The 66,039-nt window shown below is 47.5% G+C and overlaps 5 protein-coding genes and 3 pseudogenes across 5 annotated transcripts; 3 read left to right on the top strand and 5 right to left on the bottom strand.

Annotated features, from left to right (window-relative positions):
- Window positions 1-16,492: 16,492 nt before the first annotated feature.
- LOC136483505 (uncharacterized) lies at window positions 16,493-17,437 on the bottom strand. The gene is made up of 2 exons (XM_066480584.1): window positions 17,297-17,437; window positions 16,493-17,205 (listed from the first exon to the last, which is right to left on the bottom strand). Exon 2 carries the CDS (start codon window positions 17,169-17,171, stop codon window positions 16,596-16,598), a length of 576 nt encoding a protein of 191 aa, XP_066336681.1. The 5' UTR covers window positions 17,172-17,205; window positions 17,297-17,437; the 3' UTR covers window positions 16,493-16,595.
- A 182-nt stretch (window positions 17,438-17,619) lies between these two features.
- Window positions 17,620-20,604, top strand: LOC136483504 (uncharacterized; annotated as a pseudogene).
- A 560-nt stretch (window positions 20,605-21,164) lies between these two features.
- LOC136483503 (uncharacterized) lies at window positions 21,165-22,410 on the bottom strand. Its single transcript, XM_066480581.1, has 2 exons — window positions 21,941-22,410; window positions 21,165-21,849 (listed from the first exon to the last, which is right to left on the bottom strand). Exon 2 carries the CDS (start codon window positions 21,813-21,815, stop codon window positions 21,255-21,257), a length of 561 nt encoding a protein of 186 aa, XP_066336678.1. The 5' UTR covers window positions 21,816-21,849; window positions 21,941-22,410; the 3' UTR covers window positions 21,165-21,254.
- Window positions 22,411-35,158: 12,748 nt separating this feature from the next.
- LOC136479367 (uncharacterized) lies at window positions 35,159-35,953 on the top strand (annotated as a pseudogene).
- A 2,161-nt stretch (window positions 35,954-38,114) lies between these two features.
- On the top strand, window positions 38,115-43,832 carry LOC136483499 (suppressor of mec-8 and unc-52 protein homolog 2-like; annotated as a pseudogene).
- A 194-nt stretch (window positions 43,833-44,026) lies between these two features.
- Window positions 44,027-46,297, bottom strand: LOC136483498 (uncharacterized). The gene is made up of 3 exons (XM_066480578.1): window positions 44,911-46,297; window positions 44,403-44,528; window positions 44,027-44,323 (listed from the first exon to the last, which is right to left on the bottom strand). Exons 1-3 carry the CDS (start codon window positions 46,219-46,221, stop codon window positions 44,027-44,029), a joined length of 1,734 nt encoding a protein of 577 aa, XP_066336675.1. The 5' UTR covers window positions 46,222-46,297.
- A 3,146-nt stretch (window positions 46,298-49,443) lies between these two features.
- Window positions 49,444-51,201, bottom strand: LOC136479366 (protein STRICTOSIDINE SYNTHASE-LIKE 10-like). Its single transcript, XM_066477254.1, has 2 exons — window positions 50,924-51,201; window positions 49,444-50,311 (listed from the first exon to the last, which is right to left on the bottom strand). The coding sequence occupies exons 1-2, from the start codon at window positions 51,199-51,201 to the stop codon at window positions 49,444-49,446; spliced, it is 1,146 nt and encodes a 381-aa protein (XP_066333351.1).
- A 4,164-nt stretch (window positions 51,202-55,365) lies between these two features.
- LOC136479365 (uncharacterized) lies at window positions 55,366-55,671 on the bottom strand. Its single transcript, XM_066477253.1, has one exon. It carries the CDS (start codon window positions 55,669-55,671, stop codon window positions 55,366-55,368), a length of 306 nt encoding a protein of 101 aa, XP_066333350.1.
- Window positions 55,672-66,039: the final 10,368 nt, after the last annotated feature.

Here is a 66,039-nt window from a genome sequence, read left to right as displayed (position 1 = left end):
TCCGAGAAAGTGTTGCTTATTGGATTGCTACTCCAAAAAGGTATGAAAAGTTTGAGAAAACTGCTCTAGATGAAAATGTTGAATTGGTCAAGAAGTTGCATTTAGACTGTAAAACTAGATGGAACTCAACCTACATCATGCTTAGCATTGCTATACCTTATAGGAAGGTTTTTGAACGTTTGGGTGAGCTCGATAGGAACTATGATATTCCAGCAGCAGATGATTGGTCATTTGCTACTAATGTTTGTGAGAAATTAGGGTTATTCTATGAGCTTACTGAGCTGTTTTCTGGGACAAAATATGTTACAGCTAACCTATTCTTCCCTAAAGTATGTGAGATTAAACTTAAACTCAACTCTTGGGGTCATGATGAAAATGAAACTATTAGGAACATGCCTGCTGCCATGATAGAAAAGTATGATAAGTATTGGGCTGACATCCATGGTCTTATGGCTGTTGCTGTTATTCTTGATCCACGTCTTAAGATGACAATGTTACATGCTTGCTATATTGCCCTTTTTGGAGAAGAGGCTGCTGGAAAATATGTTACAGAGGCCCAGGAATTGCTTACTGGTTTAATGAAACATTATCATGTGAAAGATCAAGAGTCTGTGGCTACATCCTCTGGTGGTGCCCCTTCTACAGTTAGTGCAGCTGCTGTGTTGTCCATATTTAAAATCCTTGCTGCAAATAAGAAGACTACAAGCTTTGTTAGAAGTAAGAATGAGCTTGATCGCTGTTGACACAAAATGTGACGTACTGTGCCTCACACACAGCAAGCCGGAAAGCGTGGCTTCAATCGGGTTCCCGGGTGCTTCGTGATTCGGAAGCGTGCCAGTCAGTTTGACCTGAAAACTAACAAGGGATAAAATAATTAAATGCCAAAATGGAACATGTCGGGTAAGACCGGACAGTTCCACATATACGGCCCTGAAGCCACTTACAACGACATACAGCTATAGAGAGCTGTCTGCCAACAAGTTTATAAACCATTCAGCTAATCGTAAAATGAATGCACGTAAAGACCTGATTGCCGAATGCATGTGCATGGGAAGACATGTTTGAACAAGTGAAATTAATTATGAGTTAACGCATAACCAAGCTCAGCAGTCCAGCCGAATTGGGGTCCACGAAGAAGGAACGTGCAAATAAATACGATTAAACTAATCTAAAACCTGCATCTGCCGCACGACACCTGGTTTCATTAAAGCTTAAACGTGATTAACATGCATGAACCCACGACATGTGACAATCTAGATTAAAATAATTCAGCCATTATGAGCGCGTTATCTATTTGCAAAGGTAATATGAAAAGCGATGATCGTTGAAGCACGAATAAAACCATAAGAGAGGGCCGAACAATATCAATCTAGATTGGGCAAAAGTGTGTTACAAATACATAAAATATTTAAAACATGCAACACTGGATAACTTAATGAATCTACTTAGATTTGCCGTATCTAATAGAGCCGATAACTATCTTGCTTTTACTAAGCATATTGAGCAAACGCCTGCCGCACGGTGTTTACTCATAAACAAAGTGTAAGCAAAGACTTCTTGATTGTCAAGCAAAGATCCGCCGCACGATCATTGAAAACAAACAAGACTACTTGCATCACGTCTAAATCCACCGCATGATACTAAACATGATAACAAGGTTGTCGGAACTTACGGAGGTCGACGGATCGATGACTCCTCTCGAAGAACTCGACGACACGACAAAAGGACTCGAAAGTTGGCACGGGGCCGGTTGTATTGATTTGGTTGTGAACCCCTATTACAATGGTCGAGGGTCAATATTTATACCCTAGACAAAACACGAGTCCTAGAAGGCTACGATTTACAAACGAACTTTTAAACAAACTTGGAAACTTACGACTCCTTGCCCTAAACTCTCAGAGTCCTTTATTATTACAACTTTCATCTTTTCGATCGGCTTCGCCTACCATCTTCTGTTTTCCCAAATGGAGTCACTGCCTTCTGGAGTAACCGACCGCACAAGCATTTAGCCGACCGCTTGTTTTGTTTGCCGAATACCCTTTTTCCCGCATGCGGGTCCACCTGTCATCCTCCAAAATCGACCAAAATCCAGTGTTAACAATCGCTACTTAGAAGAGGAAACTCTTCCTCATGATGAGAATGATTATTTTGATATCCTTGGCTGGTGGAGGTTGGAGGGAGCTCGTTATCCTACTTTGAGGCTAATTGCTCGTGACATTTTGGCTATTCCAATCACACAGTTGCTTCTGAATCGGCTTTCAGTACTAGTGGGAGGGTTTTAAGTGAGCATCGCAGTCGTCTTACTCCTAAAATGTTGGAAGCTTTGATGTGCAGCCAAAGTTGGCTTCGTCACAATCTCAAAGGTATAAAATGTGCATTTACAATGAATTCTTTTCATTAATACATGGACTGTATACTGCAGCTACTAATGTTTGAACTTGAATGTAGATGAGGGTGATGGAAGGTTCAATAGCATTTGGTCATGCCTTGAAGACAATGAAGAAGATCTAAAAGATGAATCTTGCATCACTAGAGCAGATTCCGACTAATTACTTGTTCATGTCTTGTTTATTTGCATCACTTGGAAGACTTTGCAGTTGAACAATGCCTACTTGTATGGTAGGCCAGTACTGTATTGTTGAATGTGTGGACCGTTGTGAACTATTGAACTGTGTTGCATGATTTATGATTGTGATGAATTGAGATTATGAACGCGTGATGAATAATTGAACGTTGTGATATATTTAAATTTTTGTCATTCTATGTTAGCTGTCATGTTAAATGTCATCTATTTATACTTCTAGCGGGTATGCGGGCATGCCCGCGGGCAAAACATGCCCGCGGATAGCGGGCGCGGGCGCATAGTGTTGCCCATGGCGGGTGGCGGGCGCGGGCACGGGCACAGATATATTGTCGCGGGTGCGGGTTTGTGATTTCTATACCCGCGCGGATTTTACCCGTTGCCATTTTTAAAGGTGCAGCCAGAGAAACCCACTCCGGGTCTGGCCACTCCATATCTCGTGATGTCGCGAGCTAAGGTTGAGCGGTGCGACAGAGCCGGCGTCGACAACGGCCACGACCTCCTGGTGGGGAACGGCATCGTCGGCAGCACCTCGACGCGGCGAGGGATAGGGCACGGCGCGACAAGGCGGAGTGGGCGTGGCGGGGATGGAGCACGACACGGCAGTAGATTGGCGCGGTATGGAGTTACCGCCGCGAGGCGGCTTGGGGCGAGCGAACGGAGCGGTGAGCCGTGACGAGCGAAGCAAGGAGTTGGGGATTTTTGTCGGCTGTCGCAGTGTAGATGGAGTGGATAGAGTAGAGAGCGTACATGGGCCTGTTGGACCGGTCGCTGCGCTGGAGCGAGAGTGGAGTAGAGCATCTTTTTTTTTTAATTTTGAACGTATGTTCTGTAGCATTACCGTATATTTATACTAAAAAAAACTTATGTATCTAACATAATTTGTCATTTTGGAGCAGGTGAAAACGGCTACAACTTGTATATGTAATGTGTAATAGAATTTTGGCGCAAAGGACAAGACCAATGTGAATGTCGACAAAACGTTGCTGCCATTTCTCGTAGCTGTTTCGCCTAGCCTCTTAAACTTGTCTTGTCTATTAACCTCCTAAATTTCGTTTATATATATTCTAAAGGCTAGGTAAAACGTTACCGAAAATTTGATATTTTCTAATAGTTTTATTTTAATTAATGGCCCTCAAGCGGCAGGTAGTTCTCTACAATCGTTTAAATATTTCCTACAAATTTATCAAATTCCAACAAATTAAAAATCATTCCAACCATTGTAAGTAGGCATTAAAATATTTGTTTAGCTGTTTGTTAACAATAAGGTCTTTTTAAGCTGCGCGTGTTTTAAGGGGATGAGCAAGCATGCTTGGTGTGCAAGATTCTGACACTATCAACCGGGATGACGTGATCCCACATTTGGACACTAACAACGTTGGACTGGATGCCCTAGTGCACATTGGTGTCTAAATGTCGAATTATTGCGTTTAAAAAAAAAAGAAATGTCCTATCTTACGCTTGCCGTGTAAAACCATCTACTGGTTCACCTGATATGTAAATATTTTTGTGTGATTCCTTCCAATTAATTAGTTATTAGCATGTTGAATGTAAGAGACATGTACTATTGTAGTGTGATTCACCTGGTAGCTAAACTATCCCGTGTGATTCCTTTTTTTTTTTGCTAAAAACCTCATATTTGGTGATTTGTCAAAGCTGTTAACACGAGCTTTTTTCCCCATGTTGTCGTTATTAACTTTCTTGTTTAAACGAGTTATTAATTACTCCTTTAAATTCCATTTAGTAGAAAACAGATGCTTGAGTGACTTCCATAATACGTAAGAGCAAGTATAATAGCAGGCCGTAAGCAGGCTGAATGCTGATATGGAGGAGAGAGGAGAGGAGAGAGAGATAAAGCGGGTTGTAAGCTTATAGTCGGCTTAGACACAAGAGCTAAGAAACTTTGTGAGGGAGAAAGGTGGACCATATATTGATGTTGAAGAGCTAACTACTACTCTTAATCCACGTGGACTGAGAGGTAAGCTGTAAGGATCCTTGCAGCCAGCAGTCGACTGTATTATTAGCCTTGCTCCAATAAAACTCACATGTCACTCGGTCACACCTTTTAGGGGCCCTTTGGATTACATGGAAAACAAAGGAATTTTGGAGGATTAGAGTTTCCTGAGGATTCTTTCCTATGCGGCTCTTTGGTTCACAGGGAAAAGTGAAGGAATAATTCCAGAGGATTCGGTTCCTACGGCCTATTTTACAGGAAACATGTGTGTGTAACCTAGGTCAGTAGGTGGTAAACTCGGTTCTAGCTAGTTACACTCTTTTGGTAGATGCAAGTACAATATTTAAGTTGCTAATTAGGAGTACAAGGGCTGCAATGACCCTGACTTTTATATCAGTAAATACAATGTTACTAAGTCCTTCGTGCTATGTAATGATCCCACATCCTTCGTGCTATGTCATCTCGCTTTTGATTCCCAGCTTGTCTAGAGTTTTGTGACTGAGCAGATGTGGAGATGAGCTACTTGGTCTCTTCAGGATGCAAATGAGAAGGCTGCATTTGTATGCAGATCTCTTGATGTGCTTGGAGCTGACCTGATGGTGTTGGGGCTACTAACGAATGCAAACCAGCAAAAAGAACTGAATGCTTGGAGAGGCCCTGATAGTGCTGTGGGCTTGGGGCTTCTACGGATTGCAGATCAGCAAAGAACATGTGTATGTATATATATAGGCAGTTTGGCACTTGTAGTAACGGGTAGCACATGTGTATAACGGCTAGCTTTGCTTTCAATGTTGTGCAATTCAGATTTTAAAAACTGGGTGCAGCTGCCATTTCCTATGTTTCACCTAAGCTCTTGTCAAAGAGCATCTCACGTAACTTTCCTTTATTTTCAATTTCATAGGATTGAGAAGTAGGCCCCGTTAGTTGGTCTGAAACTTGGCTGAAAATACTGTTCCGGTTGAATTGTTGGTAGAGAAAAACACTATTTTGACTAAAAAAAATTGAACAAACCAAATATGGAGTAAGCCGAACAAGGCGGTAATGTCATCTCAATTCCTGAGTTTTTCCTTTTCCCATCCTTTACCTATCATGCTGTCAAAGCGGCCCTTAAGAAGTACTCCCTCCGTTCCCGTATACGCGGCGTACAGCCGTTTTGGAACGCGGCGTACAGCCGTTTTCCTATTCGGCCACAATACCGGGCGGCCTACTAGTACAGAGGCGTCAATCATTACTCCCGTGAACGTCCTTTCAATCATTACAGTACGGGGCTGCATGCAAGCTAGCCATATTTAGTTACTCCAAAACTCCCAACTTTGATAGTATACAAAAAGAAGATTCCTCGTCATATCAAACTTGCGGTATATACATAGAGTACTAAATGTAGATGCAATCAAAAACTAATTGTACAGTTTGGTTGAACTTTACGAGACGAATCTTTTGAGCCTAATTAGTCAATGTTTAGAGAATAATTCACAAATGCAAACGAAAGTGCTACAGTATTCGCCGTCACATCAAACACTGTACAAACGCCAACTTTGCCGCCAACTAAACGAGGCCCTAGTACTCCGTTCATTGGTCCACCACGTAGGTCGTTAATGCGATTCCCATGCCCCCGTGAACGTCTTGGTATCTGTAATTCGGGCATACACGCCGTGTATACAGGAATGGAGGGTGTACGTACATTGTAGTGCAGCAGAAGGACATTCAGCCTGTTCGTTGGGTCGTGTCTGGCTTATAAGCCATGACTGAAAGTACTATTAGTTGATTTGGTGTGAGAAAAAAATATTATTCGTTGGCTGAAAACAAGCCAAAATAAGCTAAACAAGTCCAAAGAAACAGAGCGATTATTAGCATTAGCTATGAACTTGAGACATTCTATTTGAGCTAAAAACGATATTGCAATGAAATGTACAATCAATGACACTATAGTTGAGCAGAAGCACACTGCATGTGTTTATGCATTTTTTTTAAAAAACAAGTGTTTATGCAATTAGTTGCAAGCAATGCAATACGCTGAGCCAAATGATTAGTTTGGTTGCTCGACTATCCTCACCTTATCTCGCCAGGGCGTGCTAGCTTACCTTTGCTAGGGTAGAAGAGCTAAATTGGCTAGATTGGGATAGCAAGAAAAAACGACCTTGCCAGCACATAAAACAGAAAAAACATGTCAGAAATCCAAACACATAATCACTTTTTTTTTGCCTGACAAGCAGCCTGTTCGATAGCCTATATTTGACTTATAAGGCTTGGCTTATCAGCCAGCCAACATTGTTTTCCTCTCACACCAAATCAACCATAGCTTATAAGCCAATCTAGCCGAAACGAACATGCTGAAGGTGAGGTAAGGATATGTGTAAATTTGCCCCTTAGTTTTATAAAACTAAGCTAACTATCCATGCATGTATATAGGTACGATGGTGTACCTACATAAGCCCCATCTATGCATCGCACCTAAAATTTTCAAACTATTTGTTAAAGTTGATAATGTTTAATTTCTAGCAAGTGAGAATGGCACTTTTTACGTGAGAAAGGGAGTAGTTGACAAGTTGACGTGATCCGTTGGAAGTTGGGCGCCACATAAGATCCCAGGCCAAAAGGGCAAACGTTTTTTTTTTTTTTTTTTACAACAAAAGGCCAAATGTTTTGGCATCCGGATATCCTTCTCCCGTTTCCGTGACTGCTTGACCTCGTCTAAAAGACGGGACCACAGGAAAGAAACCCTTATGCCTTACATGCGGGCCCCATGACAGGGCGGTTCCACTGTCATTGGTAATGCGTACACGCGCCTAAAGTTTCTAGCCCAACCCAAGTCTGTTCCTGCCTTGATGCCCTCGTGACGGAATCACGGAAGGCGGATCAATAGCGCACAATCTGTCTCCTTCCAAAGTTCCCCAATCCCTAATGGAAAAAGTCTACTTAACCCCCACCTTTTATATTTGGTCTACTTCACCCCTAACTATGAAATCGTCTGTTTTATTTCTGAACTTTCCAAAACCGTCTATTTTACCCCTTGGGCGGTCTTTGACAGCGGTTTTGATACAGTAATCACAGTAATCTAAGGCTACAGCAAAACCGCTGTCAAAAACCACTCAGGGGGTAAAATAGATGGTTTTGGAAAGTTCAGGAGTAAAACAGACGGTTTCATAGTTTGGGGTGAAGTAGATCATGTATGAAAGGTGAGGTTTAAGTAGACTTTTTCCAATCCCCAATCCAGTCCGCCCCGATTCCACAAGGCGCACCCGCCACTGCAGCCGAAGCATCGCCATCAGCTGATCTCGCATCCTCCGACGCCCGGCCTAACCTTCCACTCCAACCGCCGCTGCGCTGCCCGACCACCGGGGACCGCATCGACACGCGCAGCAGTCACAGGACCCCGAGACTGTGACGTGTGGGAGAGAAGGTTCCCCCAGCCATGGCAAGCGCGGATCTGCTGCGGAGGGAGGAGTTCCTTGTTTGATTCCGCCAAAGGTAACGCCTTTACCAGTCTCTTGGATGGCGATGTGGATTTCGCCCCCAAATTGGATGGAGGTACCGATATTTGCTGAAAGAGAAAATTGGTTGTGTAGCTTCGAAAGTTGTCGATCTTCCTAAAATACCATTGAAAAATTCTAGCCCCGTAAAATACCACTAAAAGACACAACCGTGAACTGAAACTACCGTTCCATTAGTTTTTAGCAGCTGAACCGTTAACTAGTCCAAAATACCCCTCAAACTAGAAGAACGTGAATGCACTGGAGGAGCAGGAAGAGTTGCGACCGGCGCTGCACGCAGTCGAGGAGTGTGAAGCAGCACGCGGTAGACGGCGGAGGGGGCGCTGCCTGCGCGTGGGGAGCCGCCCACGGCGGCCGGTGGAGGCTGCGCGGCTTGCACGCAGGGAGCAGCCCGCGGCGGCCGGCGGATGCGGTGCGGCCTGTGCGCCGGGAGGGGCCCGGCCCGCGGCGGGTGACGGAGGTGGCGCAACCTCCGCGAGCGGAGCAGCCCGCGGTGGGCGGCGGAGGCGGCGCAGTTTGCGCGCGGCGGCCGGCAGAGGTGGCGCGGCCTGCGCGTGGGGAGCAGTCAGAGCTTGCAAAGCTCTCCGATCGAGCTGAGCTCGTAGGGCACAGTCTTCAGATCCACTTGCTCTCATGTATAGAGAGATCCTCCACGCCGGCTCTCCAGCTCGCTGCCCTCTTGTTTCTTGGCAGCAGGAGCATTATTTTAGTACGCACTGTACACTAGCACAGGCTAGCTAGTAATGGATTTGGGACGAAGATCTGATTGGATACGGCGATTTTTGCATGGCTGGTGTTCATTTGGTGGTCGACGAGGACGAGCTAAGCCGTCGTCGTCGTGCACTGGCACTCCTGCGCGTGGGGAGCAACCTACGGCGGCCGGTGGAGGCGGCACTCGGAGCCTGCAGGCGAAACGCGGAAGCGAGCGCGGGGCCTTCTCCCGGTGCGTGCGTCCCTATCTTAGATAGAATAAACAAGGGCAAATTGGTCATTTCACGTACAGGGTTTAGGTCAAATTAACGTTTCTATATATAAGAATTGACAGAATGATAGTTTCAGTTCACAATGACACCTTTCAATGGTATTTTACGGTGCCAGAATCTTTCAATGGTATTTTACAGAGGTCGTACACTATCGATGCTACATAACCAATTTTCCCTTGCTGAAATTGTGGCGTATGGGCGCAGGCGATGGCGCCAAGTTGCGCTCACAACTGATCGAGAGGAATATTGAACTCCTCGAGGACATGGCCACCAAGGTGAGAGGATGCTCATCCTGATTGGTGTTGGCCTTCTGTACCTCTTGCCACCCCCTTTTTCTTCTGTGATGTGATGCTTAATAAGTCAAAAATTTCCTGTGCATCTCCTGTGATGACAAATAAAAAAAAAGTGTGCAAAATCACATATTCTATGTTTGCAGGCTTTAATGTAATGGAATACAAGTCTGATGTAAATGAAACATTTTTTGTTGTGTATACTAGGGGTTCACCGGTTGATGGTTTACACATGACAATGTCATATATACAGGTCAGTAACCGGAGATCACGAAAGTGGATGAATGACCGTTTGCTGATTGAACTTGTCCCGTGTCTTCATGTTGAAGAAATCAAAGGCCTATTTGCTCCTCCACCATGGGGTAAACTCCAGATGCTGCTTTAGTGTTTTAATAATGCAATTTTACTAACCTGACAATAATCTTTGCTGTTGTACTTGCACGGCTTGTTGTAAATATTTTAGATATGCTTCATGTATATGTGTGCTACAAAAGCTCTTCAGTGTGTTTACAGGAAAATAGAGGCCATCTTCTCTTAAGCATGCCCATTTTAAAACAAGGGCTACATTATTAAAAGCTTTGGAGTCGAGATATTCTCGTTGTACTTTCTCTATTTGTTGCAAAAGTGTTACATTTCTTCATGTAGTGGTGTACCAGAAAAGCTCTAAATTATGTTGGCATGTGGCAGAAACATAGAGACGGTCTTCTGTTAAGCATGCCCATTTTAACTTCCACATGGACTACAATACTAAAAAATTATTTAGTCGAAGCATATGCTTGTTGCTCTTGTATTATGAATCGCATATTTTCATCAAATTCTTACGTGGAATCACTCTTCCATTAATCATGGGCATCACATGCATGATATTTTCATGTGTATACTTTGGAAAAGCTCATCTTTATATTATAATGATTATGTAGGTGAGGAAGCACCCTTCTTGCTGCGACGCTCGGATGCGCTGGGCAAATGCGCGGAGGCGGATGATGGTGGGGGTCGACTTGCCAGCGGCGGCGGCGGAGAGGCCATGGTCGGAGCGCGGGCAGAGGCTGCGGCGCAGGCGGAGGGGGAGGGGGAGGGGGAGGGGGAGAGGTGAGCGACGGGGGTGGGGGGTTTGGTGGTGGTGGAACAACAGGGTTTAGCGGAGAAGGGTCGTCGGGGACTCGGCTCGCTCAGGGTCGTCGCGGGGTTTAGGAGGGGGGTGGGCGCCGCCGCCGCGGCCTGGTGTTAAATCGACGACGGATGTGGGAATTGTGAGTGATCTGGAAAAGGAGAGGAGTCCGACAAGGCAGCCATCAGCCCAGCCTAGCTGCCTCCTAAAATTGATCACATTTTGACCAAACATGAAGGATTTGTGTAACGGAATGGGCCAGTACGTCACTTAAATTACGTTACAAAACTGCCATAAGTAGAGTAGTACACCAAGGAAGAAGAGAGATAATAATACGAGGGCAGAGCAGGGACAGACGGATAAGCAGGCCGCGCGGCAGCGTACGGCGGAGAAAGCAGGGGCAGGAAGGGCGCCGGGTAAGGAAGAAGCAAGGAAGGCACAACCACGGGGAGGGCCGAGGCGTACGGCGGGGTGGCGATGACCCAGGAGGCAGAGCAGGCGGCGGCAACCGATAGCTGAGCGAAGCCAAAGGGACAGACAAGAAAGAGGAAGAGAGGACCGACAGCGCATTTTTTTTTCTGCGGACGAAATTACCCGGACAACGTGGCTCCTTGCTAGCCAAGCAAATCCATTCCGGGAGACGTGGCTCGCTGAGTGAATTTGGGGTGACGTGGCCACTTCGAGGTGCCACGGTGAAACATAGGTTTGGAGAGGTTAATGACCTAGTGCTTCAGTGCTTCTTGTTTGAGTAAAATCCCCTAGCGGTCCTCGAACTTGTTCGGCCGTGTCATTCTGGTCCCTAAACTCGTAAATCGATCGTTTAGTTTCTCAAACTTGTTCATATGTGTCATCCCGGTTTCTAAACTCGCAAATCGCTCGTTTAGGTTCTTAAACTTGTTCAACTATATCATCTAGGTCTCTAAAGTTGTAAATCACCCGTTTAGGTCCTCAAACTTTTCAGTTGTGTCAGCCCGGTGTCTAAATGTTGTAAATACTCAAGGTGTTCGGCTGGTCTACTACTGGCTTGTTTCAGCTTATTTTAGTTTATTTTCTCACACAGAATACTATTGAATCATCCGAAATCATCCAAAATCCACTGTGGAGTGCATCAGCCGAGCACGCCGACTATAACTATAAACACGTAAATTCAATATATATCTATAGAACTGCCCAAATATTATAAATCTAATTTTGTTAGACTCTTGCTAACATGTACTTTAAATTGGAATAAAAGAAATCACCACTTACTTTCTCTTTTTAACTCTGTAGTTAAATGACTAAATAGGCACATATATTTTTATAAATTCTAAAAATGTACGCCTATTTAGTTATTGACTATTGACTATAGAGTTAAAAATATAGAGTACATGGTGATTTATTTTATTTTAATTTAAAGTACATGTTATCAGAAGTCTAACAAAAATTAGATTTACAATTTTTAGACAGTTCTATAAATATATATTGAATTTACAAGTTTACAGTATTTAGGGACTGGAATAACACAACTGAACAAGTTTGAGGATTTAAACGGGTGCTTGCAACTTTAAGGACCTAGATGATACAGCCGAACAAGCTTGAGGACCTAAACGAGCGATTTGAGAGTTTAGGGACCAGCAAGTTTGATGACTTAAACGGTTGATTTGTGAGTTTAGAGACCGGAACACAGCCGAATAAGTTCGAGGACCGCTAGTGCACACTCTTCTTGTTTGAGACTTTTCCCTGTGTGCCATTATAAAAGATCGTAATCCCCTGTGTGCCCCTGAAAAAATTCAGCGGTCTTCAGCGCCACTACTTCAACTTTTTCGTGTCATCCATGCCACTTCCGTCAGTTTGGGCTCTAACGCCGTCAAACTGCAGGTGTGAAAAGACGAAAATGCCCTTAAGTTCAAATATGTTATTAATTTTTTTTGAGCATCTTAACGACTTCAAATGAAAAAACTCAAAACTAGAAAGTTGTAGATCTCGTCGAGATCTATAATTTTCATATAAATTTTTTTTTTCATTTAATTTCGCAAAAAAAAATAATATAATTTTTCTAAGATATATTAATCATATCAAATCATATTTTTTGCGAAATTAAATGAAAAAAAAAATTATATAAAAATTATAGATCTCGACGAGATCTACAACTTTCTAGTTTTGAGTTTTTTCATTTGAAGTCATTAAGATGCTCAAAAAAAATTAATAACATATTTGAACTTAAGGGCATTTTCGTCTTTTCACACCTGCAGTTTGACGGCGTTAGCGTCCAAACTGACGGAAGTGGCATGGATGACACGAAAAAGTTGGAGTAGTGGCGCTGAAGACCGCTGAATTTTTTCAAGGGCACATAGGGGATTACGATCTTTTATAATGGCACACAGGGAAAAGTCTCTTCTTGTTTTGTTTTATTGACATTGAAGGAAGATAAACACATCAATCTTTCTTTTCTTTTTAGGAATCTCTTCCTTTCGAATCCAGGCTCGTGCTCAAGTGCCATGGTGAGATGTCGCAGGGCCGCGCGCATGGCTGCACTGCGCCTGTGTTCCTGGCTACTTGTTTTTAAGCAATGGCCATGCAGCTATGCGTGCCCACCATATCACAGTGTATCCATGCTTTATGCCGCGGCGTGGGGTGGCCACAGTCCACAACAGTAACTTAGCAGTGGCAAAGGCCATGCGGCGCGAGCCACCGCCGCAGCCTAGCTGCCTCCTAAAATTGAATGATAATGTTGATAACTCTGTTGGATGCATTATTTTTCATCTGCTGACAGGCCCAAATTACCTGAAAATATTGATGATTTCACACTTGTATTTGGCCATTTTTCTTAGGCCACGACGATAAGGAGCACATCAACAGCACTAGCAGAAGCTCCTGGATTGGTATGCCTTCCTTTCTCAAAGACATTCATCCATTGCTCAGTGATAGTTAATCCTATGGCGACATGTTCAGCATTTCCATGCTTTCCTTGAGCATTTGGAAATGCATAAACTAATTTGGAATCACAAGCTGTCAGATCGTGCTTCATAAATTATTTAGTGCCTGCCTGCATCCTTAACTCACATGCATCTATGTCCTTGACATCCCAAAATTCTAAGAATTGGAATGTTTCTGCTACAAAATTAGGCTGCTAAGTGCTGCTAGTAAATATCCAAGAATGTCCAACAAGCTAAACTACCTGACCTCAATATCTAGAGTTGGTGATTACTGAGTACACCATTACTTACAGACTCACGCCGTGGATGTGACACAAGTCAACCTTAAAATATTTTGTTTACATGATCGTTTGCAATTGTACTGACTGTAAGTTTCAAACTGTATGTCTGTATCCTCTGTCATTTGAAGCTTTTTAGCTCTTTCCATGCACTAGATCCTTAGGACACCAGTTTTGCTATAACAAAGTTAGCAAATGACTTCCTGTACCTACAGTAAAATTGAGTCATTAGAATGTTGGTGCCAATTTAGTACCTATTTGCAATCACTGAATTTTCTGTGAGTTAGTGTGTCTTGTTGACAACTCTATGGTTAGCACATCTAAATGAAGTACACACTAAAACAGTGAGTTAATTTCCATTTGGCCATTCCAAACGTGCACTCGATTCAAGTCCAAAAATTTGAGCTTAACAGTAAAAGAGGGCAGAGGCTGAGGAATCCAAGCCTATTGCGCACTTTCTAAATTCATTAGTTGCAGCGAAACACAGAGGATTGATCAATCGGCAAGAATAGCTCGTTTGCTTTTCTATGGTGGATTAAATTACGCCCCTAGTGCTTCTCATCCTGTCCAATTGTGCTTGTGCATTCAAGATCTTTCAAAATCTATAGAAAAAATCCAAATGACTTGAAACTTGTTTCTTTATATATCCTTGTATTGGCATCCTCCAGAATCATTTAATTGTGTATATCATGTTTATATTATATAAATAATTCATCTGAGGCTCTAAAAATGTGAATCCAATTTTGTTCATCTACATTAGCGATGCTCTATCTGCGGAAACTTCATTGGCACTCAACTCACAATGCTTATATGATACTAAATTATAATAGCTGAAGATGTATTTTCTTTTCTTTGAAGAGTATATAATTTATACCTTATGTAGGTGATTAGTTTTATGTGAATGGTGAACCTAAAGGTGTCACTACTGGAGAGTAGTTTTTTTCTTCCGAATGCTGAAGATGTATTTTCCCTATTCTCTGTATGTAACTATATACAAAGTCTGACAAAAGTTTGTTCTTTTGCGAACTCTGGGATGTAACAGACTGATAAAACTTGAAATCTGGAAAAAAAATCATGATAATTCATTGTTTCGTCTGTATCCACTGTGTTGTAATAGATTGACAGCCTGATAAACAGACTGTTTCAGAACTCTGAAATAGCTTATATGTTCCTAACAACCATCAAACATTGGTCAACTTTTCAAAGCAACAAGCATCCTTCTCCACCTGAAAATTATTAACCTGAAGTATCAACAGCCAGTATAATGTTTATTTAACAAATAACTGCAACCTCCAACAGCTGCATCTATATTTTTCGAAGAAAAATGACAGGAGTTCTCCCTTGAACAAATGCATCTATGGTCCTACCTGATTCCACTTATTATCTATTTCTGACTTGGATTAACATTTAAAGCTCATCTTTTGAACCTCAATTAAATACATGGTTCACGTTACTATTATGATCAACTGGAGGATCACAGTTGTGTGTGTTTGTATGTGCAGAGATACAAAGTTGAGCTGGAAAATTCTTTGAATCGTGCCTTTGATATGCAGCACTTTATACAGAATTCGTAAGTACTCCACAAAACCACACATTTGTAAGTACCAAAAGTATTTCTTCTAAAAAGATCAAGAGCTAGTAAAAGTGATGTGTAAGCCAATGATAGAACAACCAGACTGAGAGTTGTGCAGCATTATTATGCAAAAACGGTACTTCACTTTATTTTTCTCATGCTATGTGTTGTTATTGAACAGGGTGATTTCTGAAGAAACTTGGTGGACTCCACAAGATGGTTGAAAAGTAAATATAAGCTCATTTTCTAAGCCTTCTCTGCAGCTAACAGAGTTATCTTAGACGAGTAAGATTTAATTTTGCTTACAAATTCAGTTTTAGATATTTGCATATGTGAAGGAGTTCAGTCTGGTATTATGCCAATAGCAACTTTGTTCGGTCTTCCAAACTTCAAATCATAAACAGCTATCTACATTTCCAATTAACTGGTTTTGCCTGTAACCTAATTACCGGATGTGTTGTTGTTCTGCAGGACGTATGGTTTTATACTTACAGTGAAGGACCTATCGCCAAATAGCATTATTTCAGTAAGCGTTGAGACATTTCTTCAAGGAATATGTGTCACTGCCACTCAGCATATCCCCAATGTGTCTTATCCATATGAGAATGAATGCAGGTGTTCGATGAATTGTTTGTCAGTCTTTAGAAGTTTCTTTCTTGTAGCATTCAATATAAACACTTCTTTTATGCCCTTGCGATTTTTGAATAATTTGAAGCATTGTCCGTGCTAATAAATTAGTCCTTCAGATGCAAAGATTTTTGATACCATCTATGTTACTTAGTTGTGTGCTCGTTTTTATTTTTAATCAGTCCCATATGTATCTTATTGTGGTCTTTTTAAAAAAGCTACAGACTCACCTCTGTATCTAAGCCTTCTGGGCTTATTTACTAGTAATGAATTAGCAGGTAGTTAATGCTTCATTACCATTTGTCATAGTAGGGCCTTGTTTAGATCACCTTCAAATTCCAAGTTTTTTCACTCTTTCTCCGTCACATCAATTTTTGGACGCATGCATCGAGCATTAAATGTAGGTAAAAAAATAACTAATTGCACAGTTTGGTTGTAAATCACGAGACGAATTTTTTGAGCCTAGTTAGTCCATGATCGGACAAAGTTTGTCAAATACAAACGAAACGTGCTACAGTGTCCAGATTACAAAAATTTGCAATCTAAACAAGGCCCAGTATACAATAGCACAACGAAGCAAAGTTCATCCACTGGACTAGAACATATGTACTGTACCATGAGCAGGCACAGTTTTTCTATCATTATTATTATTACAACTCTGCTACAAGTAGTAGAGTAATAATAATAGTAGATCAAGGAACTGCTGATAGATAATAAGATTGCTTGGGTACATGTACATTTGGCAACAATTGCACACACGGCTCCACCAATGTTTGTTGTAGGCAGGTCTTAGGGTTAGGGCTCCTCTGGATCTGTCACCGCCGGTGTGCTCTCCTCCTGATGATTTGCGGCAGCGTCTTCGTCTTCGTCGGAGTCAGTGTCGTCTTCGTCGGAGTCGGAGTCGTCTTCGTCGGAGTCGTCTTCGTCCTCAAAGTCTGGGTCTTTATGCTGCTGCGTGGGCAGGGCGTGACGACACAGCGGGCAGACAGCTTTAACCCGGAGCCAGCTGAAGATACAGTCCGGATGGAAGGCGTGGGAGCACGGCATCACCCTGAGTGTCTCCTTGGCGTCCGCGTCGAAATCCTGCAGGCACACGGCGCACTCCTCCGGCATCCCCGCGTCGCCGGCCCTCGCCTCCCGCAGCAGACCCTGGATGGCATCATCGCTGGAGGCGGGGACTCGAGCACGCTTGCGGTTGAGGCCGTATAAAACCATATCATGTCGCCGGACTTCGTCCCGGATTTCGTCCATTCTGCGGCGGTCGTCGTCGGGGATTATTGGCAACTCGGCGTCGACCAAGTAGATCTCGCCATCGACGAGCACCGGCATAGTCACTGGAAGCCAGTCGGAAGTAGGGATTGTATCATCCATCTGCAGCCAGTCCCGGCTCCTCCTGCGGCGGCCACTGACGGCCGGAAAGGACATGGCGGCGGGCGAAGAGTAGTAAGATGGATGAACACGGGATGGATCGAACGAGATGATCGAGCAAACCTTACCAGGGACAACAGGGAGCGAGGGGATCTGCTCTGCCTCGGCTTATATCGTCGGGAGTCAGACCTCCAAATTGGAGTCGGCTTCCGATTTCGATTTCGATTTGGATCCGGGAGTCCCGACGCGCGAGGGGCCTCACCAGGCGCCGCCGCTACGTGTGGAACGGGAGAAGTGGAGGAGTCGGAGGAGGGACGAAGAAAGAAGCCAGGACGACGCAGGTTTTGACCGGCTAAGGGTGTGATGTGAGCCGTCCGATACGGTCAAGAGAGCCGGCACAATCTGTCAATCTCTCCTTCCAAAGTTCCCCAATCCCCAATCCCCAATCCAGTCCGCCCCGATTCCACAAGGCGCACCCGCCACTGCCGCCGGAGCATCGCCGTCAGCTGATCTCGCGTCCTCCGACGCCCGGCCCAACCTTCCACTCCAACCGCCGCTGCGCTGCCCGACCACCGGGGACCGCATCGACACGCGCAGCAGTCACAGGACCCCGAGACTGTGACGTGTGGGAGAGAAGGTTCCCCCAGCCATGGCGAGCGCGGATCTGCTGCGGAGGGAGGAGGAGTTCCTTGTTTGATTCCGCCAAAGGTAACGCCTTTACCAGTCTCTTGGATGGCGATGTGGATTTCGCCCCCAAATTGGGCGGAGGTAGCGATATTTGCTGAAATTGTGGCGTATGGGCGCAGGCGATGGCGCCAAGTCGCGCTCACAACTGATCGAGAGGAAGATTGAACTCCTCGAGGACATGGCCACCAAGGTGAGAGGATGCTCATCCTGATTGGTGTTGGCCTTCTGTACCTCTTGCCACCCCTTTTTCTTCTGTGATGTGATGCTTAATAAGTCAAAAATTTCCTGTGCATCTCCTGTGATGACAAATAAAAAAAAAGTGTGCAAAATCACATATTCTATGTTTGCAGGCTTTAATGTAATGGAATACAAGTCTGATGTAAATGAAACATTTTTTGTTGTGTATACTAGGGGTTCACCGGTTGATGGTTTACACATGACAATGTTATATATACAGGTCAGTAACCGGAGATCACGAAAGTGGATGAATGACCGTTTGCTGATTGAACTTGTCCCGTGTCTTCATGTTGAAGAAATCAAAGGCCTATTTGCTCCTCCACCATGGGGTAAACTCCAGATGCTGCTTTAGTGTTTTAATAATGCAATTTTACTAACCTGACAATAATCTTTGCTGTTGTACTTGCACGGCTTGTTGTAAATATTTTAGATATGCTTCATGTATACGTGTGCTACAAAAACTCTTCAGTGTGTTTACAGGAAAATAGAGGCCATCTTCTCTTAAGCACGCCCATTTTAAAACAAGGGCTACATTATTAAAAGCTTTGGAGTCGAGATATTCTCGTTGTACTTTCTCTATTTGTTGCAAAAGTGTTACATTTCTTCATGTAGTGGTGTACCAGAAAAGCTCTAAATTATGTTGGCATGTGGCAGAAACATAGAGACTGTCTTCTGTTAAGCATGCCCATTTTAACTTCCACATGGACTACAATACTAAAAAATTATTTAGTCGAAGCATATGCTTGTTGCTCTTGTATTACGAATCCCATGTTTTCATTCAAATTCTTACGTGGAATCACTCTTCCATTAATCATGGGCATCACATGCATGATATTTTCATGTGTATACTTTGGAAAAGCTCATCTTTATATTATAATGATTATGCAGGTGAGGAAGCACCCTTCTCAGCATTCTGCAGGACAAGTGCTGGTGAATGGGATGCCTTCAGGAGCATTGACATGGATGCTGAGGTACGTGCATGTTAATGCCTTTCTTGCTAGCCACATTCTGTTCATCATTGCCCACAATATAATTTAGTGAAATGAACAACTGAGACAGAAGATCTGTATATCCCTCCATGCATTAGTTTGTGGATCAATTGTATTTAGCAAGTTTTTTCTTATTTGTAGGCAAGATTGATGCAACATATGAAAAGATCATCCCAAAAACCCAGGAATCATGTGGACGAAGGGGAATTGATTGCGCTGAATGCCTGGCACCGGATAGATCGCCAAACTAGAGAAGCAATAAAGAGAAATTTCCTTCCTGATCTGCTTGAAATATATGAAGTACTGCCTTCTTTCCTCAAGTTTGGACTTATATTTATTGAAATGATTATAATGGATCATAGCTAATTAGTTTTTCTTGTCAATACCACATCTAGTTTGTTACTTGTAGTTTCTGGACTAAAAAAATTCAGTGAAGTTTATTTCATAGCTGTTTAATAACTGTTATGTTTCCAGTATAAAAAAAAATATCAGTTTAACACTATGCTTGTAAAAGCAGAGATGTCTTTCTTACAATCATATCTATGGTGCATAGGCTGTGTTAAAGAAATTTTTGGTGTTTATTCTCCAAAGCCCTGTAACTACTTTGTTTCCACCTTTTGCTAAAATTCGTTTACGAGTTTCAAAAGTTGGTATCAATACTAGATAACTGAAATTCTTTTGCTCACTAGAAACTGGAGCAGAGTTTTCTTTTCCACTTATTAGAATTATGGTTTTCTTGACTTCATTTACACCACTTGTACCAACTTTTCATCCAGCCAATTTGATTCAGCTTGTCAGTTGCTCACGTCACCTTCGCCTTTTCATGTTTGCAGGAACGAGTTAGGGCCTTCATTGAAGATACTAGTGACTAGGATGTGCTTATGCTGAATGTCCAGGACCCATTTCAGAGGCTGCTTCTGCATGGTGTTTGTGAGGTGAGTATCTTCCCAAGTCGAAGAAAATCCAACAGCTTCCTCTGGAAGAACAGCTGTAGTGTTGACCATGGCTTTGTCTATATGCAGTTCTACAACATGACCTCGACGACCACGAGCAGTGTAAGAGATGGGAGGCCTTGGAAGACAACTACCATCAAGAAGAGGCAGGGCACGGGTGTTCCCTCCAGAATCACATTAGTTAACTTTCTGAGGATGAAGAAGAATGGGCCCCATTGACGTTAGTTGTGTGAGGACCTGAAGTTTGGGGCGCTCAGACCGTTGCCAGAGTGTGTACTGAAGTATCTTGATGTGGCTCAAGAAGACAACAAATTTGTTGCTTTAGATTCCGTTTAGGCTGTTGGCAAATGTAAATTATCCGTGTTTCTTTTTGAAACACATTGCAAGGCAAGTGATGGGTCACTGAATCGCATCAACCTGTTGGCAATCTGTATGGTTTGAAACCATGACACAGAGTAGGGACTTCCGGTTGTACCTAGCCACCTGTCGTGCCATTATGTGGGCGTCTTGTTGGCATCGACGGTGTCTTGGTATTTGATCGAGTCCCTCTTGAGTTTCTTGGATTTGAAAGTTTGAACTCAAGTTGGGGAATGGGGTGTTTTGAGCTAGTGATGGGATGTTTAATATGGCTAAAATTTTGTGGAGGGATTTAGTGTGGAACTATTTTTGAAAATAAGTCTGGACATACTTTTTTTATGTTCTGATGAAAGCTAGTATTTTTTTTAGTTTAATAAGTTTTAAAAGTTTGATCAGATTTTTGACCAAACAAACATGAAGGATTTGTGTAACGGAAAGGGCCAGTACGTCACTTAAACGAACTGCCAGAAGTAGAGTAGTACACCAAGGATGAAGAGAAATAAAACGTTACTGAACTAAAGTAGATGAGAAATAAAACGTTACATGGTTCGACTCTCATTATAAACTGGCTTATCAGCCATGATATAATGTTTTTTTTTTCTCTCAACAAATTAGTGAAGGAAGAAGAGAGATACTAACCCAGTGCTTCTTGTTTAGTTTTATTTTTATTACACTGAATGAAGATAAACACATCAATCTTTCTTTTTAGGAATTATTATTATTACAACTCTGCTACAAGTAGTAGAGTAATAATAGTAGATCAAGGAACTGCTGATAGATAATAAGATTGCTTGGGTACATGTACATTTGGCAACAATTGCACACACGGCTCCACCAATGTTTGTTGTAGGCAGGTCTTAGGGTTAGGGCTCCTCTGGATCTGTCACCGCCGGTGTGCTCTCCTCCTGATGATTTACGGCGTCGTCTTTGTCGGAGTCAGTGTCATCTTCATCGGAGTCGGAGTCGGAGTCGTCTTCGTCCTCAAAGTCTGGGTCTTCATGCTGCTGCGTGGGCAGGGCGTGACGACACAGCGGGCAGACAGCTTTAACCCGGAGCCAGCTGAAGATACAGTCCGGATGGAAGGCGTGGGAGCACGGCATCACCCTGAGTGTCTCCTTGGCGTCCGCGTCGAAATCCTGCAGGCACACGGCGCACTCCTCCGGCATCCCCGCGTCGTCGGCCCTCGCCTCCTGCAGTAGACCCTGGATGGCATCATCGCTGGAGGCGGGGGCTCGAGCACGCTTGCGGTTGAGGCCGTATAAAACCATATCCAGATCCTCCCGCTGTCGCCGGACTTCGTCCAGCCTGCGGCGGTCGTCGTCGGGGATTATTGGCAACTCGGCATCGACCAAGTAGATCTCGCCATCGACGAGCACCGGCATAGTCACTGGAAGCCAGTCGGAAGTAGGGATTGTATCATCCATCTGCAGCCAGTCCCGGCTCCTCCTGCGGCGGCCACTGACGGCCGGAAAGGACATGGCGGCGGGCGGAGAGTAGTAAGATGGATGAACACAGGATGGATCGAACGAGATGATCGAGCAAACCTTACCAGGGACAACAGGGAGTGAGGGGATCTGCTCTGCCTCGGCTTATATCGTCGGGATTCAGACCTCCAAATTGGAGTCGGCTTCCGATTTCGATTTGGATCTGGGAGTCCCGACGCGCGAGGGGGCTCACCAGGTGCCGCCGCTACGTGTGGAACGGGAGAACTGGAGGAGTCAGAGGAGGGACCCAGATTTTGACCGGCTAAGGGTGTGATGTGAGCCGTCCGATCTAATCAGACGGTCAAGAGAGCTACACGGACGAGTAGGCCAAACAGGCCCAGGCAGGGGAAATGGAGGGCTGAGCTAAATAAGGCCCGGTTAATAATTTTTTTATAAATATTATTTCAAAATACGAGAACTATGACAGAATTGTTGGATAGCTGTGACTTCAAACAAAAATGTCATAAACCACAAAATTATAAAACTCATCAAGATATACAACTTTTATTTTGACCATTACTCCATCAGACTTTGTTTGAACAATTCAAATTTTAAATTTCAAAAAATGACAATTTCAAACAATATTTAGAAATAGCAAATGATTCCGGCTGAAAAAGTCATCAACAACAGAGTTGTACAACTCATCAAAATGTTGTTTGAAGTTGTCATTTTTGAAAATTCAAATTTTAAATTGATAAAACAAAGTCACATGAAAAGATGACCAAAATAATAGTTGTAAGAGCACAATAAATTGATAGAGCATGATTTTAGCCGGCTTATCAGCTAGAATCTACAGTATTTTTCTCTCACAACAAAACAACTTCAGTCAGCTTATCAGCTGGCTTTAATACCAGCCGAACAGCCCCGAATCGACGCCCGTCAATCTAGTGCGTAAAATTGTATGGGCCCACTTTCCATAGAGAAACCGACACGACCTCCTGCGGTCCTGCCCCCAAATCTTGAATCCTCCCGTGGAGCCGTGGAGGAACGAGGTAGGCGGAGCAAAGGTGCGTTCCTTGCCGGATACTACGTAGATGTTAGACTGACGCTCACTTCTAAATTATAAGTCACTTTTTTATACATCTATTTTATTATGTATCTAGATACAATATATTATATATAGATACATAGCAAAATAGATGTACACAAAAAAAGTCAACGTGACTTATAATTTGGAAAGAAGGGAGTATTTGTGTCTACACCCCCTTCGTCCTGTAATATAGTGCATTTTAGCATTTATAATTTGTCCACAAATATAATGCATTCTAGATGACAAAAACCAATTTTACATTAAATATTTTTCATTTATCAACCAATCAACATTAATCACGTTGATGATAGAGTTTGATTAGGAAATAAAATGAGGGTACATGCGTCTTTTATGTTATCTCTTAATTTGTTTTAAAATTCTTAGAATGCATTATATTACAGGACTGATGGAGTATATATGAATGAATTGAGCGAATCGTATTTCAGAATTTAACTTGAGAGGTCGATACGTACAGAATAACATCAACGGATCAGGCTCCACAGCGAAGGCCGATTTGGCCACACCACACCAATGCAAAAATGATTTATGGGCTCCATTCAAATACACACACATACATATATATTGTGGTTATATCCAAATTACAATGTTACACAACTTAGCAACCAGCGACACGTAGATTGTTGAATGAGCACTTGTTGTGGTATTACTAGTCGTAGTGACACTCAGGTTCATGGATGTTTCATATGTTATTATCCAAAAGAAGTTTTACAAGTGGAAACTAAGTGTTACAAGTGGAAACTAAGTGCTACTACTATAATTTAAGCATGTGGGTTCCTCAGACCTCAATACTCCCTCGTTCCCCTAAATAAATCAATTCCTAGAATCCATACCAGTCAAACTTTTTTATGTTTCACTAATTTTATAGAAAAGAATAATAACATCTATGACATGAAATGAGCATATTATGAAAATATATTCTATGACACATCTAATCTTACTAGTTTGATATCATAAATCTTGATGTTTTTCTCTATAAATTCGGTCAAAGTTTAAAAAGTTTGACTTATGACAACTCCATGAATTGATTCTTTCAGGGACGGAGCGAGTAGTAAATTTCTGAAGATAGTCGACAGAAGGTTCACATTTGGAAAAAGGAGACAAAGAAGTTCTAGACAAAAGCGCTGGCAGGCAGCCTTCAATCAAGAGAGCAACAACATTAACACAAGGTATAACAAATACAGTGCTAATGTTAGGAAGTGCAGACCAAACGGGAGACAATAGATGACACGAAGATTTTTCCCCCTAAGGTTTGGTGGCTTGCCAACCATCTACTCCCCCAATGAGGCAAGTCCAAGGATGTTACTCCTCCCGCTAGACACCAAGCCGCAAGCCCGCAAGTTTGAATCACCTCTCAAGGTGAGCTCTGACGTGAGCACTAGCCTCTTGAGCTAGACGATCATCTTGGTACTCTTCACACCTCTTTTTTTTACGAGAGCTGATCTTCGTCTTCCTCCAGCGGGGACGACCACAAGAGCACCGAACAAATGCTCTCTCTAGAGCTACCTCACAAGCTTCTTCGATGCTTCAATGGAGCCATTTGCCACCAAGTCGTCTATGAGGTGGCAACCTCCAAGAGTAACAAGCACTCAAGCTTGCTCACAGCCCCTAGTGCCAAGATGCTATCCCTCTCAAGCAAATATACTAGATCACTCCAATCTCACCACGAATTACAGCCTCAACTATGCATATGTGAGTGGAGGGTTAACTTTGGCTCTTATACATGTGGGTGGATTCGCAAAGATCTCAACCCTCTCAAATGGCGGGCCAACCCACATATATATATAGCCTCAAGCCTCAAAATAGATCCTGCGGGACTATCAGAAATATCCGGTAGTCATCGAAGAAGTATCACACGAGAAACATTACTGGCATCCATCTGACATCCAATGGTTATATTCAAATGGTATAGCCGTTGGATTGCCCAATGCTCCGATGTCTCCTCTGGATCACCACCAGATAAATCCAGTTGCCCCAAAAGGCTAAAACCATACTGTTTGGGTAACCCGAGAGTTCCTCTAGGTCTCCTCTGATTTTTGTTGTACTATTGTTTGTGTATAGCCAGCATTGTGACTTAAAAAAATGAGAGACAGTGACATAGGAAAATAATCGAGTGATGAGGCGAGGGGTCAAGAATCAGCCGGAGACGAGGAGTCCCTCCCAAGAAGGCAAAATTGGTCATGGGACATCGTTAAAATGTGGCCTGTGCCAAAAACCACTAAAAACATGTCTTAGCCAAAAGACATCAAAATTCATGGGAAATATGCTACAGAACACTCAACTCATTATTATATTGGGAAAATTGGCTGTGTATCATCCAAAGATCGCGATCTCCGTAAAATACCACAGAAAGTTTGGCGCTCCGTAAGATACCACTGAAAGATTGAACCGTGAACTGAGAGTACCATTCTGTTAAAATAAAGTCACCGAAGTGATGGAAGCCTCCGTCGCGCCCGTACGCGATGTTGTCACGAATGCTCGCCGTGAATAGGAACGGCTCCTGTGGCACCCTGCCACCACGTGCAGCGCTCGTAGGTTGTGCTTGCGCACGTCCTTGCCAGATAGGACTATAGCATCCTTACCGAGTCGAAGAAGCAGACGTCCAACAACAGGTTCTGGCGGCCAGAAGCAGCGCAATGCCTTCGCCACAGCTGGACCATGGCCGTATCGGCGGCTTGGACAAGACCGATGAGGCGCCGAGGATGACACAACTGCCGAGGGTGGAGCCAAAGTCGACCTTCCACTTTAGGAGCACGCCATCGTGAGTGCCAGCTCGATGTGTAGGCACCGCAGCTGAGCGGAGCACCTCGGAGCGCGAGTGGTGGACTGGTGGAAGACGTCCACGATGGGCGTGGGCAGTGGCTCAGAGCGCCAGGAGACGCCTACTGCGGCAGGGGACAGGATCTGGTCGAGCGCGTGGCGATGCCGTTGACCAGGACACGTGCGATGTGCATGAACGCGCCGCTCCCGCAGCTAGCGTCTGGTGCGGCGGGGAGCCCGGTACAACAAAGGAGGAGGACGGCGGGTTGTCGGGATGACGCAGTCGACGCGGACGAAGATGGAGTCGACGAGCAGCACGAGCGCGTGGAAGCAGCATGAGACGAGGGCACAGCTACCGAGCGCCTTGGTGTCGCCGATGCAGTTGACGACGTCCCACTGTAGGGTCCCTCCTCCTCCTCCTCCATCCCATGCAGGTTATAGGCACACAGATCGGGATCGAGGAGAGGCGTTGGCGCGGGGCAGTACCGGGCGGGGCGAGAGCCGAGACGGCAAGGACGTGTGCAAGCACGGGCGCTGCGACACGTGGTGCCGGTGGTGCCACAGGAGCCATTCCTGTTCGTGGCGAGCGTCCATGAGAACAACTCATAAGGGCGTGACGACGTGACGGAGGCTACTTTCAGTTCTGTCACTTCTGTCGCTTTATTTTAACGGAATGCTATTTTCAGTTCACGGTTCAATCTTTTGGTGGTATTTTATAAGGACGTAAACTTTCGATGGTATTTTATGGAGATCATGATCTTTTCATGCTACACAACCAATTTTTCATATTATATTTGGTTTTAGTGGATAGCCACGCGAAATGATGGATATGCCCTTGCCTCTTTATTATATCCCTTCAATTCAGAACGGATCGGGACTTCGGGAGCCTGTGCATTGGTGCGTGCGGCCGCCCTCAACTCGCTCGCACGGAAAAGCAGCAGGAACGGCCACGCCATCTCCCCCACCACCGGTGGTGCCCTGCAATGGCTGTGGTGGCGGCGCCCGTAAATGGCTGCGCGCAATGGCGGGGCTCGCTTCTCATGACGGCAACAGCGCCCGTTTTCTATAGCAGCGAACGGAGCGGCGGCGGCGCCCAATGCCGAAGGTAGCGACAGTGATGGAGTCTCCACTATTCTTGAGCGACATTTTCCCCGAGGAGCATGCTGATCTCTCATGGGTTCCCGACGGGTAACTAATTTCTGCCATTATCCTTACCCTAGGGTTCATTCAGATTATCTCCTACCCTAGCCTTAATTGAAATCATATGGCGTGTTCATTCAAATTATATTTCTGTTAATATTTATATATGTAGGATGGATCCCAATTCGTCCTATAGGTTTGCTGCATGTGTAGGTGCTTTTGTTAAATTGACTGAAGATGGCAAGTGCGAGTATTGTGATGCTTGTAACATTGCTAAGATTTTAGACAGGGACACCACAAATTGGAATGAGTTGCTACTTGACATTGGTACAGAAATTAAGCTAGACTCTAAACATAAGTTACGTGTCACCTATTGGGATAATATGAGTCGTAGCTATGAAGAAATTGATTCTGATAACAACTGCTGCATGCAATTGACATGTATTGGTATATAAGAAGGCTCTCAGTGCAAGTGCGGGTTTTGATAAAGTGAAAGGACCGAGGATGCCGTCTAGAGGGGGGGGTGAATATGCATTTCTGAAAATTAACACCTTTAAATGCGGAAATGATTAGTAAAGGGAGTGTGGGGGTATGGCCCACAAGACGTCGGCCGCACCATCGGAGGTGGCCTGGCCCACAAGATCAAGGCATGCACGGCGCTGCTCGGCGTGCACCGCAAGACATTGTATAGTACCAAATAGGATACTTTACTTGTAACCCTACCCCTCCAGAGTATATAAGGAGAGGTAGGGGTTCTCTACTCGACATCATGTATTCAATACAATACACCAATGACACAGGACGTAGGGTATTACGTTGATCAGACGGCCCAAACCTATCTAAATCGTTGTCTCTACGCCTTGTGTCACCATCTGGTTCCTGATTACGCGTATCCCCACTGATAAATCTACCATCGCGGGTACCCCTCGGTGGACTGCCGAGCATATTCTGTCGATAGTTGGCGTGCCAGGTAGGGGTGTGCGCTTGATCCATGGCGAGCCAGATGGACCTCAAATCAACAACGCGTTCTCGTCGTCAATCTCGTAGAAATCCATGCCGGTCCACGACGATGATTCATCGCTGCTACACCAGCCCCTACGACAGCAGATCCGATCTCAGAACCACCTTCGAGGTCGTCTTCACCAACAACTCGCCGTTGCTGCCCTCATCAGCCCTCGTCGATGACTCACCGCTGCTGCCCTCGTCAATGACTCACTGCCGCTGCCCTCGGTGGCCTTCGCTGACATCTTTTGCCGATGTCCCTCGCTGTCGACTCATCGTCACCGCTCGGTGGCCTTCGCTGACATCTTTCGTCGACGTCCCTCACCGTTGACTCGTCGTCACCGCTCGACGGCCTTCGCCGACATCCCTCACCGACATCCCTCATCGCCGCCGAGCTGCAAGCAAGCTGCCTACGTCACCGACTAGATAACGCTATACGCCGCTGACCAGACACTCTGTCTAAAGCTAAGTCATGTTTTAATATTCTTCTAAATATTCTCCAATCTTCGTATATCGTCATAATGTTTTTCCAAACTGTTTTCTCCATGTTTGCTCTCCAAACGATTTTCCGAACCCCCGAACAGTCCTGTTGATGCTCGGACGCCTCCAGAGACGGGCCTGTCTCCGGCTCCTCCCTACACGTGCTACGGGCTCCGCGCTCTGCGTTATGGGTGATCGGCAGCGGCTCCTTGGTCATGCCTGTTCCTCCTACACGTGCACGGGCTCCACGCTCGACATTATGGACTATGGGCTAGCTAGGGCTAGAGACTCAGCTACACACTAACTATTCAGGCGGTTTATATTAAACATAAATATATTTTCATGCCAACTGATCGTCGAACTGCATACGTCGTTTCATCACCATTGCTGATTTTTCTCCGAAGTTTATTTATTTTTACATCATGTACTACCCGTTCTACATGTTTGTATTGTAGGATCATCGTCCAGGTGATCGGACCACCTGGTGCTCGGACTTCTCCACCGATCAACTGGTCGGACCACTTGGTTCATGGACTCCGTCACCGACCAGTTGATCGGACTGTTCGCCGCTCGTGCTTCATCGCTAGTTACGCCGGTTACTCCTCGGCCCTCGGATTCTTCGTGCTCGAGGACTAAGTGGGCACACTTCACTGCACGGACATCGTTAGCTACGTCAGTGCTCAGACCTCGCCGCCTACGCCGGGCACTCCTTGGTGCTCGGACCTCGCCGCCTACGCCGGGCACTCCTTAGTGCTCGGACCTCGCCGCCTACGCCAAGGACTCCTCGGTGCTCGGACATCGCCGCCTACACCGGGGACTCCTCGGTGCTCGGACCTCGCCACCAATGTTGGGGACTCCTCGCTCCTCGGTGCTCAGTCATCGACAGCAACGCCGGGGACTCCTCGCTCCTCGGTGCTCGGTCATCGCCAGCGACGTCGGGGACTCCTCGGTGCTCGGTCATCGACAGCGACGTCGGAGACTCCTCGCTCCTCGGTGCTCGGTCATCGCCAGCGACACCGGGGACTCCTCGCTCCTCGGTGCTCGGTCATCGCCAGCTATGCCAGGGACTCCTCGCTCCTCGGTGCTCGGTCATCGACAGCAACGCCAGGGACTCCTCGCTCCTCGATGCTCGGTCATCGCCAGCGACGCCAGGGACTCCTCGCTCCTCGGTGCTCGGTCATCGCCAGCGACGTCGGGGACTCCTCGGTGCTCAGACATCGCCGCCTATGCTGGGGACTCCTCGCTCCTCGGTGCTCGGTCATCGACAGCGACGTCGGGGACTCCTGGCTCCTCGATGCTCGGTCATCGCCAGCTACGCCAGGGACTCCTCGCTCCTCGGTGCTCGGTCATCGCCAGCGACGTCGGGGACTCCTCGCTCCTCGGTGCTTGGTCATCGCCAGCGATGTCGGGGACTCCTCGGTGCTCGGACATCGCCGGGGACTCCTCGCTCCTCGGTGCTCGGTCATCGACGGCGATGCCAGGGACTCCTCGCTCCTCGGTGCTCAGTCATCGCCAGCGACGCCGGGGACTCCCTTACTGCTCAGATCTTGCTATGTCTCATCGGTGTGCTATCAAGCTGCTCCATGCTGTTCGGATCAGGGTGCTGATCTTGGGCAGCACGTCTGGGGTCTTGATACGTGTATGTCAGACGACGTCGGCAAGCTTTCGGACTTCTTTGACCCTACTACAAGATTCATTCTTCATCTTCCAGCAGGCTCAGGGACTAAGTGGGCATACTTCACCTTGCGGTGAATGTGCTTGTTCTCATCTCGAGGCTACGCCCGGGGACTGGCTGCCTGCTCGGCTGGTCTTCTACTTTATGACCCTGACACCATGTGACTACGTCACCTACTGTCAGGCTCGGGGACTAACTGTGGGGGTATGGCCCCCAAGACGTGGGCCGCACCATCGGAGGTGGCCTGGCCCACAAGATTAAGGCGTGCACAGCGCTGCTCGGCGTGCACCGCAAGACATTGTATAGTACCAAATAGGATACTTTACTTGTAACCCTGCCCCTCTAGAGTATATAAGGAGAGGTAGGGGTTCTCTACTTTACATCATGTATTCAATACAATACACCAATGACACAGGACGTAGGGTATTACGTTGATCAGACGGCCTGAACCTATCTAAATCGCTGTCTCTGCGCCTTGTGTCACCATCTGGTTCCTGATTACGCGTATCCCCACTGACAAATCTACCATCGTGGGTACCCCTCGGTGGACTGCCGAGCATATTCTATCGACAGGGAGTTTCCAAAATATAAACTCCAAATAAGAGTAATACCACCCCTCACAAGTTAGCCACAGAGTATGTAAAAGATACTAAATAAATCTAGGAGCCACAACCTGCAACACAACGATTAGTATAGTGAATAGATAAAAACATAGGAGGGGCCAATACCGGACACGTCCGGTTTGATCGAACACTTCAGGCAATATCGGACACATCTGGTAGTTATACCGGACACGTCTGGTAGTTATACCGGACACGTCCGGTATACACGAGTTCTGCAGTGTGACCTCTAACTTCCTCCTTTTGATTCCAAACTTCAATCCAACCTATAGGCACCCACTAAAGATAGTGCCACACATAGGTAACCTGCACAAGAGCTAGAGCAACAAAAATATCAAATGAAATACAAATTGAAACATGATATTTGTTTTATCGAAGTTCGGACTCGTTCGAGTCCTACTCTCCATTGAGGGGGCTACAGGCGACCCATCGAAGGTCAGCCCTAGAGGGTACCATGAAGGTCACTCTAGCTGGAGTCTTTTCTAACTCCTTTTTCTCCTTCCACTAGTTGATTCCGAGGCGGTGGAATCGACCGTTACAAACTTTCTAAGGCACACCACAATCTCTTGGGTGCTCTCCGGCGACGCCTAGCCATCTAGGACCAAAGAGTACAAGAGTAACATGCAAATCATGAAATAGACAATATGCACAAGTGCTCAAGTGGTGGCTTGCTCTCAATTTTGAATTCTCTCTCAACCCATAAATGGATTTGGCAATTTAGATCATACACTCACTAAGAGAGGGTTTAGGAGAGTTTGTAAGGCTCAAAAACGTGTATTGCAACCACTAGAATCAGCAGCCTCCAAAGGTGGAGGCTTGGGGGTATTTATAGCCCCTTTGAAAAACTAGTCATTTTCTAGCCGTTGGAATACCGGACACGTCCGGTATGACTTGCACTACGCCAACGGTAACAGAGTAAAGTATTGTTGTGAGGCGTCAGGACTCCCGACGAATGCCGGAACTCCTGACCCTTAGCTCATTTGAAAACTAGCCGTTGGGCTCTCACTGAGTTAAAGTATGTGAGGTGTTGAAACTTCCGACGCATGCCGGAACTCCTGACCATCGAAACTCACAACTCACGTCAGAACTTCCGACCCTTAGCTCATTTGAAAACTAGCCATTGGGCTCTGGCCGTCCATACCGGATAGTCCGGTATGAATACCAGACACGTCCGGTATGATCAGGACAGTGAACTTCTCCAAGTCAGTTAAGCGCGAGACGTTGGAACTCCCGATGATTGTCAGAACTCCCGACGAACTAACCCGAGAACATCAAAAAATTTACCGTGGCTGGGCACATACCGGACATGTTCGGTATCCCAGACCAGCAAAAAACTAGTTAGCTCTTTTGTCTCTCAAACACTCAAAACTCACATGGGTTGGCATAAGCACTTATGAATGATTATCTATCAACATGATGCATCTGTCTTAATAGTACGACATACCTATTAAACTCAAGATCAAAGGAAAAACAAATTTATACCGCTTGAGTTGATCTCTTTTGAATTGATGTCGTCTCTTTTAATCTTCATCAAGTAAGGGTGCCAACATGTCAACTTTGATCTTTTTAACTTGAGCCTAGCCATCTTGAGCACGTGACTTGATTCCATTCATCAAATATGAATAACTCCAAATGCATCAAGTCACTTCCAACACTTTGTCCAATACAGATTTGATCCTCCACATCAATATGACCATCATAGCTTGATTAGTACCTCAACTAAATGCAAGTACTTCCTTCTTCACCCTAGCTAGGTTCTTCGGCCACCAAACCATCGCTTGCTCTTCACCCTTGCTTAGTACCTCGAAGCCTTTCCTTGCTATCTTCACCATCTCAAGCCATCAAGTCACATCTTGTGTTGAATTATCCATTCATTTGTATTGTTATCTTTTTCATTTCAATTTAGCAAGCTTCAAATATGAAACCATTCCATATGCAATCCCTCATGTCTCATTAATTAATTTTTACCATGCTTGCTTTCACATAGTATATGGAAATCCCACAATAAATAAGCCTTTGCATGAATTCCATTTGCATTGTTGTCTTTGAAAGCTCTAGTTTGGTTTTGGTTAATTGATGAAACCCTAAGTGCTAACCTAGTTTATCAAAGTGATTATGAGATAGGTAGCACTACTCCAAGTGATGAAGCAATGACGAAGATCATGACAATGGTGATAGCATGGTGATGATCAAATGCTTAAACTTGGAAAAGAAGAAAGAGAAAAACAAAAGGCTCAAGGCAAAGGTATAAAATGTAGGAGCCATTTTGTTTTAGTGATCAAGACACTTAGTGAGTGTGATCACATTTAGGATAGATAGCCGTACTATTAAGAGGAGTGAAACTCGTATCGGAATGCGGTTATCAAAGTGCCACTAGATGCTCTAACTCATTGCATATGCATTTAGGATCTAGTGGAGTGCTAACACCCTTGATAATATTTGTGAAAATATGCTAACACATGTGCACAAGGTGTTTGCAGGGTTGAGATGGGTTTGGGTCCCTCTCTCCCTCCCGCCGAGCTTGTGAGGCGGGATTCGGCGCTTTTGGAAAAATGAAATGTCTATTTTCTATTGCGCCGGATGCAAAATTCTTGGTGGTTGGCACATTGGAGCAAGGGTGAAGAAGTTAGAGTTGAAATGGAGTTGGTCGAAATGATGCTGGCGTCGGTCTACTGACCGGACGCTGGGTCACTCAGCGACCGGACGCTGAAGGGCTGCGTCCGGTCGAGCTGTCAGACGGCACAGTCGCTAGGGTTGAGCACCGGACACTGGTCTGCGTCCGGTCAAGGTGGACCGGACGCGTCCGGTCGAAAAAACATGCCTCGGGGAGCTTACTAGAAACGACCGGACGCTGGGGCTTCAGTGTCCGGTCAGTTTTACCGGAGCATCCGGTCAGCTCCGTAGCCGTTGAAATCTGACGAACAGCGTTTGAAGCAGGTGACGCGTGGCGTCCATCGGGCGACCGGACGCTGAGGGCCAGCGTCCGGTCAGTATGACCGGAGCGTCCGGTCAGAGCGCGTTTTGCCCAGTGAAGGGGTATAACGGCTCTATTTGATGGGGGCTCTATTTATAGCCCCATGGCTGGCTCAAGGGAGAACTCTTGCACATTTTCATTGACATAGCATCCTTGTGAGCTTAGCCAAAGCCCTTCCACTCATCTCCATCATTGATCCATCATCATTGTGAGATTAGGAGAGAATCCAAGTGCATTGCTTGAGTGATTGCATCTAGAGGCACTTGGTATTCGTGTTGCGCTGCGGATTTCGCTTGTTTCTCTTAGTGGTTGCCACCACCTAGACGGTTGGAGCAGCGGTGAAGGATCGGCATGAGTTGGTGATTGTTCGTGGCCGCCTTCGGTGATTGTAAGGGGAGTTGTACCTTCCCCGGCGGAGTGCCGAAAGGTAACTCTAGTAAATTGCTCGTGTCATTGAGTTACCTCACTTGTGGGTCGGTTCTTGCGGTGTCCTATCGTGTGGACGAGGTTTGTGAAACACCTCTTAGCCGCCGAACCACCAAGTGTTGGTCGACACAACGGGGACTAGCGTGTTGGCAAGCACGTGAACCTCGGGAGAAAATTGATTGTCTCTTGTCTTTGGCATTCTCCCGGTGATTGGCTATATATTCATCTTGTGATTGGTTCATCCCCTACACGTCGGTATAATCACTCTACTCACTTATTTACATTCTTGCAAACTAGTTGACACAAGCTCTTTAGTGCAATTAGAATTGAGAGCTTGCTTTATTATTTATATTCATCTAGTTGAGCTCTTTAGAGTAGCAAGGTTGAGAGCTCTTAGTGAGTAATTACATAGCAAGTTTGTGTGCCTAAGTAATCATTGCAACTAGAATTGTTGGATAGGTGGCTTGCAACCCTTGTAGAGCTAGAGCAAGTTTGCATTACGCTATTTGTCATACTAATCAAATTGCTCTAGTTGATTTGTAGATTTTTAAATAGGCTATTCACCCCCCTCTAGCCATATTAGGACCTTTCAGTCTTGTGCTTGAACTAGATTGTTTATACAACAACACATCATTTTGGCTTCATTAAGTACCCGTGAGATAACCTATTACCTATTCACACTTAGCAAACGGGTTAGACCTTTAATCACGATGTCATTCAATCATCCAAAACCCACTAAAGGGCTAGATACACTTTCATAAAGGATGATTTTTGTTTGGAGCTTGATATTGGGCGACAACATAACTTGTGTGTTACAGGGTAGCACTGATGCTCTTGCCAACCAGTTAATTGCGCAACCTACTCTTGAAATTGCATCATCCCTAGTAGAGCCTTGTGTGTTGGTTTGGAGGATGACTTAGTAGTGGAGGATGCACGGGATTGTGAGACCATTGTCCATGCAACTGACTTAGAGAACCCAACATAGAAGTTGGTGTAACCTTTGGGGATGGTGATACTTTTAAGAAGGCTATTAGGCAATATGCAATAAAGGGTGAATATGAAATTGCAGCTATCTATTTTGAGTCAACAAGATACAGAGGCTACTGCAAAGCTGAACGGTGAAAGTGGAGGATACATGCTTCACAGTTGCAGGATGGGATGACCTGGAAGGTATGATTTTGCAACTTGCATTATTGTTTGTATACAATTTTGTACAATTTCAGATTTATACAACTTCAATTTTTTCCATTTGGTGTAGATAAAAAAGATACCTCATGTGCATACTTGTCAAAGCACTGGAAAAGTTGAGCATAACTGCATGGCAACCAATATTGGGTCAAGGATAGGGTTCTTAGTTGGCTTGCAAAGGATCCCACAATTGGAGCTAAAGAACCAAAGAAAAGACTAGAAGAACGGTATCACCTGAAGTTGTCATATTATCTAGTGTGGGATGGTAGGAATATAGCTTTGGAACAACTCAAAGGGAAGTGGGATGACAGCTTTGAGCATGCTTTTAGTTTCAAGGCCGAGGTGAAGAAGACCAATCCAGGGAGTTTGGTTGATATTGAGTATGAGCAAGTGGGAAAGAAGATAAGATTTACAAGAATGTTTGTTTCCCTGAAAGCCTGTGTAGATGGTTTTCTAAATGGTTGTAGGCCTTTCCTTGGTGTAGACTCTACTCATTTGACTGGGAAATGGAAGGGACAACTTGCATCTGCTACTTCTATTGATGGGCGGAATTGGATGTTTCCAGTGTGCTATGGTGTGTTTGGATCAGAGACAACTGAAAATTGATCTTGGTTTTTTAGGAGACTTCATCAAGCAATTGCATCACCTCCAGGCCTAGTGATCTCAACAGATGCAGGCAAAGGAATTGATTCTACTGTTACTCAAGTCTTCAAAAATGGAGTTGAGCATAGGGAGTGCATGAAACACTTAGTTGCAAACTTCTAAAAATGGTTCAGTGGTGAGGCCTTCAAGAAGCACTTGTGGCCAGCATGTAGAGCTTTTCAAAAGCACATGTTTGAAGAGCACTACAATTTGATGTATGAAGCATGTCCTGAAGCTATGAAGTGGATACATGAAAACCATAAGCACCTATGGACAAGGCACCTATTTTCTGAAGCAAGCAAGTGTGACTACGTAACAAATAACATAGCTGAAACATTCAACAGCTGGATTAGGGACGAGAAATCAGTGCCTCTAGTTGATCTTATGGATAGGATAAAGGCAATTATGCATAGACAAAATGTTCTTGAGAAGAAAAATTGCCAAAAAGCTTAAAGATAAGATTTTGCCTAACGTCATAAAGGACCTCAATGCAAGAAGCAGGGGGCTAAAATATATGTGGAGGTATGCATACAAAGATGGTGGCAGAGATAATGAAATGTTAGGTGAAGTCAAAGGTTTTACAAGGGATCTAGTTCATTGGAGGCATACTGTTGATCTTCAAGAGAGGAAGTGCACCTGTAGACGTTGGCAAGTTATTGGTCTGCCATGTACACATGCCTTGTGTGTTATCACCTCAATTCGTGGTTGAAATATTGAAGGCTATGTTCATGAATACTACTCTATTGCAAAGTTTAAGAAGGCATACCAAAAGTGTGTGAAGCCAATGACAGATACGAAACAGTGGCCTCAAGTGAACCTTGGATTTAAGTTGTGGCCTCCAATTCTGAGACCAGCAGCTGGGAGACCAAGGAAGAGGAGGCTTAAATCAACTGCAGAAAGTGGATCTGGAAAGAGAACCACAAGATGCAAAAGGTGCAAACAACTTAGACACATGGTAAAAACATGCAATGAATATGTCTATGATTCTGATGCACCACCATCTGCTGCTCCAAAGCCAAAGAGAAAGGGAGGCAAGAAAAGTGTCACTGTAGTGCCATCTAGTGCTGCTGAGCCACCACAGAAACTACCATCATGTGTTGACCCATTGTAAGCCTTTTGAACTTCTTTATGAATTTTCAATTTTCACTTAACTTACACATATCTTATATATTTAAACAACTTACAGTGCTACACTCACAAGACCCATCACTTGTTCTCATACACCAAGCCCTATTACAAGAAGGTACAATTCCAATTTGCACATTTGAGATATGTGTCCCCTTGCCAAATCCGTAATAATGCAATATCATATGATTGTATTTGCATGTAGTATGACAAGGAGGCTGCTGGAACTAGAATAATGTACACCAACTAGACTCACCACCCCTATTTCTACCCCAAGTCTTATGACAAGAGGGTATAACTCTTGCAGATTTTTATTATGTGTTCATGTTGCTGTTTCTATTTAGCTAACATGTTTCTATACTCAACTATAGCCATAAAAGGTTGCTGGAACTTGAAGACACCATAGAGCCTGTTGGATGTCCAATCACATCTCCATTTAGTGTTGAAAAGGGAAAGGAAAAGAAGCCGCAAGTTGTTAGGTCTAAAAAAGTATAGTCTATGCACTGTATTAGTTGGTTGAAATCTGTTATTCAGCCTATATTTTGTTGCTGTATTTGAAAGGCTGAAATGTTGCTAGAATATGTTATTTTGTGGGCTGGACCTGCTACATTCTTTTGAACTTGTCATGTTCACGGATCTGCTAAAATGGTGTTGTAGTGTGCATGTTATGGTGATGAGATATGACATGTTATGTTGCTAGAACCTTCAATTGAAGACGGATGTATTTCTGTCCAGATATTATGTTTAATGAGAAATTATATTATAAGGGTTACATTGTCCAACAACAAATCACCGTACTTTTATAATGGTTTGTGGCAAAGCCATTCTTTTTCAGTGGTTAGTGGCAAAAGCCACGTTTTTTTCAACGTCCCCTGGCAAATCTCCCACCCCCCCACCCCCACCAAAATTACCTCTTATTTCGAAAAAAAATCCACGAAAAGCAAGTGTGAGCACATGCCCAATGTTCGATCTCGATCCTGATCCCGTCCCCGTGCGGCCGTGCTCATTCCGTTGCGGCCGAAGAGGGCCAGCCAAATCGAGAAAGCCACTCCGGCACCGCCGGCTCGTCCAGGTCTAGCCTCCTCTCATCTCCGAGCCGTGCCGGTGCCGCAGTCTCCCTCCGCCTCGCCGGTTTCTCTACGGTCTAATGATACTTGTAGGCCCTCACTCAATTTTGGTCTTGGACCCGCCCCTGCTGTAAAGTACTATCCATTTTTACATAAATTCTATTTTGTGTAAGGGTGTGTTTAGTTGGGGAGGTGAAAATTTTTGGGTGTCACATCGGATGTATCAGAAGGATGTCGGGAGGGGCTTTTGGATACTAATAAAAAAATAAATTACAGAACCCATCAGGAAACTGCGAGACGAATCTAATGATACTAATTAATCTGTTATTAGCACATGTGGGTTACTGTAGCACTTAAGGCTTTTCATGGACTAATTAGACTTAAAAGATTCGTCTCACGATTTTGCCGAGAACTGTGCAATTAGTTTTTTTTTCGTCTGTATTTAGTACTCCATGCATGTGTCCAAACATGCTCTTTTACTATAGGAGCAAAAAAAATTTGGAAACTAAACAAGGCCTAAGTATTGCAAGTGGCAAAGGAGCCACATTTAATGGCTACAGTGTTCAACCAAGGGAGCTCTTTTATTCACAAAAGAATAACAAAAAAGGGACCTCTTTAAAATATACAGGATCTCCACACTCAGGGATTGTGGTCTTGGACAGGATTCATAAACGTTTGCAGCTTTTAAGGATATGTTTAGATGCGCAATCATGTGAAAGTAGTAAGTGATAATGACGTGTTAGATGCAAACTACAAATACTTCCAACAAGTGATTTGGAGACTAAGAGCCCGTTTGGAGGGGCTTCTCCCGGCTCCGGCTCTGGCACTGTAGCACTACTATGGCGGAGCCGGGAGAAGCTCCAAATGTGCTGCTCCTCCGGCTCCTCTTCTTTCTAGTTCATTTTTTGAGGAGTCGGAGCCTTTTTTATGCTACAGGAAAAACGTGGCCTAAATCTCTCTGGTTTTCTCATTCAGAGAGGAGAAAAAGGTAGAACCAGATACACCCAGACCCAGGTATCGTGATTGTGCTAAGGAGCGTCGTGAAGATCAAAACGCAGACTATGAATCTGCGGAGCTTGGTTCATTTCATGCTGTGACACCTCCTGTGGAACAGATTTGAGGTAACAGATCACGTGCTTCATTTGTCTGAAGCTTTTATGTGTGCTTAGTTTATCATATGTTTAAATGGAACTCTAATTTTTGCACTGTTTTTGTTACAGGCTGGCAGATGCACACAAGATTTCCATTGAGAAAATGATGTGATTCTAATGTTACAGGTTATCTAATGCTAATGTTATACTTTTTCTTGGAGGAAATGATTTCCCTTTTTATGGGGAAAGGTCGCTTGGCATGTCTACTATTACTCTGTTTTGACCGATTTTAATATGTCTTAAAAAGCGGGCATACCTGTGCATGAGCTGTCTGAATCATGACTGGAAAAATGAGAATTGTTTAACTTAGTCTTCCATATTTGGTAAATGCCCTATGTCCTCAATTCATAACATCATTTTCTTAAGGGCCCGTTTGGATCCTTGGAATTGAATTCATTCTAATAATTACAATTTAGGCATAGATTAATTAAGCTAATATAGTTATATATGTAATATATTTGTATATTTATTGTTAATCATACAAGGGACATACTTATATGTTGCATTTCTATTGTAGGGAAGTGAGTTGAAGAGTGTGCTATAAGTTGGAGAATAGAATTATAGCATAGTGATCTATAGAATCAATTTCCATCCCCCGCCCTATGAATTTGAGATAGCCTTATTTGTGAGCTTGGGAATGTTATGGAATGTCAAATTCCAAGTCAAATAGCCTAATCCATTATGTAGATTTCAATTCCTCCAAAATGAAGGGATCCAAACGGCCCTTAAATGAAATTTAAGTAGTTAGTTTGAAATTTAACCTAAGCAACTAGTCATTGAATACTTGCAATCCAAAAGAAAGGTGACATTGTATGGTGTGATGTGGTGACTCAGATTCCACTTTTGCACTTCCATCATATGAACTGCTCTTTGATTGACATTCCATTTCCACTTTATGCTTTATGGTGATTGGAGCATACACATCTTGTCAAAGGGCTTGGACTATGTTTTACATCATAAAGGAGTGAAATTGAAAAGAAACCTGATGCAGAGGATGGGAAGGATTTAAAGTCAAGTTACTTGCCACCATTGTATAGCTTTAGCTTTTTTTTTGAACATTTATAGTTTTAGCCTTATGTCAAAGTTCTCATACTTTTCCCTATATGATTGTAACAGAGTACGGTTTTAAAAATTTATATATGTAGTTTTCATTTTGAATGCTGTAATTGCCCATAATAGTGACTATCGTGTGCATGATATTCACTAGTATAGCTTTAATCAGTTAACTGAAGAATAGAGTAGAGGTGCCAGCATAGGCTATTCTCATTGAGTAGCTAATATTGTCAAGTTATTGTCTTTCTCATAGCAAGCATGATAATGATCTTTTAATCCAACCAGGAGGAGGAACTAACCAATGATATTCCAACAGCTCTTCATAGGAGCAAAGCTGATTGCCTTGTTCTAGAGGTATTAGATAATATGATGTATACCATGTTGGAGTGTATCGTGACTTTTCATAATAACCTTCTCTGCAGGAGATGGTAACTGTCAGCGTTGATGGTTCTGTACTTAACAGGATTGCTAAAATTATGACATGCCTTCAACTTGTATCTTCAGGGAAGGTCTTAAAGAAAAAGAAAAAGGAGAGAGATATAAAAGGTCTATTCTTGATAGTAAATGCTGTAGCCTGTTGAGTTAGAAACAGAGAACAGGAAAACTTTTTGGTAAAGACATCAGAAAAGTATGCTGAAGTGATTTTTTTGGAAGAATTGTGTATTTATATTTTAGTTAATACAAAAGTAATGTCAGGGCACATGAGTCTTGTTCAATTGTATATCTACTATTCTATTAGGAATTTTGGTGCTTGATCCATTAGACATCTTGTTAATTTATTATTGTTTGCTAGAATGCAGGGAAGAATAATTTGGCAAGCGGTGACTATGACGATGCTGTAAAACCTTCGCAAGCTAATGGTTCTGCTCTGAAACATCAAGCAGATATGTCACCGCCACCAGCCCCACCCCCGCAACAATAATTTCAACGGAAAGGAGAAACAGTCGGTCCATATTGCTAGACCAGACGGTGATGGCATTTTTGTCGGAGATGGAGTTTGACTATTTAGTTCCTAAAAAGGAAATGAGCCAGAGCCCTGTTTCTGTGGATATGGACGAAGCAGTCCTATTTCACTGCATCATGTATGGCCCAGTGCCACCATCTGAATCTGCTCAAGCCAGGCAACTGCTGGTAAGCCTATAAATTTTCAGTGACTTAGGTTCTGGTGGATACCTGTAATTTGGACCATGAAATTTGAATGTTAAGAGGATGATGACGTATTTGTTATTTCTCCATATTCAAACGTTCTTGAAAAAAAAAATCTCCATATTCAGACATCTGCCATAACCTGTTTTTAGTTTTCTCTATATTTTGTCCAACTTGGTTGTCAATTGTAATACTTATTGTCTCTTCTGATGCCAGAATGGGTATGATGCCGTTCAAGCCCAAATGACAGTTGCTGGATATCAAGGCGATTGGTCAGGCTATGTGTATGCAGAACAGCCGTTGGGTTATCAAGAACAGTATGTGCAACAAAGCACCGAGGAATATGATGTACTAGCTGACTCTAGTATGTCCCGGGATCCGAGGTTCATGACTCAAGCAGACAAGGATCGGGGTCTAGGTTCTACTTCCAAACGTGATGATCAAAGTCTGAATCAGCTGAGGGAAAATGATGCACGAGAGAGATAGATCCAAATTTTATTTCGGATAGTTACTCAGAGTGTCATCCTGGTTACCAGGAGTATAATAATGAGATTGCAGGGAGCGATGATGAAGATGATTTATCAAAGATGGATATGGGTGCACGGGTAGGTGAAATGATTTGAATCATATGCACAAAAGTTCCCTTGCTGATACAAGTGTATGCTTGTGACAATGGTTCCTGTGAAATTGCAGTAGATAATCATGCTGTAGTTAACGATTTCTATGTTGATTTGCACTGATAAGTTGTTACTGCATCTTTTTTCTTCATTATGAATTTGAATATTAGAAAATAGTAGTGAAGTGTTCTAACTGATCTTGTGAGACAATACTTTTAATTTACTATTCTGTCCGATATTGAGCATAATGCCGGAACTGTTGTCCTGGTATTTCTCTTTTTATTTGGCCTGCACATCTTCTGATGTTCACTTCTGATATACTAAGTCAGCTTCAAATTGTAGGTTGTTTTAGCTTTTGTCGTAAGTCAAACTTCTCTAGCTTTGACTAAGCTTACATTCAAATGCACAAACATCTACAACACCAAACAAAGGTTCATTGTATGCACCATGATATACTATCATACTTTGATAGTGCATTTCTTTGATATTGTAGATGTGAATATATTTTCCTACAAACTTACAAGGTTCATTGTATGCACCATGATATACTTTGATAGTGCACTATGCAGAACAGCAGTTGCGTTACCCAGAACAGTACGTGCAACAAAGCACTTAGGAATATGATGTGCTAGCTGACCCTAGCATATCCCAGGATCCAACGTTCATGACTCAAGTAGGCAAGGATCGGGGTCTAGGTTCTGTTTCCAAATGTGATGATCAAAGGAAAGGCTTAATCAGCTGAGGGAAAAAGATGCATGAGAGATCCAAATTTTATTTCAGATAGTTACTCACAGTGTTATCCTGTTTACCAGGAGTATAATAAGGAGATTGCAGGGAACAAGGGTGAAAGTGATTTATCAAAGATGGATATGGGTCATGGGTGGACGGTTAGGTGAAATGATTTGGATCTTATGCACAAAAAGTTCCCTTGCTTGTGATCAAGTTTCCTGCCATCCTGTGTAATTGCAGTAGATAACCATCAGCTAGTTAAGACTTAAGATTTGTTATGTTGCTGACTTGCTGTTGCTTTTTAGTTGATTTGCCTGATAACTCATTTCTGCATCTTTTCTTTGCTATGGATTTGAATGTTTTAGGAAACAATAGTGAAGTGTTCTAACTGTTCTTGTGAGACCTTACTATTCAGTCTGGTATTGAGCACAATCCCAAAACTGCTGAATACTTTATTCTGGTTATTTAACCTGCACATGTTCTGTTCACCGGTATAATAGGTAGTAGCTATTGCTTTTGCTGCAATTATGGCTTTTGGTTTAAAATGATTTGCTCACTTATATTATCACATCTGCTGTGGAATGATACAGAATATTTTTACCATCTCGGTAGTTTATTCTGATATAGGATTCCTAAGCAGGCTAAGGGTCGTCTTCACAGGTGGGATTTCAAGACGGAAGAGGAGTGGGCAAAGTACAGCGATCAGAAAGAAGCCATGCCTAAGGCTGACTTCCAGTTTTGGGTGAAGATGCAAGATAGTAGGAAGACGAGAAAGCAACACAAGGGCCAGAAGTTCACGAATGATCTCCACAAGATAAACAAAGATCCTGGATCGAAAGAAGGGTGAGAAAAACGGGGCGGATGATGGAGGTCACTACGATGATGATTTACCTAGCGCAAAGAAGCAATATGTCTGGCTAGTCAGTCTTTATTCTTTCCCGTCCTGGCAGCGGTGTATACCTAGAATATACTAGTTGCCATGTCCAGGAGCTTTTGTTTATGGTGCCAGTGTGAAATCTGTTCTTGAGCTGATACGCTGGAACTGATATGTAACAGTTAAAAATAGAAAAAAAAGGGGGGGTCTCTTTATAATGAAATCAGCTGTGGTCAACTAGCAAGCATTTATCAGCCAGTGTTATCCGGATGCAGAATAACGTCAAGCATCTCCCACAATAGTAAAATATCAGAAAAATCCAGCAACAATTCAAAATGGCAAAACTGAACAGTGCTGATTTACAACTTTTACTTCGGTAACTCTTTTTCATGTACATAGAATGCAAAGGTTTACTCCATGATTGACAGTGTGGATCACTCAAAAGTGAACCGACAGCCTTCCGAAGCCCGATCATAATTCTTTATCTCCTTCACTGCCGCACGGATACTTCTCTTGGAAGCTGATTTACAGCCTGAGGTAGATAGCTCTACGAGGTTCGGTGCATTCTTTAAGAGACACTCGATTAGATGCCTTTCTGAGGGGCCACCATGGAACTCTTCAAGGGAGAATGCTGTTAAGGAATTCTTGACACAGTCAACCATATTGATATCAACGAATGGTTTGTCAATCGTGATGTCAAGACCTTCATCACATGCAACCTTATCCATGCGCTGACAAAGATAAAAGGACTGATTACTTCACTTTATCAGATGATGAACAAAATAAAAGACCAAAGTCAGAGATGTATACCGCGACAGATAGGTGTTGTAACCTAGGGAAAGATTCAATGAGTTTCCGAAAACTCTGGAGTTGTGTTATGTTGGACATTTCCAAAGATAGGTTCAATTCTTCAAGAGAGGGTAACAACCCAATATCCTACAGACATGCAACAAGTTCAATTATTGGATTATGTAAATTTATAACCGTAAAGCACAAAATTAATAAGCACACAAGAAATTGAAAACTAATAATTGAAAAAGAAGCATTGCACATTTTACAAATCAAATGACAATAAGCTGGGGGACAGGTGGACAGCTCTTGCAAAGGCAAATCTCAAAGCACATAATAAGCTCGAGGACACCCATGTGTTGGAATGTGCCAATATAGGGGACATGATTAGAAGTCCCAAGGAGGAAAAGGCGGTGCAGTCAGCACAAAACACAGGTGTTAATGCAGAACTTAGAGAAGAAATTTCATACAAAGCAAGCAAGGTGACCAGTAGAAGGGAGAGCCAAAGAAGGGAAGTATCATACAATACCTTAGTGATGTCCTTGTTGTTACGGGTGATCTTATGGTAAGGAAGGCTCAAATGCCTTATGCGCTTCAAGGTAGGGACACTATTAAGTGAGATTGAAGCCTGAATCCTTTGCCTGTCAAGCGAAGACTGCTGCTTAGGCACCATTCCAGCGATAAGGGACAGCAGATTTGGGGCAGAAGCGATGACGATTCGGTTTCCGGTGTTCCCAATGGAGTACAGAAACTTCAAGGAGTTTGAGTTGATGTGGAGGTCCACACAACAGTACTGAACTCTGAGCTCTCTCAATGAAAGACAGTCTGTGACTACCCAAGATAGCTTCATACTCTCAAGTGAACAGCAGAAAAAATCCAGGATTTGCAATGAATTGTAACTGAAACAGAACAAGTCTAGGTGTAGGGTGAGAAACCCAATCCTGAAAATTCTCAGATCCTTGCTCCGCAGGCTCTGAATAGGGAACACAGTGGTGACCCTGTGGCCTAGATTAAGCAACTCTAGCACTTGCACTGATTTCTCCGAAAGCAAATCGAGCCACTCATCTAAACATCTGGTATCGGTCCATTTGGATGAATCAATACGGAAACTCTGAACTGGCCCAGCCAATTTAGTGAGAAATGAAGTAATCTTGTCTGAAACATCGACATCAGTAGTCCAGGCCTCATCCACAGAGATAGCACCAAGATCACAACCCCCCATCTTCTTGCATGACAGGAAGATCTTGTCGTGAATAGTCATGGGGCAAACCTTCACTGAGGCAGAAGAAGATGAGCCTGAGGCAGGTGAGGTAGCGGGATGAGGGTCGGGGCCTTGCGTGAGAAGAGAGGCCGCGAGGGGGAGGCCGCGGCCTGGCCCCGCCGCAACGTCCTTCGCCTTGGATCCGACAGCCTCCGCTTGGCCGCCCTTTGCATCATCTACCGGACGGTACTGCTTCGCCTCGCGCTCTCCTTGACCTCCCTTTGAGTAGCCCTCGCCGCCAACTTGACTTGCTCTGCCGCCTCCCTTCTCCTTCCTTACCACGGCGTGGGTGCCCTCGCGCCCAGCGCCGCGGCCCGCTCGTAGCACGGCGTGGGCGAGCTCGAGCCCAGATCCGCCGCCCGGTCCTCCCGCGTCGTGGGCGCCCTCGTGCCCCGAACCGCCACCCGCTCGTACCACGGCGTGGGCGAGCTCGCGCGATCCTCCCGCGGTGTGGGCGAGCTCGTGGCCAGAACCGCCGCCCGATCTTGCCACAGCAGCGGCGACGTCGGCCGCTCCTCGAGCCCGTGGATCTGGTAGACCCGCGAGCGCGAGTCGCACGAGGCGCGCGGTCCGCTCCATCGGCGGCGGTCGTCTCCGGCACCGAGGAGGGGGCGGGAGATTTGGTTTGGGAGAGAGAGGGAAGGGGATTTGGGGTTTAGAGAGGCTGGCGGTGGGGTCCGAAGGCTTTGGGTTGGGGTGGGGGCCTGAGCGCTGCGACTGTATTGTAAGTAGTAGTGAGCCAGCGAGCGCAACAGGTGGCGGGCGCGTGAAAGTCCCAAGGCGAGCCCGGCGAGGCTTCACGACTAAAAGCCTCGTATTATAATTAATTAAGCTAGGTTAAATTCATACGGTGAGGAGTAAGGCTAGTTCAAGTTTAGGGGATTCACCACGGAAAAAGTGAATCTAGATATGAGATTCACCGTAGGATCTACCAACTAACTGTTTGGCTAATGCAGAAGATCCAGATCTACGTAGGGGCATTTTCGTTGGAATTGCCAGATTTGCCCTTGGGCTGTAGGACTTCTCTCTGTCTCACAGACGCTCGGCCCCATATGTCCCTTAAAAAAAAGAAGTTCTTCTTCCGTCCGGGGAGCGCGAGGCCGGTTGGCCACGACGCGCGGCCGCTGGAGCAGGGCTGGCAGGGGGCGGAATGCGGCCAACCCAGCCGGTGCGGGCGAGGCGCTCCGGCGGTCAGTTGCGGACTCGGGGAGGCGCTCCGACGGCCAGGCGCTGGCAAGGCGCTCCGGCGGGCCAGGGGGCGCGCGCCGGCAGCCAAGGGCCAGAAGGGAGTGGGAGAGGTAGAGGGGGAGCTCGCCGGCGCCAGAGTTGGGAGCTCGCCGTCGAGTAGTGGCCTCCTGTTGGCCGCGACGGGAGAAAGATGGGCGACGGAGTCTGTTCGTACGCGAGGAGGACAATAATAGAATAGAAAATGAACCGGTACGGGAGGGAGAGGTGTGTAACCAATGGCAATGATGGGTAATTTCTCCCAAATCCAACTCAGTTTGGTGGAGCATCCCCTAAGGAGATTCACTAAAAATGACTAATCCAGCCCTTAGATCCACCATTTCGGTGAACCCGAATTTAGAGGATCCGGAGTGTTTAGAAATTTTTTGGTGATCTATAAAGTTCTGAATCCAAATGTGGTAAATCCGAGTCCCTGGCAAACAGGCCCTTAACGTTCGTTAGCTCGGAACGAACGATTCGGCCCTTCGGCACAGGATGGGCTCACCTCCCATAGGGCCACGCGTGAAGCAAGTTGTCGTCAGCAGCGCTGCAAAATCTTGATTAGCGGTCAGCGCGTGTGACGGCTTCACGGGGCCTCCTTTTCCTTTTTTATTCTTTTGATTCGATGTTGTGTCCGCGAGTTATCGACCCCACCACTAATTAGCGGACGTTTCAATTCTAGATTAGCGATCAATCTAACACTTTCCACGAGTTTCCTTTTTAAAAAAAAAATAATTTCCCACCTCTTTCCCTAGACAGTGTCGTTCCCGGACCCAGCTAATCAGTGATCCCACCAGCCTAGTAACTGTCCTTTTTTTTGGGAAAAAATATTTCCACAACTTTTCTTTTTTGAAACTTGGCTGAAACTGGCTGAAAAATACTGTTCCGGCTGAATTGTTGTGGGAGAAAAATACTGTTCCGGCTGAAAAAAAGAAGCCGAACAAGCCATTTTTAAGACAAGCGAACGGGGCCTAACTTATCAACACAATTTTCTTTTCTAGAGAAAAAACCATTCCCGCATTTTTCCTCTCTAGCATGTTACAAAATTATACATAAACGTAACACCCCTAGTGTTACGCGAGGCCTTTAGCACTAAACATTTAATTATTAACTTTCTAATAACAAATTAGAGCAAGATTAGTGTAGGAAAAAAAACGATGAAAAAAAGACACTAGTTATTAATAGAACAATGTAGCTTTTCAACCTAATTTAAATAAAAGTAATGGGATTTTCTGTGCAAAAATAGTTTCTCTAATCGCTTGCGTGTTTGTTCGTTTGCCAAATGCTTGCGACGTATACAGTGTATATACGCGTTTCAGCCTGTCCGTACCAGTACCTTGGTTTGGTTTGTTTTGTAGCTGCTAGTGTGTTCTACTCCATCCGTTTCAAATTATAAGACGTTTGACTTTTTTGACATCAAGTTTGACTAGTCGTCTTATTAAAAAATATATGCAAAATATCACCTTTTTTTTCGTGGCTTGCTTTATTAATAAAAGTTTTTCAAGAATGACTTAAATTTGACTATGTTTGTATAATTTTTTTAATAAGACGAGTAGTTAAATTTGGAGTAAAAAAAAAGTCAAACGTCTTATAATTTAGGACGGAGAAAATACTAAACATGTACGTACATAAATATAGTAGTTGCGTTTGTGTTTGGTTAAAAGAAAAGAAAATGGGCACACTCTCACACGCACGCCTCAGCACACCCACACACGCAGGGCGGATTGATGCCTCCCAGTCAACTGCCGCGCTGCTCCCTGCACCCTGCTTTGCATGCAGCTGGAGTAGTTTGACCGAGAGAGCGAAGAGGCAGAGAGGAGAGGGTGAGCGATCTGCCAACCTGAACATGAGAGATGCTGAGAGAGTGCACCGGGCAGTTTTTCAAGAAACTGTTTCAATGCACACACACACAAAAAAAAACACCTAGCCTGGCACTGTTAGTGGTCCATAAGTCCAAATTCGGTCAACAAATCCAGCCGAACAGTGATCGAGGAAACTGTGCCACTTTTCAATTGTCATAAGCTACAAGTGAATAGAGTTGGTTTCAGTTACAACAGAACACTTGCTGACAGATGCAGCGCTTGCAGTGTCTTCGTTGCTGAGACACAAGTAGGTTGAAGAACACGACGTGTTAGAGAGGCCTGCTGTACTTCTGTCCTCAGTTCATCGATGCAAAGACACATTTAACCCCTGTCCAAATGAACAGGTCTAGTGATAGAAGATACGATGTATGTTTTCCTCTATGCAAAGACACTTTTATACTATATGTATAGTAGCACCTATACACACACATGTATATATATGTGATATGATGTATGTTTTCCTTTAGGGCCGTTTGGCCGGGCTCTGCTCCTCTACCAGAGCTGGAGCACCGAAGCCTCATTTCGTGGCTCCGCATGCCGTCCCATAAAACGGCTCCAACTCACTTGTTTTAGGCTAGAAGGACTCCTCCTCTCAGCAACGTTTGGTGCGGCTCCGCTGCCGGACCAAACAGACGCTTACTATAATAAGCTCTAGTAACATATACCCAATCCATATTTAAGCGTATAACACCGTGTGATGTAGGTGCTTCTACTACTATAACTTGTAGACCCCAAGAAACGGCGACATGACAGAGCCAATCCAGAGGCTGCCATTCCTCTCCTCCACTTCACTCACCGACCTGAACGTCTTCTGAAGATCCCCATGAACACTGACCATCTCCATCACCTTCCCGTCCTCCTCGCTCAACCTCACCGCGATCACCTGCCGCCCGAGCCGGTTGAGCAGCCACGACGCGCGCTGGACATGGCGCGTCGGCAGCGACAGCACGAGCCGCCCGAGCCACGGGTAGGAGATGCACCACTCGGCAAGCTTGCCCCTCTTGGCGTGGAGCCCCACCCAGAAGCCTCCCCGGGGGCTCATCCTGATGTTGTCCGGGAACCACGGCAGCCGCGCCACCTCTTCGATCGCCGGCGCCTTCGCCGCCGGCCGGAGCCAGTACCGGAGGATCCTCCCCGTCGTGGTCACCGCCAGGAGCAGATGCGTGCCGTCCCTGCTCATCGCGAGTCCGTTGGGGAACGCCAGCCCGTCGACCAGCACCTCCACCTCGCCGCCGCTCTTCGGGTCGTACCGCAGCAGCCTCCCCGTGGTGTCGCCGGAGATGACGATGCGCAGGAACTCCCGTCTCTGGGACCTCGTGCTCGTCTCGGTGAAGTAGACGGCGCCTGTGTCCGGGTCTACCTCGACGCCGTTGGCGAAGCTGAAGGTGCGGCCGGTGCCCCGCCACCACTGCGGCGCCACCGGCCTCGACACCTTGTCGTCGTTATCCGGCGAGACGACGCGGAGGCCGTGGTAGGCGTCGGCCACGTAGAGCTCCCCGGTGTGGTGGTTCAACTTGAGGCCCAGTGGGCGCCCGCACTCGTGCTCACGGCCCGGGTCCTGGGAGCCTCTGCACCTGTCCAGCCTGCATGCAGGCACGGCACATATATTTTGAATAAGAAATTATTAATAATTAGGTCACAACACAAGTTTGGCCTTTTGAGAACAAAGTGTGTTCCGTATTTTCCGAGCAACAGAAAAGAAAATAAAAGAAAATTGCACTATATGTGCCAAAAGTGTGTTTTCTGTGAATAATTCGAGCGATGGAAAAGTAAAATTTAATTGCACCATAAAAGAAAAGCCAATTCTATGACGTGTCTCGGTAACTTTGACACTTTCTAAACAGAGGTACGGTACCCCATGAGCTCTACAGTCATTTTCAGCATGGAAGGTTGGCCAATGTTCGCTTGAGCTACTTTTCAGATATAGAACAGTGTTTTTCTCTCACAATATTTTGAACCCGTTTGGTAGAGCTCCGGCTCCGGTAAAAACAACTTCAGTCATGGATTCACCTATGGAGCAGATTCACTGGAGGAGCTGAAGCACTTTTTGTGAACCGTTTGGTTAAACAGCTTCTCTTGACAGATAAAAGGATGGAATGACGATGATACCCTTTTCTTTTTTTCTTTTCTATTTCCCTTTATTTTATTTTGCTCTCTTTTTCCTTTATTTTATTTTCTCCTCCCTTATCTTTTACTCGTTCTCTCTCCTCATCCCAACCACGCGTCGCTGGTTCTCTTTCATCGTTGTTCGTTGGCCAAAAGCCGCAAGCTCTGCGGCCTCGGGCGTCGTCTCGGCCACAGGTCGTGGCCGCACCTTAGCACCGCCCTTGCTGGCCCTCTCCGGCGCCTCCGCGCAAGCGCCAGCAGCGGCGGCCACGTCCCGCGTGACCCCTGGTGGCCGTCTTCTCCACGCCCGTCTCCTCCGCGACCGGCGACCGCGGCCGTCTTCTCCGCGCTGGGTGGCCGTCTTCATCCGTGCCCGTCGTCTTCAGGTGCGCCCACGCTTACACCCGGGGCAAATCCACCCAGGACCCACACATCTGGTAGGAGCCGGGCAAAGCTCAATTTTTTGGCTCCAACCGACGGCGCTGGCATGTGAGAGCGCAAAATACGGAGATCCTCCGTCAGAGTTGGTCCATTTCTGGCCGTTTGGCAGAGGGAGCCGAAAAACTGCTCCAGGAGCTGCCTCAGAATCCATACCAAACGGCCCCTAAACCACTCAACTGATGATCGTGCTATCTACTCAAAGTTTGCCCTGTTCGCTTATGCTGAAGGGTAGGAGCGCGACGTGGTTGATGGTCGTCAATGGGTAGATAGACGTTGCACACACCCGGACCCCATACAGTGCTATGAATCCAAAGCCAGAACTCTATTGTACCGGAGCGCACACGAGTCCGCCCAAGAGGGAGCAGAGAGCAGATCGCAAGGAAGAAGAGAATCGGATTGCAATGCACGCATGCCGGGTACACGAAAGAAAGAACGAAACCATTCATCAGAGACCAGAAGATGGGGAGACGTGTACGTACAGTTCCAGCGCGCAGGAGGACGAGTGCTCTTCCCACCGCCGCTCGCCAGGGACCCACCGGAGGACGCGCTCGTCCGACACGCCCGCGTAAGGGCTGGCGCCGGCGCCGTCGAATGCCAGGCTCTCGGGCCCGCGGCGTCGGCGTCCACGGACCAGCTCCAAGCGGTTGTCCTCGGGTTAGGCTTTCCGAGTGGAGGCTGTGCGAAGGTGGCCGGGGCCTGACGCTAGCGCTCCAATCGGAGAGGCCGTTCAGAGTTTGGCTTGAGCCTGAGCTAGTGCTTGGGTCGGAAAGATGGGCCGAAGGCGGCCAGGGCCTGAAGCGAGTGCTTTGGTCTGTTGAATTTAGACTCTCGGGCCGATCCAAAAGAAAAGAAGCCGTCCTCCTAGGTCGAGCGCTGGCGTGGAAGCCGATCCCCGAGGGACCCAGGAGCCCCCGAGCCCCCGGGTGATTCGGGCAGAATCGTCCGGAGGATTTTTGTCTCACCGGCGGGTGCGAGCGAGCGCACCCGCGGGTGTAGCCCCTGAGCCCCCAGGCGGTTCGTGCCGAACCGGCTGGGGGTGTTTCTGAGTTTGTCAACGGGGGATGTTTTTCTGTTTTGTCGACGGGTGCGCGCGAGCGCACCCGCGGGTGTAGCCCCCGAGCCCCAGGCGGTTCGGGCCGAACCGGTTGGGGGTGTTGTCTCAGCAGGCGTGTATGCGTGTTTTTTAACCAAGGCGTCGTTGCGCAGCCGAGGCAGTGAGGTGTGGGGGATAGGATAAAAAAGCAGAACTCACCGATCTTAGGTGTCGATGCGCGCCTTGGGATCGGGTGAGTCGGATTTTGTGAACGGACCATGGCGTCGGTGCGCGCCATGGATGAGGACATCTTAGTTTGGATGCGACAAAGCTCACTGATCTTTGGCGTCGATGCGCGCTATGGGATCAGGTGAGGCGGAGCCGCGAACGGACCCAGGCGTCGGTGCGCGCCGTGGATCGAGAGAGTTAGATTAGTTAGTTCAGGAAGCCGTTACGTGAGTTTAGGAGTGGCGGTCCCAGGTTTTATTAGAGCATAGTGAAGCCGTTTGAAGCCGTTACATGAGTTTAGGAGTCACGGTCCCAGGAGCCGTAGCCAGATGTCACCGATCCTATCGACGCGAGTTCGAGGTCACGGTCCTAGGGTTTCTTTGGAGCGCAGTGAAGCCGTCTAAAGCCGTTACACGAGTTTAGGAGTCGTGGTGCTAGGAGCCATAGCCGGATGTCGCCGATCCTATCGACGTGAGTTTGGGGTCGTGGTCCCAGGGTTTCTTTGGAGCGCAGTCGGAAGTGAAGCCGTTATGAAGACATTATTAGTTTAGTTAAAGATCAAATGAGGCGGTGCTTGTGGGTCCTGGCGTCGGGGCGCACCGGGGACCGGGCGAGTCGTAGTCGTGGATCTGGCGAGTTCAAGGTCGCCATCCTTGGCATTTTTCTTGAGCCCTCGAGCCCTTTTGGGCATTCGTAGGGGTCGATGTGAGTTTTATGTGCGTTACCCCATCTGGTTCCTCACAAACCAGGGGGGTTGAGTTTCGTCGCCTGTCTCGATCGCTCGGGCTCGAAGACTAGCTCGGTGAGTTCGCTAATGGGTGTGATCGAGTGGAATCCGGGTTCGTCGTTCGTGACGGGGTCGGCATAGCCCTCTTGTGACATTCCACTACTCCTTTACCTGCAACCCGACAGATGCCTAGGTCATTTTGGAGACCAACCTAGGTGGCCTTTTGGCCTCCCCTCGATGGAGAATCTGTGGGCTTGGCGAGAGGTTCAGGATCGAACGTGAAGGTTGAGATGACCCGATCTGCCGGACCGGGCTAGGGTCGCACAGTGCTCATCTGTAGTTTTCTCCCCTGGCTCTGTTGGTTACTCATATCGAATGAGGCAACCGCCGCTTCATGACGCAACATGGAGTGTTCTGATGCATTTCGCTATGCGTGCGATGCTTAGTTCCCGAGCCCTCGGGCGGTTCGTGCCCTAACCGTCTGGGGGGTCAGGCGTATGGAATGAAATGCATGTATGGATGTATGAATGTTTTAAATTGAAATAGAGGGGCTTTGATAGTGTTTTACCTTGATGACTGGAGTGACGGGGTTCGAAGAGCTCCAGTCGGAAATGTCCGACTAGGACCTGCGCTTGTTAATCGTGGGTTAGCCCTCGTGTGAATAGTTTTGTATTAATGAACACATGCTCACCTTGATGACCTGAGAGACGGGGTTCGGAGAGCTTCAGTCGGAAATGTCCGACCAAGACCCGTGCTTATCATTCAAGACAGAGTCGGCATGGCCCGCATGGGGCGTCCCTTCGCTTCCTACCTGTATCTCAGGTGTGGATACTGAGCGATTCGATCGACTCAGGGGGCCGGTTGGTCTCTCGGCGGAGATTTCGTGTGGTGGTGCCTCCAGCCATTAGTACGACGTATAGGAGTTTCTACACCTAGGGGTACCGGACCTTGGGGTCTGTAAGCACTTCTCCGACAAAGTATACGGGTGCTGCACTTTGAGCTGGTGTCCCGGTTCCTCCCTCTCTACGACCAGGGTAGCGCTCACCACATGGTTACTTGCCGCGACATAAAGGAGGAGGGGTTCTCCCCACTCAGGAGCGACGAGGATTGGGGTCGACGTTAGGGACGTTTGAGGCTTTTGAGAGCCTGCTGGGCTTCCTCAGTCCAAACAAAGGCATCCGTCCTTTTGAGGAGCTTGTAGAGCGGCATCCCCCGTTCACCGAGCCGGGAGATGAAGCGACTTAGGGCACGCCCTTGACGTTGCGTATGGGGCCCATGTTGGAGATGGCCATGATCTTTTTGGGGTTGGCTTCGATGCCGCGCTTGGATACGATGTATCCAAGTAGTTTCCCCTTTGGAACCCAGAAAACACACTTTTTGGGATTCAGCTTGATGTTGAACCTTCGGAGGTTTGCAAATATTGCGGCCAAGTTTGTGATCAGGTTGCAAGCTTGAGCCGTTTTGACCACTATGTCATCAACATAGACGACGATTGTTGGTTTTGGCCGCTCGGCTTGATCGGGCTGGTCGAGCGGGTCAATTTGGTCGGCGAAGCATTGCTGCATGCACCTTTGGTAGGTGGCGCCAGTGTTCTTCAGGCCGAAAGGCATGGTCACGTAGCAGTACGAACCATATGGGGTGATGAACGAGGTTGCGAGCTGATCAGACTCTTTCATCGCGATCTGGTGATAGCCCGAGTAGGCATCCAGAAAGGAGAGGATTTCACAACCCGAGGTGGAGTCAACTATCTGGTCTATGCGTGGTAATGGGAAATGATCCTTCAGGCATGCTTTGTTATGTCTAGTATAATCAACGCACATTCTCCACTTCCCGGTCTTCTTTCTGACCAGGATGGGATTGGCGAGCCAGTCGGAATGGAAGACCTCCCTGATGAACCCGGCTGCTAGGAGTTTGGCGATTTCCTCTCCTATGGCCCTACGCCTTTCATCGTCGAAGCGACGCAGGCATTGTTTGGTGGGCTTAGAGCCTGGGGTAAGGTGTAGTGCATGCTCGGCGACCTCTTGGGGTATCCCCGGCATGTCAAACGGCTGCCATGCAAAGACATCGCAATTGTCGCGTAGGAAGTCGACGAGCTCGCATTCCTATTTGGCCGGGAGCTGGGTCCCGATCCGAACTGTCTTGGTAGGGTTGGTGGGGTCGATTCCCACCGTCTTGGTTTCTTCGAGCGGGTCGAAGGCTAACAAGGAAGTTGGTTGGTTATAGTCCAGGGCTGCTGGGACCGATGACTCCCTGAGCCACGGGAGTTCGGACGAGTTGATGACCACAGTGGTGAGCTCATAGTGTTCACGGTCGCACATGAAAGCGTGTGAGAACGCGCTGCTCACAGTGATGACGCCGTTTGGTCCTAGCATCTTCAGCTTGAGGTAGGTGTAGTTGGGGATTGCCATGAATCTCGTGTAGCATGGCCGCCCAAGATGGCGTGGTAGGACCCTAGAAAGTCCACCACCTCAAAGGTGAGGACCTCCAGGCGGAAGTTGGCTCGGCTGCTGAACATGACAGGCAGATCGATCTGCCCGAGCGGGTATGCCTGCGCTCCTAGGATTACCCCGTGGAAGGGGGAGCTCGTCGAGCGGAGTTCTGATTGGGGGATGCGCATGGCATTGAGGGTGTCGATGTACAGGATGTTGAGGCCGTTGCCACCGTCCATCAGCACCTTCATAAGCCACTTCTTGCAGACGATGGGGTCGACGACGAGCAGATAGCGTCCTAGTCTTGCGACGTGGGAGGGATGGTCCCTCTGATCGTAGGTGATCGGAGACTCCGACAAGCTAAGGAAGGAGGGGATGGCCGACTCGGCGGCGCATGCCTCTCGATAGTGAACCTTATGCTGTCGCTTGGTCTAGATGTCATTGGATCCGCCAAAGATCATGATACATTCATCAGCGTCGGGGAAGTCATCCGCGTCTTTGCCTACCATACCTCCCTTCTTGGGTGCTGCCTCTTTGTCGTCTCCCTCCTTTGGCCCGCTGGCCTATCGGAGGAAACATTTGAGGAGCTCACACTCCTTGTAGAGGTGTTTGATAGGGTAGGCGTGATTGGGGCATGGACTGTCCATGAGTTTGTTGAAGTGGTCAGGCAGTCCCTGATGGGGCTGCTTGACTGTGCGATCGATCGCGGCGACCAGCGGGGCGCTGTTCGACCGACGTCGATCCTTTTTATTTTTCTTGCCCCTCTGCGTGGAGGGGCCCTCGTCCAGGTCCATGCGTTTGGCTTTAACCTTGTCCCGGCCTCCGCTCAAGACCGCTCCGACCACCTCCTCGCTGGAGGCATGGTTGGTGGCTACGTCAAGCAGGTCGCGGGTGGTACGAGGTTTCAAGCAGCCAAGCTTGTGGATAAGGGACTTGCAGTTCATCCCGAAGTGGAATGCGCTGATGACGTCTGCGTCGACGATGTTAGGGAGGGAGTTGCATCGTTGGGAGAACCTATGGATGTAAGCCCGTAGGGACTCGTTGGGCTCTTGCTGACAGCTCTTGAGGTCCCAGGAGTTCCCCGATCGGACGTACGTCCCCTAGAAATTCCCGAAGAAGACCCTCTTGAGGTCCGCCCAGTCATGGATGCTGTCGTGCGGAAGGAATTCGAGCCACGCCCGATCATGTTCCCCCACACAAATGGGAAGATACTGAATGATGAAGAAGTCATCATCCACTCCTCTGGCCCGATAGGCGAGCCGGAAGTCTTTGAGCCAAATGCTTGGGTTTGTCTCCCCAGTGTACTTGGTGATGTTGGTGGGCGTCCGGAAACGCTACGAGAACGGTGCTTTCTGGATGCATCGGCCGAAGGCCCGAGGCCCTGGGCCCTCGGGGCTAGGGCTCTGGTCGTCCAGCCAGCGACTGCACCTGGGGCACGTTTCTCTGGTTCCCTCAATGGTTTGGCCAAGATTTGTGGCACCTGTCACCGTATGGTCGATAGCGTTATTACATTGGGACCGATGCTGGTTGCCAATGGTGCTACGGGCATCCTGGTGTGGATCGGGCTGCTCGTGTACCGATGGTAGGTATGGAGCAGGCGCCCGGTCGGACCGTGGAGCGACTACCGCACTCCGAGCCAGTGCTAGCGCTTGTAGCAGCGAGCGAACAGAGCAATCCAGCTGGCACGTCCCCGTTCCCCTGGTAGGGAGAGAGGGCATGCGTCGGAGTCATGACGTGGAGCTTTCTGCCTGTTGGACGGCAGCGGCTTCTACTAAAACCCGGAGGTTCCGGTAGACTGCCCGCTCCTGAGGGTCGACGGGCTTGGGAACACCGCGTAGAAGCATCGCTGCAGCAGCGATATGCTGGCCAGCCTGGGCGAATTATGGGACATCGTTTCCCACATTCACGATGTCACATTGGACCTGACGAGCATGACCCCGGGCGCCACCCGCCAGGCCGTGTGCGTGGGGCGCGACATGCTAGGCTGACCGAGCCGACGCAGGTGGCGGCTGGTTCTGCCGCCGTTGTCACAATTCCTCGGAGTGCGCTCACACAGACGCGAGGGCCTCCGCGTGTGGGTCCGGAGGGGTGTGAGTCTGTGTAGATTCCACAACCACCGGCGGCTATCCTGGAGCATCCGCCATGGTGCACTCCTGGGACGGACGGTGGCGTGGTGCCACGTCGTCGACGCTGGAATCGTCGCTCAGGCCCTCACCATCCAAGGGTTCGTGGGAAGCGGCAGGAGCACAGCCTGCCATTCTCACAAATTCAGACGTGAGGGGGAAAGGTGCCAGCCCCCTTCGGAGTCCTCGGGCATACATATCCGTAGAGGACGCGAGGCCGTAGGGGAACCAATCGTGTGGTGTTTGCGGCGTGGATGACACAGTCTCTCCGGGTGCTCGATTGGGGATAGTAAATGAAGAGAAAGTAACAGTATGTGTATTACTTAAAGCGGGATTTGAGCAGAGAGTTTGCTCGGATAGAAGCGTAGATGCCGCGCCATCGATGTCGCGTGTCCTAGAGTCGATGGAGGGTGCCCCTTCGATGGGTGCCAGAACATGCGCCTCCTCGCGGAGGTGGAGTACGCCGAGCTGGTTGGTGACGAAGTCTAGGCTTCCGAAGTGGAAGGCCTAGGAAGGCTTGAAGATGGGTGGAACCCACATCCCGGCGGGCAAGATTGTAGGAAATTCCATCGAGCCGAAGCGAATCGTATCGCCCGTGCCCGCCACGGCGGGGGTGGCAAAAAAATGGGCCATCCGATTACCAAAAAAGTGTTGAACGTACAGCGTCTTCCCCACGGACGGCGCCAACTGTTGGTACAGAAAGTGACCAACTAGTAAATATTTGTAGTTTAGCTGCACGTTGTGATCGGAGGTGGTCTAGCACTCAATGACACAGGATTTATACTGGTTCAGGCAATGTGCCCTACGTCTAGTGTGGGTCGGTCGGTGACTTTATTCCTGTGCCCAGGTGCTCAAAGTCTGTAGTGGGGTTAGAAACAAGAGAGAGAGAGAGAGAGATGGGGCGTCTGGTCGGTCCGGTCGAAAGGGCCGAGATCAACAGGAGCTATGCTATGAACGAAGTGTCCAAGCGTGTGCTTGAGGGGTTGCGAGCTATCGATCTAATGAACCTGAACTTGAAGAAGTCGACTTGGGTTAACCGCTTGTGTTTGGAGGGAGTACATCCCCTTTTATAGAAGAAGGGAATGGCTTTATAAGTGAGAGGGAGAGAGAGTACGGGTGTTTCTAAGCCTTGTTGCCCACACCAACGGGGATGGGATAATGGTGGGTGCCCACAATACTATTGATGTCACTGTAGAATGTCAGGTACATGTGGGAGGTTGAGCTACTTTCTTCAAGACTGGAGGACGTTGGTACCTACAAAAATGCTGTCTTCGCCGACTGGAGGCATGGCTTTACCACGTTCACCTGGTATGGTGAATTCCGGCGTCCATAATACTGTTGATGCCTAGAGGCACATGGGGGGTCTTACCGTATGGGTGTTTTGACTGGCGCCTACAATACTGTAGAGGTAAATGTTGGCGCCTATAATACTGTTCATGGTAGGGCAGTTGTAAAGTACTGTTCCGCAGGGTATGGTCCGTGGTGCCGTGGTTTGACTTGCGAGCCCCATTTTGCCTTCCTTCGTACATTTTCTGGTTCTTTCTGAGCGGGCATCCCCGGTTGAATGGCCCCAGTTGGCTCTAGTGCGCCAGTTGGAGAATAGTGATGGGTAGGGTTTTCTATGAACCCCGGTCGAAGACACGGGGTCGGAGTCGGAAGCAGTCCTCGGGTCAGGCTTTCCGAGTGGAGGCCGTGCGAAGGTGGCCGGGGCCTAACGCTAGCGCTCCGATCAGAGAGGCCGTTCGGAGTTGGCCTGAGCCTGAGCTGGTGCTCCGGTCGGAAAGATGGGCCGAAGGCGGCTAGGGCCTGAAGCGAGTACTTCGGTCTGTTGAATTTAGACTCTCAGGCCGGTCTAGAAGAAAAGAAGCCATCCTCTTGGGTTGAGCCCTAGCGTGCAAGCCGGTCCCTGAGGGACCCCGGGTTTATGAACCCAACACAATGACACAGGGTCCCTACGTCCAGTTTGAGTCGATCGGTGACTTTATTCCTGAGCCTAGGTGCTCGAAGTTTGCAGTGCGGTTACAAACGAGAAGGAGAAAGATGGGGGGTACAAGAGGTCCAGTCGAACTCCTGTCGAGAGGGCCGAGAGTGATGGGAGCCCCGCTATGAACTAAGTGTTCAAGCGTGTGCTTGTGGTTCGAACCTAGTGATTCTGTGCTAGTGAACTTGATCGATCTAATGAATTTGGAATGACTTGAATCTCTCCACCTATCTGTTGGGAGAGAGCGCATCCCCTTTTATAGATAAAGGGGATGGCCCTACAAGTGAGAGGGAGAGAGTACGTATACTTCTAATCCTTGTTGCCCATGCCGGTGGGTATAGAACGATGGTAGGCGCCCATAATGCTATTGATGTTACTGTTGAATATCAGATGCATGTGGGTGGTCGTGTTTGTCTTCTTTAGGTATGGCAGACGTTGGCGCCTGCCACACTGTTGGTACCTGGAGGCATGCAAGGGGTTTTACCATGTTCTCCTGGCACGGTAAATGCCGACGCCCACAACACTGTCGATGCCCAGAGGCATGTGGGGAGAGCCTTACCGTATGGGAGTTAATGGCGCCCACAATACTGTAGGGAAAATATCGGCGCCTACAACACTGTTTGGGTCCTGTTGCACCAGGGAGGCTATAGAGTACTGTTTCTGCAAGTGTACAAGGTAAGGTCCCCAATATTGTGGTTTGACTTGTGTGCCCTGCCTCACTTTCTCCGTTCGTTTCCTGGTCCTTACCGAGCGGGCGTCCCCGGTCGGTTGGTCCCAGTCGGCTTTGAGCACGCCAGTCGGACGAGAGAGGTGAGCAGCGGTTTGCTGCATCCCCGGTCGGAGACGTGTGTCAGAGTCGAAAGCGATGTTTGTCCAGGCCTTCCGGAGGTAGGCTGGAGACCGAGAGGAGCGCTCCGGTCAAAGTCGGAAGCGGGTGCCATTCCTTCTTAGCCAAGCCTTCCGATTAGAGATTAGATCGCCCTCCCGACCTGCCGTTCAGGTACTTTGGGCTGGCCCATGAGTTGCGTGTTGTTCGCTTGGGGCGAGCCTTTGTTGGAAAGCCAGTTTGTGAGGGACCCTGGGTTTATGAACTCGATAGGAACCCCCGGTCGATTCGGGTAGAATCGTCTGGGGGATTTTTGTTTTGATGGTAGGTGCGCCCGAGCGCACCCACGGGTGTAGCCCCTGAGCCCCCAGGCAATTCGGGTAGAATCATCTAGGGGGTATTTTTATGTTGCCAGCGGGGGAAGTTTTCATTTCGTCAGCGGGTGCGCGCGAGCGCACCCATGGGTGTAGCCCCCGAGCCCTCGGGTGATTCGGGCAGAATTGTCTGGGGGTGTTTGTTAGCGAGCGTGCGTGTGTGTTTTTAGTCGAGTCGGAATTTTCAACCAAGGCATCATTGTGCAGCCGAGGCGTTTAGTTTTTAGGGATTGGGTGAGACGGAGCTCGCGGATCCTGGTGTCGGTGCGTGCCGTGGGATCGGGTGAGGTAGTTAGTTTATGGATCGAACGAGACGGTGCTCGTGGATCCTGGCATCGATGCGCATCGTGGGATTGGGCAAGGTAGTTAGTTTAGGGATCAGATGAGACGGTGCTCGCGGATCCTGGCATCGGTGCGTGCCATGGGATCGGGCGAGGCAGTTAGTTTTAGGGATCGGATGAGATGTTGCTCGTGGATCCTTGCGTCGGTGCGCGCCGTGGGATCGGGCGAGTCGGTTAGTTTTTGGGATCGGACGAGACAGTGCTCGTGGATCCTGGCGTCGATGCACGCCGTGGGATCGGGCGAGTCGGAGTCATGGATCCTGATGGGGCGAGTTCAGGGTCACAGACCTAGGAGTTTTTGGAGTGCTGGCATAGCCAGATGGGGTGAGTTTGGGGTCGTAGACCTAGGAGTTTTTGGAGTGCAGGCGTAGCCGGATGGTGCGAGTTCAGGGTCGCAGACCTTGGCCTTGGTGCAGTCCACGCAGCCGAGGCAGTTAGTTAGTTAGTTTTGAGATCGGACAAGATGGTGCTCCTGGATCCTGGCATCGGTGCGCGCCATGAGATCAGGTGAGTCAGAGTTGTGGATTTTGATGGGGCGAGTTTGGGGTCGTAGACCCAGGCGTTTTGGTGTTTTGAGCCCCCAAGCCCCGTTGGGCCTTAGTAGGGGTCAGTTTGAGTTGTGTGCGTTACCCCGTCCTTGGTTCCTCACAACCGGAGGGGCTAAGTTTTGTTGCTTGTCCCGATCGCTCGGGCTTGAGTGACGTGCTCGGTGAGTTCGCTAACGGGTATGATTGAGTGGAATCCGGGTCCGTCGTTCGTGATGGGGTCGGCATAGCCCTCTTGTGACATTCCACTGCTCCTTTACCTGCAACCCGACAGATGCCTGGGTCATTCTAGAGACCGACCCGGGTGGCCTAATGGCCTCCCCTCGATGGAGATTCTATTGGCTTGGCCGAGGTTTAGGATCGAACGAGAAGGTTGAGATGACCCTATCTGCCAGATTGGGCTAGGGCTGCATGGGGCTCATCTGTGTTTTTCTCCCCTGGCTCTATTTGACGTGGGTCAGCCTCGAGCCCTTCATGGGCCGGCCTTTGAACCCCGGTCGGTCATTCCTCATGTCGAATGAGGCAACTGCCACTTCATGACGCAACACGGAGTGTTGTGATGCATTTTGCTGCATGTGCGATGCTTAGTTCCCGAGCCCCCAGGTGGTTCAAGGCCCGAATCATCCGAGGGGCACGGGCTTATGGAATGAATACGCGTATGGATATATGAAATGATTTAAATAAAGAAATAGCGGGGGTCGGTAGCGTTAGCTTGATGACTCGAGTGACAGGGTTTGAAGAGCTTCAATCGGAAATGTCCGACCGAGACCCATGCTTGTCGTTCGTGATGGAGTCGGCATGGCCTACATGGTGCGTCCCTTTGCTCCTTACCTGTCTCTTGGTGTTTCCCTGAGCCGTTCGATCGATTTAGGAAGCCCGATGGTCTTTCCTGGTGGAGATCCCTTTGTTTGGGTTTTTCCAAGTCCCGCCTAGGGAAGCGGAGGGCCGCCTGCGTGCGGTGGCGCTTTGGTTCTTGTGCCCAAGTGCGGTAGTGGTTGGCGTGCGGTAGTGGTGGGCCATGCCCAGCCATGTCCCGTCTGATCAGGCATTGTTTCGTTGGGCAGGGCGTGTCTCATCGGTCAGGGTGCGTCCCATCTGCATTAAATGGGAAAGAGAGAGGGTTTTTTGCTCCGCCGTTTCGTTTTTCCCGATCGGCGCGCCTTCCCCAACCGCTGCACCCTTTTTCTTAAGTAGGAGAAGGGAGAAGGTTTTTGTCCTATTCCTTTGCCTATTCCTCATCTGCCGCCTCCTTTCCTTTTCCTTTTTGCTGAGAGCGTTCTTGAGAGTCGCGGTGGATTCTAGGAAAGAATAGGGAGAGAAAGCAAAGGGAGAGAGCGAGGGAGAAGAGAGAAACTCACAAATCCTTTCGCGATCCCAGAGCGAAATGTTAGACTGGAGGTCGTCCTCTGTGAGGGAGTCGGTGTTGAAGGCCTTCACCGCGAAGGGGTTTCTGCCACCGAAGGAGGTGGCGCACTAGAGGGCTCCCGGGAGGGAGGAGTTCCTACAACCTCGGGCTAACAAGGTGGTTTCCTTTCTCGCCTTCCATGAGCGTGGGTTAGGATACCCCGCACACTAGTTCCTACGTGGGCTCCTCAACGAGTGGGGCCTGGAGCTACAACACCTTAATCCGATGGGGGTGCTGCATATCACCGGCTTCGTCACCGTCTGTGAGGCCTTTCCTTAGGATGGAGCTGCATGCAGACTTCTTTTGGTGGCTGTTTTCTCGGTGAGCTTTGCCGGTGGGGAATCTGCCCAAGGTCACACCGGTGGGGGGTTTCGCCCTGCAGAGGAAACCGAGCGCGGGAGGCTCATATCTCGTGTACACCCCCTATGACTCCAACTGGGGGTGGCATGGGGAGTGGTTTTATATCAGGAATCCGGTGGAGGCATCATTCTCGGCGTTCACCGATGGGAGGCCAGAGAAGCTGGATAGTTGGTCGTGGGGTTGTGCTCATCGGGAGATGAAGAAGGTGGAGATCATCGAGGAGGAGCTCTGGAAGCTCGTGCGGTGCGGCCTTGACGGTGTGCGAGTGTTCTACACCCTCTACCACCACCGGGTTGCTCCGTTGGTGAAGAGATCATGGACGATGTGGAGGTACGACGGCCCAACAGACCCGGACCGTGTGTCGCTGGAGGAGCTACCGAACGACGAGGTCTAGAGTCGCCTTGACCGGGTGCTGCAGATAAAGCCCAAGGAGAAGGTCGATGGGAAGCCCACACCTTTCAACTCCGCGATTGTGTCCAGACTGGTATGCTCCCTTCCCTTTAGTCCGTGCTTCTTCCCTTGCTTTCCTATTTTTTGATTTCGAGTCGCCCGTTCCATAGGGACTTGGAGTTTACAAATCCCAGCCGCACCTTCCCAAGGGACCAGAGGGCGTGGCTCGGTAGGCTACCCAGAAGGAGGCGGCGGATGCCAGGAAGAGGAAGAGAACCAAGGAGGTTCGGCGGAAGCAAGAGAAGGAGCAGGAGATCGCCCGACGCGTGAAGGTCGGGGAAAGAAGGAGCGATGTTGAGTCAGAGCTCGAGTCAGAGGCTCCTACAGAGGTGTATGGCATGATTTTCTCTGAGGAAGAGGAAAGTCGAGAGGTCACCGTGACCTCGGCGGAGCATCGTGACCCTACGGCAATGTCTGCTGGTGATGAGCAAGAGGCGGAGAGGCGCGTAGTCGTTCCTGTGCCGAGGAAGCATGCGGCAAGCGCAGACGCCGTCGGCGAACGGGAGGCGAAGCGGACGTGGTCACCGCACCCCTTGGTGGCGTCGCCGGTCTCGTCCCCGCCTGCCGCAGACGCGGCCAAGCAAGCCATGCAGTCCAAGGAGCGGACTGGTACCCGTGCATCACCAGCACTGGTGCCAGCGTGCGACTCACAGCTAGAGGATGCCCCGTCTGCTGCTCTGGTTGGGGTGTCCCAAGCCGAGGGTCGCGGTGACCCGCAGGCCGGGCAGGAGCTGGTTGGGACAACTCCGCCCTTGGCTGAAGTGAGGGGGAACGGGTCACAGCCTAGGAGCGGTCCTTGCCTTGCAGGCTCATCGATGTCGGGTCTTGCCTTTAGAGTCGTGCCGCTTACCTCCTGGTATGTTTCTCTTCGATCTTTTGGTGTTGAGTCTTTTTTTGGAGTATGACCGACTCGTGCTCTTTATTAGTGGCCGGGTGATGATGGGGTTGAGCATCGCTCCAACTCCCATGCAGGAGGCTTGGAGGCCCACCTTATAGCGTGTCGCGGTGAGTGGCAGAGGGAATAGGGTGGTGGCGGCGAGCCATTCCCTTCTAGGGGTGGCGCTCCCTGGGTCAGTTGCTGGTACCGTGGTAGCGACGGCGATGGTGCTGGCGGTGATCCTAGTGGTGGCGAAGGCTTTGCTGGTGGTGTCCCTCGTGGCCCCTCCTCCACCAGTGGCGATGGAAGAGGAGAAGGAGATCGATGCCCCTGGCTTGGCGGGCGGAGGGCTGCACGATTCACCCTCGCGATCGGAGCCGAAGGCACTAGGGGGAGACATGGCCAGGACATAGTTGGAACGCCCGACGACGGCCCACGCAACCAAGGTGGTGGATATCCCATTCAACGATGAGGCAGATGTCGTGGCGGAGCTGCCGACGTCGTTGCGGGAGCTGGCGGTGGTTCAGTTAGAGGCTGGGCCCTCTGGCGGGCTACTAGAGGGTGACATGGAGTGGCCCTGCCCTGAGGACCCGGCAAAGGTGCGGTTCATCCTTCGAGATTCCCATGAGTGTCAGCTCTTGGACATCCTTGGGGAGCAAGGACTCGCCGTGGAGTCCGACCTCGCTAAGCTATCGGCAAAGCTCAAGGACGCCCAGGAGCGAGTTAAGTCTGCCCAGTAGTTGGTCAAGGTCGACCTGCAGCTCGCCGTGGAGGTGAGTCTCTCGTGTTCTTGATCTCTTAGTCTATTGTTGGTTGCCTCAACATGCTTGTTTTTTGTTTTCGTAGAGTCTGAAGGGGATGTCGTCCTGTAAGTCCCGCTTCCTCCGGGTGAAGCATGCTTGGGTGGCTGAGCTTGAACATCAGCTGGAGTCCACCCGCCGTGAGTCCCAGGCCCAGGTGGCTGAGGTGGCCACAGTGCGGGCAGAGGGGCAGCGTGCAACGGAGCGGGCGACCACCGTCGAGCAGGGGCTTGAGGTGGCGAAGGCCAGCCAGGCGAAGACCGAG

This window comes from Miscanthus floridulus, chromosome 9, assembly GCF_019320115.1.
Source record: "Miscanthus floridulus cultivar M001 chromosome 9, ASM1932011v1, whole genome shotgun sequence".
In the NCBI taxonomy this organism is placed as follows: domain Eukaryota; kingdom Viridiplantae; phylum Streptophyta; class Magnoliopsida; order Poales; family Poaceae; genus Miscanthus; species Miscanthus floridulus.
This window is presented reverse-complemented; position numbering and strand designations above follow the sequence as displayed.

Coding starts and splice junctions, on each gene's coding strand:
- LOC136483505 (XM_066480584.1), bottom strand. CDS start 17,171: ATGGATGATACAATCCCTACTTCCGACTGGCTTCCAGTGACTATGCCG.
- LOC136483503 (XM_066480581.1), bottom strand. CDS start 21,815: ATGGATGATACAATCCCTACTTCCGACTGGCTTCCAGTGACTATGCCG.
- LOC136483498 (XM_066480578.1), bottom strand. CDS start 46,221: ATGGAGCGGACCGCGCGCCTCGTGCGACTCGCGCTCGCGGGTCTACCA. Junction 44,529..44,910: donor ACAACAAGGACATCACTAAG/GTATTGTATGAT, acceptor GCATGTCTGTAG/GATATTGGGTTGTTACCCTC. Junction 44,324..44,402: donor TACAACACCTATCTGTCGCG/GTATACATCTCT, acceptor TATCTTTGTCAG/CGCATGGATAAGGTTGCATG.
- LOC136479366 (XM_066477254.1), bottom strand. CDS start 51,201: ATGAAGACGGCCACCCAGCGCGGAGAAGACGGCCGCGGTCGCCGGTCG. Junction 50,312..50,923: donor GGGATGAGGAGAGAGAACGA/GTAAAAGATAAG, acceptor GCCTGCATGCAG/GCTGGACAGGTGCAGAGGCT.
- LOC136479365 (XM_066477253.1), bottom strand. CDS start 55,671: ATGGCAATCCCCAACTACACCTACCTCAAGCTGAAGATGCTAGGACCA.